This window comes from Capsicum annuum, chromosome 12 (genome assembly GCF_002878395.1).
Source record: "Capsicum annuum cultivar UCD-10X-F1 chromosome 12, UCD10Xv1.1, whole genome shotgun sequence".
NCBI classification, from domain to species: Eukaryota; Viridiplantae; Streptophyta; class Magnoliopsida; order Solanales; family Solanaceae; genus Capsicum; species Capsicum annuum.
In genome coordinates this window covers 86,823,878-86,895,966 of record NC_061122.1, presented here as the reverse complement: position 1 = coordinate 86,895,966, position 72,089 = coordinate 86,823,878, and the positions used below count along the sequence as shown (strand labels likewise).

Sequence of the window (72,089 nt, the reverse complement as noted above, 5' to 3'; positions counted from 1 at the left end):
GGTAGACGGAACAAGAAAAATATGCTTGAAAATAACTTCAGGAAAGGTCTTGACACTTAACAATGTCATGTATGTTCCGGAGTTACGTAGGAATTTAATTTCTATTTCACTTCTAGACAAGAACAGATTCAAATGTGTAACCGTTTTTGAAAAAAATTATAATTAGCAAAGGAGAAATATATGTAGGAAAAGGATATCTGATGGAAGGCCTTTATAAGATGAATGTAATGACTATTGAAATAAATAAAATTTCAAATTCTTCTTATTTGCTTGAGTCTTATGATTTATGGTATGAACGTTTAGGCCATGTTAATTCCAAAACATTACGAAAACTGATTAACTTAGAAGTTTTGCCAAACTTTGAGTCCAATAAATCAAAGTGTCAAACGTATGTGGAATCAAAGTATGCAAGGCATCCTTATAAGTCCATTGAAAAGAATTCAATCCCTTAGACTTAATACACATTGACATTTATGATATGAAGTCAACACCATCACGTGGTGGAAAAAAGTATTTCATAACTTTTATTGATGATTACACGAGATATTGTTATGTCTATGTGCTAAATTATAAGGATGAAGCAATAGATGCGTTTAGACAATATAAAATTGAAGTTGAAAGTCAGCTAGATAAAAAGATAAAAATGATAAGAAGTGATAGGGATGGAGAATATGAATCTCCCTTTGTCGAAATATGTGTAGAAAATGGAATCGTCCATCAAACTACGGCCTCGTATTCACCTCAATTTAATGGAATTGCGGAAAGGAAAAACCAAACTTTGAAGAAAATGATGAATGCCTTACTTAGAAGTTCTGGTTTACCGCAAAACTTATGGGGAGAGGCTATCCTTACAGCCAATTGTATACTCAACAGAGTTCCCCATAGTAAAACACAATCCATTCCTTATGAAAAATGGAACGAAAGGAAACCCAACTTGAAATATTTCAAAGTGTGGGGGTGTTTAGCAAAGGTCCAAGTTCCTATGCCCAAAAGAGTTAAGATAGGACCTAAGACGGTGGACTGCATGTTCATAGGATATGCTAAAAGTATTAAAGCATGTCGATTTTTGGTTCATAAATTCGAACATTCGAATATAAATGAAAATACGGTAATTGAATCAGATAATGTTGAATTCTTTGAAAACATTTACCCGTAAAAACTTAGACATGAACAATCTAGTGTAGGATCTAAATGACCTCGAGATGAACCAAGTGATAATGTACATAATGAAGAAAATCTAAGACATAGTACACGTCAAAGAACTTTAATTTCGTTTGGATCGGATTTTGTAACATTTTTCTTAGAAAATAAGCCTCAAACGTTTAAAGAAGCGATGTTGTCGTCAGACTTATCCTTTTGGAAAGAGGAAGTCAATAGTGAGATTGATTCAATATTAAGCAACCATACATGGAAATTGGTTGATCTTCCTCCCGAAAATAAACCTTTAGGTTCTAAAGGGATCTTCGAAAGAAAAATGAAAGCAGATGGCACTATTGACAAATATAAGGCAAGACTTGTAGTAAAGGACTTCAAACAAAAAGAAGGCCTTGATTACTTTGTTACATACTCGCCAGTAACAAGGATAACATCGATTCGAATGTTAATTGCCTTGACTGTGGTATATGGTCTTGAAATCCATCAAATGGATGTGAAAACGCTTTCCTAAATGGAGAATTGGAGGAAGAAATATACATGGAACAACCTAAGGGTTTTGTGGTTCCAGGAAAGGAAAATAAGGTGTGTAAACTTATTAAGTCATTGTATGGACTAAAGCAAGCACCTAAACAATGGCATGCGAAGTTTGACCAAACCATATTGGCAAACAGATTTAAAATAAATGAATGTGATAAATGTGTTTATATTAAAAACACTCCAAATCACCAAGTCATTATTTGTTTATATGTGGATGATATGTTAATCATCAGTAGAGACATTTATGACATAAATGCAATAAAATGAATACTCGAGAGCAAGTTTGATATGAAAGACCTTGGAGTTGCGGATGTGATCTTAGGTATAAGAATCCATAGAACTCCACAAGGGTTGGCATTGCCACAGTATTATTATATCAAAAAGGTACTTGACAAATTTAAGTATATGGAATTCGGTATTGCCAAGACTCCATTGGATGAGAGCTTTGCACTTCAAAAGAATGAAGGTGAAAATGACTCACAATTAGACTATACAAGAGTATTAAGATGTTTAATGTATATAATAAACTGTACACGACCAGACATAGTATGTGCTATTAGTAAATTGAGTCGGTACACGAGTAATCCCCAAAAAACTCATTGGATGGCAATGAAAAGAGTTTTGGAGTATCTTAAATACACTTAAGATTATGCTTTGCATTATGATAAATATCCTACGGTACTTGAAGGATATAGTGATACAAATTGGATCACCAGATCAAACAAAGTAAAATCCATAAGAGGATATGTATTTACTATCGGTGGAGGAGCAGTCTCTTGGAAATCATCCAAACAAACTTATATTGCTTATTATACAATGGAATTTGAATTTATTGCATTAGATAAAGCCGGTGAAGAAGTAGAATAGCTCCAAAATTTCTTGGAAGATATTCTGTACTGGCCCAAGCAGTGGCACCAGTATGTATACACTGTGATAGCCATGTGGCTATAGGCAGGGCAGGGAGCATGATGTACAATGGTAAATCTTGTCACATACGACGGAGACATAATACCTTTAGGGAACTTCTATCTAGTGGAATTATCACTGTTGACTATGTAAAGTCAAAGGATAATGTGTCGGATCCACTTACAAAAGGCCTATCTAGAGAAGGAGTGGAAAGGACATCCAAGGGAATGGGTTTAAGGCCTAGGACAAGTCAGCATGGTGGTAACTCTACCTAGAAGACTGGAGATCCCAAGAGCTAGGTTCAAGGAGATCAAATAAAGTTGTGTCTGACAGGTTCAACATTGTCAATTACCCAACCCATTCTTATGATGTAGACAATGTATAGTAAAAAAGGATAAGACTTAAGGTGAAAGTCTTTTAATAATTATCTAAATTTGGCAGATTTGACCAAATAGTTTAATCTATAGGATTAAACATTTAGAAATCACCTATGTAAGGGCGAAGTGGAAGCCAGTTCAAGGAAAATGTTAGTAAAGGCCTATTCTCTAAGCTCTCATGAAATCGGGACGTGTTCATGGCTGAAAAGAACAAAACCATGAGAACCATAAATGTTAAAAGGCTGGTTGTGTGACATGTATTGTCTAGGTGTACATTAAAGCTCGACGGTTCAAAGATATCAAATCTACCGATTGAACGAGTGCATCCGATGCATGTTCACTATGGAAAGTTCAAAGGGAAACCTACTTATCCAGATGCAATCAGTCTTTGCTTGATGATCACATACTTGTCCATAAAACTTTTATGAAAAATAGCCATTCCCCATTCATGTGGGGGATTTTTGGTTTCATACTATATGAAAGAAGTGTGAATGGAAAAATAAAGAGTAAAATGGTGGAGAGAAGGAGACATTAAAATGGAAAGTGTACTCCCAAATTAGAAAGTTTACTCTTTCACCCACATTGGTGAAAGAAGAGATCTTGGAAGTGTTTATAATCAAGAACACTTACTCCATATGATAAGTGAGGCAAGAAATAAGAGATGACTCGCGCCGTCATTATCGCTCGCTCGGCTTGGCTTCGGCTTCGGATTTGGATTTGGATTTAGATTTATCAAATGATAGATCGATGACATCTATCTTTTTGGACAAACTTTATTTGACAAAATTTGATCAATGACAAAAAACGCAGGATTTTTTTTGTGTGTTTAATACTCCATTTATATGCATGTAGTAACAATAACAGATGCAATGTTCGAACTGAACTGATGCTTCAGAAAAGTTACATTGTTTCAAACTGATGCTTCAGAAGGATATAATTCTTCAACGAAATGACACACTGATTCATGAAATGGCATGCCTGTTCGAAACAGACACACTATTTGGACAAATGGACATGAATTTTCAGAAAAGGTTACACCTTTTGAATGAACCATTTCCACTTTTCAGAAAAGGCATCTTGTGGCTATATAAGTCTGCTTTCATCCACAGGTTTTGGTACGAAATTTCAGAATAAAAACACTCTTCTTGCCTTAAAAATATTCTGTGTGATTACTCAAAATGTTCAGTGAGTTCGAAGATATTCTAGTTGTTTGAGGTACCGCTACAATTGGATTGTTTGGTCATTTTATCCTGGGAGGAAAACTCCACAGCCTCGGTACAGTGAGGGGAGTTTTTTCCTTTAGGAAAGTCTGTGAATTCGGGCGACTTGGCCATTTCTGTTTCATCTTAATTTCTGAAAATAAAATACACTTCTAAGAAAGATCACTTTGATCTTGTGTTGATGGTATTTTTTGTACTTCATTGAGTTCTTGTTTTTAAACTTAAAATAGTTGAAGTTGTTGTTCTGCATATACAAATTTTACGTACCCGTATAAGGAAATAACGGAAAAGATACCATACCTTTTAGAAAACAATCAAAACAAACATGGTTCTCTTGGTAATCATACCATACCATGGGAAACCACCATCCAAACAAACACTTAGGAGTCTTCAATTTTTTTTTCAAGTTTAGGAACCTTTTTCGATAGGTTTGTTCATAGTTTTTATCATTATTAGAATTGCCTTTTTCGGGGACAAATATTTTAATTATTTCTTTCTTGAAGGAAAAGTTTTAAGGTTTTACAAATAAAATATTTTTTTACCAAAAATAATTGAATAGCATCCATCTGTAAAACGTTTAGGTAGGGGAGATTATCCTCTCAAAAGTAGTTATATTTTTATCCTAGCTTTTTCAATATTTGGTCACTTGACCAATTGCTGTAGATGTTTTGCAATTGTTAATTTTTGATTGATGTTATATTATTTCGATTCTTGATTTTTTAGGTTTACAATTTTTTTCGGCTATACAAATTTTATGAGTTAAAGCTAGCTTTCGTTTGTTGATCCAGAATCAAATCATCAGAAACTTTAGTTCCCTAAGTGGCGAGCCCCTTCTCCTCAAACAACGCAAGTGTATCTAGATCGATCGTAAATTGATAAGAAGAAAATAAACATTAAGAATTTAAGATAGATGGCTACACTGCATACAAGTATACCTACAAAAGTGACATGCAAGGTAAGGATATAAAACTATTTAGAACCTCCGTTTCATATTTTTCAGCTTTTTGCACATGCCACACATTCAGCAGTAGAGGGTTATCATTGGAATAAAGTAAGTACTAATTTCCCTTCTATTTTTGTTTTTATGTTTAGCTTTTATATTTTATCTAGAATTATGAAATGTGTTCCAGAAGTATTAAATTCTATCCAGAAATATTAAATTTTACTCTAATTATTTTTAAAATTAAAAAAAATAACAACAACGACAACAACTTCAGTATATTCCTACAATATGGGATCGGGAAAGTTAAAGTGTAACATCCCAAAATTTTTGCCTTCAAATTTTTTTTCACCTTTGAGCTTACTTCCCAGACTACAACTCACCTAATGAGTCATAAGGTCTCCTTATGGGTCACAGGGCTCGAGTCGTAGGGTGACTAGTGAAATTTGTTAAAGTTTCTATCCTGGGTATGCTTAAGACCATACGAGTCATCGTGAGACATTACGAGTCATAATGTTGGACTCGTAGTGTCACACCTCAAATCCTATTGGTGCGGACTGGCACCCGTAACCGAGGAGGCCCAGGAGAACCAGCTCATAACATTATACTTCCCATGCACACCTCTACGACAACCTAAAATTTGGACAGCATCATGTCGCATATAAAAGAAAATAATCACCTGTATAAGCTCGAGCACACATATATATGTATATACAATACTTGGCCATTAAATCCATCACGCCTATTAATAAAACACCACCTTGACAGTACATTAGGTCTACAAAGCCGCTAGACAATACACAGAGTTCAACTAAGGTCGGGACACACCCCGCCATATAGCTAACTTCTATACAATACCAAAAGTGACTGGATATCCTGGCTTCTACTTATGCGGTGTATGAGCTGAGGTACCTGTGCCTACAGCATGAAATGCATGTCCCCCTCAGTACAAAATATGTACTGAGTATGTAAAGCTGTAGATAATAACATATGATATAGGAGCTCAATAGAAATCAGAAACAAGTGGATAAATCGTAATAGGAGTGGACCACACTTACTATAACTTGTGACAACCTGTACATTATATTTATTCAATCACTTTACCTTCGTTCTTATCATCTTTGTAATCATTACTGTACTGTACTGTGACCATTAGGCTGCCTCCAGTACATATCAACTGGGATTGACCCATGATAGGCTTATGCCCCTGGGATACCACCCATAAACACATAAATAGGGATCAAACCCATGATAGGCTTATGCCCCTGGGATACCACCCGATAAGAGAGAACTTCCATCACTTAGTTCAATGAATCTTTGAGATTGTTATTTCGGTCGACACCGCATTTTTGATACTTTTAAACAATGATACATCAATAAGAGGCATATAAATAGACCATCAATGCAATAACAATGAAGTAAGAACTCATTGGCACATCAATGAAGTATTTTGGAGTCATCAATGCCAAAACAATGAAGTAGGAACTTATTGGTATATCAATGAAATGTTTTGGAGTCATTAATAGCTCATGGATCTTGTTTGAGTAACCGGATATCTTTTGACATTCATTAGTGCAATAAACATGTAAGATTTGGAAGACAGGTAAGTATTGGAATGTCTTGACATCTTGTAGGGTGGAAATAAGTTCATTGGTAACGTAGGACATCATACAAAACCATTATGGATCACATGTTATTGAATAACTTTGGAAACTTTCTTAATAAATAATTGTTCACTTTCATGCCAAAGATATGGTATAGAGTATGCTTTACATACTTGACTGTCAACCTTCAATACTAGTCCCAAATGGACTTTCCGTCTTTTCGGATTACTTATCTACAATGAACATATATAACAATCTAGTATTAGCAACCAAATGTCATAATTCAATTATTTGAATTCACCAAACTCGTGGTTGAGTAGTAAGCCTTAATTACACCATAAATGGTGTCACTTTAACCCTCTTATACTCCAATTACATTCACATGCCATGCATATTCATACAACATCCTCCAATATCAAGTTTGGATTCATTTATTCTTCCAACCAACCCATTAAACTAAATTGAGCCATAGACATAAATAATCATCAATTCAATATCACCACATCCACCTTCCATAACTCAATTACCATATCCACCTTTCATAAATTAATTACTATATCCAGCTTCCATAACTCAATTACCATATCCACCTTCCACAATTCAATACAACCAAACTATGCACAATAGTCCATAACCCTATTTCCATCACTTTTCAATAATAACCAATACATATAATCCTCTATCACACATATACATATGGAAAAGAACAAAGACAAACAATATTTATACTTTAGAATTCAACTCTTGATTATGCAATCCTGTTTGCAAAAATAATAGGTGCCGTTCGAAGCTCTCGAGATGACAAACGCAGTTATCAGATTACTTTGGAATTTCTACGATTGAATCAAAAGTAATTTAAAGGTCAAATTTGGCTAGGGTTTGTTCTTTCTCAATGGTTGATGATGAAAATGAGTTTTTGAACTCATATACATGTATATATACACATATTCCCGTCCATAATATAATAGAAAATGACCAAAATACCTTTAAAATTTAAATAATGTCAAATCTGTCCTTTGGTGGACTGTTTTGATAAGATAAAGTTGATCGACCATAACTCTTTGCTCCAATATCGGATTTAGGTGAAATTGCTATCATTGGAAGGATAATTCAAAGGGATTTCATTTCATATAATGTAGGCCACCTAGTTCGTCCTGTACAAGGAGTTATGATCGTTTGAAGTTGACCCTAAAAATCTGTTTTGTTAGGCTGAAGTAAAACGAGTATAACTCCTTACTCAGACGTTGGATTTGGATGAAATCAATTGCATTGGAAAGAAGAATAAAAGATATTTCTTTTCATAGGTCGAAGCTCTCCCATTTCATTATATTAAGGGAGTTATGATCGTTCAAAGTTGACCCAAAAATTCGGCTGGCCTCAGTAGCTTGTGTGCAGGAAATTTCCTGAACATTTACTATTCCCAAATATCCCGGCTACCATTTTATAGTTTCGAACGTTCTTGATTATATTCGAAACCTATCCGTTTTTAGAAATCTTTATATCATTGGAAATCTTATTCAATAACCTTCGCATGAAACCATCAACGGGAAAATTTCGGTATAAATAAAATAAAAAAATTAATTCCATATAAATAAGACCAATATACGTACCTGAATACGGGGTGTTACATCCTTACCCCCTTTAGGACATTCTTCCTTGAATTTTAGTGTAGTTATTCAACCGAAACAAGTTCAAGTCCATCATTAATATTCAGATCATCACATAAAACTATGCATATATAAAAAAAACTTACTTGTTAATGTTCTAACTCTGTTTCTTGAACTTTCTCTTCATCTTTGAACAAATGAGGGTACTTAGATTTCATTGCTTCCTCAGCTTCCCATGTAATCTTTTTCCTTTGACGATTTCTCCAACGTACTTTCACAGATGCTGTCTCCTTATTTCTCATCTTCTTAACTTGGCGATCTAGAATAGCAATAGGCACTTTCTTATAGGTAAGATCTTCCACAACTTGCACATCCTCAGTAGAAGTGATATATGATGGATCTCCGATGCACTTTTGAAGCATTGACACATGAAATACCGGATGTACTGATGAGAGCTCGTAGGGTAGCTCTAATTCATATGCAACTTGTCTAAACGGGCCTATATAACGTGGACTCAAATTCCCTTTCTTGCCAATTGGTGGTACCTTCAAAAATACCCAATCACCTATAGAAAACTCTAGCCCTCTCCTTCTACTATCCGCATATGACTTGTGTCGACTTTAGGCTATTTTCAGTCGTCGCTGAATTACTTTAACCTTCTCTATGGATTGATAAATAAGATCCGGTCCGAACAAAAGTGTTTCACCCACTTCGAACCATCCTATTGGTGATCTACACTTCTTTCCATATAAAGCTTAATATGGTGCCATTTTGATACTTGAATGATAGCTATTATTGTAGGTAAACTCAATAAGAGGTAAATGACCATCCCAGTTGCCCTTAAAATCTATTACATAAGCTCGTAGCATATGTTCAAGTGTTTGGATGGTACGTTCTGCTTGTCCCTCTGTTTGAGGGTGAAAAGCTGTACTCCACTTCACTTGTGTTCCCAAACACCTCTGAAAAGACTGTCAAAAGTTTGCGGTAAATTGGGTTCCCCCATATGATATAATAGAGATTGGCACTCCATGTAATCGGACTATCTCTTTAATGTACAGCTTTGTATACTCTTCAAATGTGTAAGTGGTCCTAACTGGTAGGAAATGTGCGGATTTGGTAAGCCTATTAACAATCACCCATATAGAATCAAACTTCCGGGATGTACGAGGCAAACCAATAACGAAATCCATGTTGATCATGTCCCACTTCTAGCTTGGAAGATCAATGCATTGCATATAACCTCCTGGTTTTTGGTGCTCAACTTTAACTCTTTGACAATTTGGACATTCAGCTATAAATTCTACAATGCTCTTCTTCATGTCATTCCACTAATACATATATTTCAAATCTTGATACATTTTGGTTGATCCTGGATGAATGGAATACCTTGAACAATGTGCTTCTATCATAATCTTCTTTCTTAGCCCGTCTACATCCGGCACACACAATCGGTTTTGGTATTGAAGTACTCCTTCTCGCGTAAGCTCAAATGCCTTGGTCGCACCACTCTGAACGTTCTCCTTAAGCTGTAATAAAATAGGATCTGCATATTGCTTCTCTTTCACTTCAGCTACTAATGAAGATTCCGCAGCATTATGTACGATAAGCTCTTTATCCGGAGTTTCAAGAAGGCGTACTCCCAAACTAGCTAATTGGTGAAGATCTTTAATCATCCCTTACCTTTCTATAGGTGCCATCATATCCTTACGACTTAACGCATCAGCTACCATATTTTCTTTTCCTGGATGGTACAAGATATCAACATCGTAGTCCTTTAATACTTCAAGCCATCTCCGCTGCCTTAAATTTAGATCCTTCTGATTAAAAATATATTGCAAGATCTTATAGTCAATATATATATCAACATAAACCCCATATAAGTAGTGGCGCCATATCTTTAAAGCAAAAATAACTGCTGCCAGCTCAAGATCGTGTGTAGGATAATTTTTCTCATGTGGCCGAAATTGTCTAGAAGTATATGCTATTACCTTACCATGCTGAATCAATACATATCCTAAACCAATTCTGGAAGCATCACAATACACTGCATACCCTTCGGTGCCTTCTGGAAGTACCAACACGGGTGTAGAAATCAACTTGTTCTTTAAATCTTGAAAACTCTTCTCATAGGCATAATTCCATTGGAATTTGGATGCTTTATGGGTTAGCTTGGTTAAGGGTGCTGAAATGGAAGAAAAGCCTTCAACAAACCTTCTATAATAACTGGCCAACCCAAGAAAACTATGAATCTCCGTAGGTGTTGTGGGCCTTGGCCAGTTCTTCACAGCTTCCATCTTTTGAGCATCAACCTTTATCCCTTCACTAGATACAATATGACCCAAAAATGCCATTGACTTTAACCAAAACTCACATTTAGAGAACTTTGCATAAAGCTTACAATTACGAAGAGTTTGCAATGCCCGTCGTAAGTGATTGGCATGGTCCTCTTCTGATCTAGAATAAACTAGAATATCATCTATAAAAACTATCATAAATACATCCAGGAATGGCTTAAACACCCTATTCATCAAATCCATAAAAGCTGCGGGTGCATTTGTTAGCCCAAATGACATAATTAGAAACTCATAATGACCATACCGTGTTCGGAAAGCTGTCTTGGGTATATCCTTCTCTTTGACCCTCACTTGGTGGTAACCTAACCTCAAATCAATCTTAGAAAAATACTTGGTGCCCTGTAACTGATCAAATAAATCATTAATTCTTAGGAGAGGATATTTATTCTTAATAGTCACCTTATTCAATTGCTGATAATCAATACACATCCTCAGCGAGCTATCCTTTTTGCGCACAAATAATACTGGTGCTCCCCAGGGGGACATACTAGGCCTTATGAATCCCTTCTCTAACAAATCTTTCAATTCTCGTAATTCTGCTAGGGCTATTCTATATGGAGGAATGGAGATTGGTTGGATGCCTGGTATTACATCAATACCAAACTCTACTTCTCGTTCAGGAGGTAAACCTGCAAGATCTTTAGGAAATACATCAGAAAATTCATTTACCACCAGAACAACGTGAAGAGTTGGTGGCTCAGCTTCTGTATCCCTTACTCTAACTAAATGATATATGTATCCCTTGGAAATCATTCTTCGTTCCTTAAAATAAGAAATAAATATACCTCTTGGCGCGCCAATTTCACCTTTTCATTCAAGGACTGATTCATTTGGAAAATAGAAATATACCTTTTTCTGCAGCAATCAATTGTGGCATAACAAGATGCCAACCAATCCATACCCATTATAACATCAAAATCTACCATTTCTAACTCCATAAGATCAGCCATCGTATCACGACCATGAACAGTTACTATGCAGTTTCGGTAAACCCTTCTAGCTCTAATAGATTCCCCAACCGGTGTGGACACTTCAAATAGCTTAACTAACAGTTTGGGTATTCTTTCAAACTTTCCAGCAACCAATGGAGTAACATAAGATAATGTATAACCAAGATCAATTAAGGCATATACATCGAATAAAAAGATAGACAACGTACCCGTAACCACATCTGGGGAAGCCTCTAAATTTTGTCAATCCGCTAGAGCATACGTACGATTTTGAGCCCCGCTAGAACTCATGGATCCTCTATCACCTCTAACACGACCCATTGGTTGTGCACCCCTTCCTGAATAAGGCATCGATGGTGATGATGCAACAAATGTCCTCGTAGGTTATGCCATACCCCCTAATGCCCCTTTGTGGGCATTCTCTCATTATATGCCTCGACATACTGCACCAAAAGAAAACATTGGTCCCCATCCAACATGCGCCCAAATGATACCTTCCATATTTATTGCATGGCTCTCGAGGATGTCTCGATTGGCTCATATTCCCTTGCCCTTGGTACCCAACTATCTGCGAACTCTGACTCTCACTTCTGTGCCTAAATTAATTTCTTCTGGACCCTTGGAACTATGGTGGGGCACTAGCTACAGAATAAGAAGATAATGGCCTAGGTGGTCTAGCAGAAAACTGTGGTCTGAACCCTCTTTGGGATGCCATGAACTGCCCAGTAGATCTGGCCCTCTTGGAATATCCTCTTTCTAATTCCTGTGTTCTTCTCCTCTGCCTCTGATCTTCCATTTCTGTGCAAAAGCTTGGATCCTCGCTATGTCCATATCTTTGTTCAAAGCAGCAATAGTACAATCTCTAACCAAATATGGATCCAGCCTATCCACATATTGATGAACTCTGTCATCCATAGTAGCTACAACATTAGGAGCATATCTTGATAAGGAATTAAATCAAAGACTGTACTCCCTCACGCTTATATTCCTCTGATGAAGATTTAAAAACTGATCTGCATGGGCCTTACAAATCTCTAATGGAAGATAATGATCAAGAAATGTCTCTTTGAACTCTTTCCAAGTAGCTGGGGGTGCATCAATACCCCTAGATTGTTTCCAGTCCTTGTACCAATATATAGCCTCCCCTTTGAATCTATACGCTACTAACTCCACTGTCTCTCTACCTGTTATATGCATAACATCTAAGGCCCTTTGAATTTGATCAATAAAGTCTTGTGGGTCCTCGTTAAGATCCGATCCAGTAAAAGTAGGAGGATCCATCTTAAGAAAATCCTGTGTTTGAAAGCTAGTCGCCCTATCAGTACCACTAGGATCCGTGGTAGGAATGGCTTGCCTTGAGCTTTCCCAGCAACTATACAAGTCAAAAGTTGCACTACATTTCTAAAATGTTGATCAGCAGCATTAATAGGTGGCTCTGGGGATATAGTTCTCCTCCCCCTTATTTCTTTCGGAGTGGAAGAAGTTTCTGATGCATGCTCAGCTGGAGCCTCACTTTGATTAGCTGGTATAGTGGGTGACTTACTTGTCCCCTCTCCGGTAGCCATATCTACTTGTTTACCGGTATTCTTGCTTCTGGTAACCGGCATCATTACTATAATAAGAGAAACAAATAGATTCAGTGGTCAACTATGACTTCATATACAATATAGGCTCTATCGCACGATCTAAGACATGAAGAAAAGAAACAATTCCTAAATGTTCATAGCCTCCTGTTTATAGATGTGGTGCATGACACACCGATAAATAAGACTCTACGTAGACACGGCTTTGTAGACTCACTAGGACGAACTTCTCTGATACCATTCTTTTTACACCTCAAATCTTATTGGGGCGGACTGGCACCCGTAACCAAGGAGGCCCGGGAGAACCAGCTCATAACCTTATACTTCCCATGCATACCTCTATGACAACCCAAAATTCGAACAACATCATGTCGCATATAAAAGGAAATAATCACCTGTATAAGCTCGAGCACACATATATATGTATATACAATGCTTGGGCATTAAAGCCATCACGTCTATTAACAAAACACCACCTTGACTGTACATTAGGTCTACAAAGCCTCTAGACAATACACAGAGTTTAACTAAGGTCGAGACACACCCCGCCATATAACTAACTTCTATACAATACCAAAAGTGACTGGATATCCTGGCTCCAACTTTTGCGGTGTATGAGCTGAGGTACCTGTGGCTGCAGTATGAAATGCAGATCCCCCGTGGGGGACGTTAGTATGAAACATGTACTAAGTATGTAAAGCTGTATATAATTACATATGATATATGAGTTTAATAGAAATCAGAAACAAGTGAATAAATCGTAATAGGAGTGGACCACACTTACTAGAACTTATAACAACTTGTACATTGTATTTATTTGATCACTTTACCTTCGTTCTTATCATCTTTGTAATCATTACTGTACTGTACTGTACTGTGACCATTAGGCTACCTTCAATACATATCAACTGGGATCGACCCATGATAGGCTTATGCCCCTGGGATACCACCCATAACACATAAATAGAGATCGACCCATGATAGGCTTATGCTCCTGGGATACCACCTGATAAGAGAGAACTTCCATCACTTAGTTCAATTAATCTTTGAGATTGTTATTTTGGTCATCACCGCATTTTTGATACTTTGAAACAATGATACATCAATAAGAGACATATAAATAGACCATCATGCAATAACAATGAAGTAAGAACTCATTGGCACGTCAATAAAGTGTTTTGGAGTCATTAATGCCAAAACAATGAAGTAGGAACTTATTGCTATATCAATAAAATGTTTTGGAGTCATTAATAGCACATGGATCTTGTTTGAGTAACCGAATACCTTCTGACATTTATTAGTGCAATAAACATGTAAGATTTGGAAAACAAGTAAGTATTGGAATGTCTTGACATCTTGTAGGGTGGAAACAAGTTCATTGGTAACCTAGGACATCATACAAAACCATTATGGATCATATGTTATTAAATAACTTTGGAACCTTTCTTAATAGAACAATTGTTCACTTTCATGCCAAAGATATGGTATAGAGTATGCTTTACATACCTGACTGTCAACCTTCAATACTAGTCCCAAATGGACTTTCCGTCTTTTTGGATTACTTATCTACAATGAACATATATAGCAATCTAGTATTAGCAACCAAATGTTACAATTCAATTATTTGAATTCACCAAACTCGTGGTTGAGTAGTAAGCCTTAATTACACCATAAAGGGTGTCACTTTAACCCTCTTATACTCCAATTACATTCACATGCCATGCATATTCATACAACATCCTCCAATATCAAGTTTGGATTCATTTATCCTTCTAACCAATCCATTAAACCAAATTGAGCCATAGATATAAATAATCATCAATTCAATAGTATATCACCATATCCACCTTCCATATCTCAATTACCATATCCACCTTTCATAAATCAATTACCATATCCACCTTCCATAACTCAATTACCATATCCACTTTCCACAATTCAATACAACCAAATCATGGAAAATAGTCCATAACCCTATTTCCATTACCGTTCAATAACAACCAATACATATAATCCTCTATCACACATATACATATGGAAAAGAATAAAGACAAATAATATTCATACCTTAGAATTCACCTCTTGATTATGCAATCCTGTTTGCAAAAATAATAGGTTCCGTTCGAAGCTCTCGAGATGACAAACACAGTTATCAGATTACTTTGGAATTTCTATGATTGAATCAAAAGTAATTTAAAGGTCAAATTTGGCTAGGGTTTATTCTTTCTCAATGATTGATGATGAAAATGAGTTTTTGAACTCATATACATGTATATATACATATATTCCCGTTCATAATATAATAGGAAATGACCAAAATGCCTTTAAAATTTAAATAATGTCAAATCTGTCCTTTAGTGGACTGTTTTGATAAGCTAAAGTAGATCGACCATAACTCTTTTCTCCGATATTGTATTTGGGTGAAATTGGTATTGTTTTAAAGATAATTCAAAAGGATTTATTTCATATAAAGTAGGCCACCCAGTTCGTCCTGTACAAGGAGTTATGGTCATTTGAAGTTGACCCTAAAAATCTATTTTGATAGGCTGAAGTAAAATGAGTATAACTCCTTGCTCAGATGTTGGATTTGGATGAAATTAATTGCATTGGAAAGAAGACTCAAAGATATTTCTTTTCATAGGTCGCATCTCTCCCAGGTCATTATATTAAGGGAGTTATGATCGTTCAAAGTTGACCTAAAAATTCAGCTGGCCTCAGTAGTTTGTGTACAGGAAATTTTCCTGCCCATTTACTATTCCCAAATATCCCAGCCACCATTTTATAGTTTCGAACGTGCTCGTTATATCTGAAACCTATCCATTTTTAAAAATCTTTATATCATTGGAAAGCTTATTCAATAACCTTCGCATGGAACCATCGACAGGCAAATTTTGGTATAAATAAAATAAAAAAATTAATTCCATATAAATAATACCAATACACGTACTTGAATATGCCAATACACGTACTTGAATAAGTGGTGTTACACGTAGTCTTACCAGTGAGGTGGTCCCTTGTTTCTGTTGTGGTTACGACTAGGACCCAATGCATCATAAGGTCTGTGTATGAGTTATATGGTATGTCTCGTAAGGTTAACAGTGGGGATATCTTAGGTCACTAGTCAGACCACGAGTCATGGTGAAAACTCGTAGCCAGTATTTCTGGGTCGTGACGTTACCCGTGATGACTGAAAGATTTTTCCTTTACTTTAAGTGAGGGTATTCCATTCATTTTCCTCTTTCCCACTTAAGACCCATACCATAAAATACCTTGGGGGCTTTATTTCAACCTTTATCAAATCAAACACACTCTTAAACTTTCTTAAACTCTGAAAGCATGAACAAGTTGGGGTTTCTAGGGGTTGGACATCGAGAGCTCCAGGGGTAATTTCTCTCCATAATTATGATACTTTCAAGCCTTTAATCTCTTTCCTTAAGCCCGTTTTCTCTATAAGCATGTGTTTCATGTTTATTTATATGAATTTGAATGTTGGATTGATTTGGATTAAGGGTATTAGAATGAATGTTTCTTAAATTGGATTCCCATGATTTTGAATGTATTGTTTATGTTTTATCAATGGTTTTTGAACTAATTGGGTGCATGGGTGTAGGAATAGGAATGACATCAAGGCATTCCCCTAAATTGATAATTTTTGTTGGAATTTGATTTTAGAAATTGTGTTCCCTCATCCTATTTATGTAATTGGCTTTGAAATATAGATTGTCACACAGTTTGACTTACTTACCTATACTATAACATTTCATAAATGGTTAAATAGATGAAAAGGATTTTAAAGGCCTTGTTGGCTATGTTTTTTATTTTAAAATTAATTTAATGAACAAAGAAGGTTGAGGTTTTCTCCAAAATAATTTAATGAAAAAATTGGTCGAGGCATTCCCTAAGTTGATGAAATTGGTATGACATACTTATAATCTTGCAAGCGTAATGGTATGACGATACCTGTGGTTGATACCTTAACGGATAATTCCTTAATTAAATAGATGGGTTATGTGAAACTTATTTTAATTGGGCTTAAAGGGGGTTGTGCAACTTGCCATAGAAGGTGGAGGTCCTGGGGGGACCAATACTGGAAACAACCTTTGCCAGCGTGAGGGTCTTTATGACCGTATGCACAGTTCACACTTATATATATTTTGGATTAGCTGGTGTTGAGGCATTTCCTGGCACTGTATCCCCATACGATACAAGGAACAGAGAGACTTCTTCTTTTCCTGCATAGTGATTAGGTGATTTTAGAGTTTTTCGTGAGTCAGTTTGAAGTAATGAGCCTTCTTCTTCCAAAAGGCCTGTTGCTTCTTAGTTTAGATATGTCATAGCCTACCTTTTAATTCTTTTAGCTATAGTCGGGTGCATGTCCCGACTTAGGTTGATGTTGGTTTTGTTTTAGAGGATTTTTGGATTACTATGGATTAGGATGGATGTTAACATTCTTAGATTTCTTTCATAGCTAGTTGCTTAAATATCTTGTTATATATTTAAAATTCATCCATTGCTAGTGGTATTATGTTTTGGTTGGCTAGGGTAAGGGGGGTGGTCTTCATTTCTCGACGGACTTAAGATATCTATCAAGGCCAGGACCTAGTTTGCGTCGTGACAAGCTTGGTATCAGAGCATAAGTTCATAGTCAATTGGGTATCCACAAAGCCGTGTCAAGTAGAGTCTCTCTTATGGGTGTATAGGCGCCACACTTTTAAGGGAGAGACTATGGGGAATTTAGGAATGATTCCCTTTCTTGTGGTCTATATTTTGGGCTGTAGAGTCTAAGGTCCTTAAATCTCCTCTAATTCCATTTGTTAGCATTTTAGATCATGCCTTCCCAAAGATTTGATGCTCGTGGAAGCTCCTCTATTCCACTTGAGGACAATGTGGATGAAACTCACCCTATTTATAGAGTTCAGACCTGGTCTAGGGTCCCAACTCCTAATTGTACTACTCCACATAGAGTTCCATCAGTCCCTACTAGTCTTCCTCGAGCTGATGATGTTCATGCCCCACTGCCCAAAGAAAATATTTTTAATGTTAAATTTTGTCAATCTATTCATCTACTGACTCAGTTGGTGACTTCTTAATTTTTTTAGCCTGACCATGTTAGTTATGCTACTCCATCTTCTGAGCTTACTAGAGTTGGCCGGTTTACGAGGCTGAACCCTCCGACATTTACAAGATCTAAGGTTGAGGTAGATTCTGAAGGTTCTGTGAATAAAATGGAAAAGATATTCAAGGTGATGTATGCTAGTGATTTGAGGGTATGGAGTTTACTGCATATCAATTGAAAGATGTAGCTTATCAGTGGTATGAGGAGTGGGATAAGTCGAGGTGTGATAATGCAGAGTCAACATTATGGTATGTGTTTTCTGGTGCATTCCTTGATCGTTTCTTTCCTCAAGAGTTAATGGAGGCAAAACTGAGGAGTTTATAAACTTGAGGTAGGGAAAAATGATTGTGAAAGAGTATGCTTTGAAATTTCATCAGTTGTATTGCTTTTCCCCGGTGTTGGTATCTAGCATGAGGGCTAGGATGAGAAAGTTTTCTTTGGATTTGTCGTGTGACTTAATACTAGAGTGCAAGGCTGCTATGCTGAACAATAATATGGATATCTCTAGGTTGGTGGTTTATATACAATAAATTAAGGATGAGAAGAAGAAACAAATAAAAATGAGAGAGTGGTAGAATAAGAAACTCAAATATTCAGAACAGGGTGGATACCAGCAAAACAATGGTAGAGATAGTAAATAGTGTTAAAAGAAGAAGGCTTGGGGAAATTCTATTTCTTATTCTATAGTTAGTGCCACTTATCCTAAGCCATTTGGAGATTTTTGATTTCAGGTTGATAGTTGGTTTAAGACCCAGGGTGCCCAGACCCAGGCTAGTAGGGCTCAGTCAACTCTATCATATCTTCTTTGTAGATTTTATGGATAGATGCATCGTGGTTATTATTGTGGCGGGCCTGGTCATTTTTAGAGGAACTGTCCGTCAGGCAATGTTGCCACTGGAGCTAATAAGGTTTTGATTTATACTTTTTTATCTTCTGTGCCAAAGGGTTCTACTTCTAGTACTGACGCGGGTCAAAATCATTTTTATGCTCTTGCCACCAGTCAGGAATATGAGGCATCTCTTGATGTTGTCACTGGTACGTTATAACTTTTCTCTCATGATGTGTACTGGTTACTTGATCTGGGGTCTACTCTTTCTTATATGACCTCTTATGTGGCTGTTCATTTTGGTTTTGGCCCCGGGTATATCATCGATCCCTTTTCTTTGTCTACCATGATAGGCGACTTTATTGTGGCTATAAAGGTTTATAGGGGTTTTGTGGTATCTATTTGTGGTCGGAAGACATTGGTGGATCTAATAGAGTTGGACATGTTAGATTTTGATGTGATATTGGGGATGGATTGGCTTTATTCATGCTACTCTTTAGATTTTGATGTGATATTGGGGATGGATTGGCTTTATTCATGCTACTCTTCTCTAGATTATCGGACTCGTAAGGTCAGTTTCCAATTTTCAAATGAACCGGCAATGGAATAGGAGGGAGGTTCTTAAGGAAAGGTTCATTTCGTATCTTAGAACCCAGAAGTTGATTACCAAGGGGTGTCTATATCATCTAGTTCGAGTTAAGGATTCTAATGATGAGGATCCCATTTTGCAATTTTTTCTCGTGGTTAGTGAGTTTTTTTATGTGTTTCCTGATGATATTTCTGGTATTCCTCCAGATAGGGTACATAAAGTTTGGGATTGATCCTCTATCGGATAGCCATCCTATATCTATCCCTCCTTATAAAATGGCTCTGATTGAGTTGAAAGAACTTTAAGAGCAGTTAATGGATCTTCTTGATTAGGGTTTCATCCACCCTAGTGTGTCTTCGTGGGGTGCTCCCGTACTCTTTGTGCTTAAGAAAGATGGGTCTCTTTTGATGTATAGAGATTATTGACAACTGAATAAGGTGATGGTGAAGAATAAGTATCATTTTCCTAGGATAAATGATCTCTTTGACCATGTTTAGGGTGCTAGATGCTTCTCTAAGATTGATCTTCGGTCAGGTTACCATTAGTTGAAGATTAGGGGGCAGATATCCCTAAGACTGCCTTTTGAACCTGATATGGTCATTATGAATTTCTAGTGATGTCATTCGGGTTGACTAATGCTTCGGCTATATTTATGGATCTCATGAATTGGGTGTTTAGATAGTTCTTAGATTTGTTCATGATCGTGTTTATTAATGACATCTTGGTATATTTTAAGAGTAAGGAGGACCATGCCAATCACCTTCGAGTAGTATTGAATATTCTGAAGGATCAACGATTGTATGCCAAATTTTCTAAGTGTGAATTCAGGTGAAGCGCTATGACCTTTCTTGGTCTTTTTGTTTCTAGTGTGGGGATCATGCTGGATCTAGAAAAAGTTAAAGTGGTTAAGAGGAGGCCTAGACCCACAACTCCAAGCGACATTCAGAGTTTCTTAGGTTTAGTAGGATATTATCAGAGATTTATGGAAAGTTTTTCGTCTATTGCTTCTCCATTGACTAAGTTGACTTAGAAAAAGGTAAAGTTTTTGTGGTTTGATGCTTGCGAGGTTAGTTTTGAGAAGCTGAAGGATAAGTTGACTTTTGCACCAATATTAACTCTGTCGGAGGGCACCGATGGTTTTATTGTGTACTATGATGCATCCTGTGTGGTACTGGGTTTTGTGTTGATGCAATATGGTAAGGTTGTGGGCAATGCCTCTAGGCAGCTGAAGGTGCATGAAAGGATTTATCCGACTCATGATTTAAAGTTGGCGGTTGTCGTGTTTGCGTTAAAGATTTGGCATCACTATTTGTATGGGGCTCATGTTAATTTGTACTTAGATCATAAGAGTTTATAGAACGTGTTTATCCAGAAGGAGTGGAATCTTAGGTAGAAGAGATGGCTTGAAATAGTCAAGGACTATGGCATGAGTCTTCATTACCATCCAGGTAAAGCTAATGTAGTTGTTGATGCTTTTAGCAGGTTATCTATGGGTAGATTATCTCATGTGGAAGAGGAGAAACAAGGATTGGCGAAGGATATTCACTGTTTGGATAATTTGGGAATTTGTCTTTTGAACTCCGAGGATGGAAGAGTCTTTGTACAAATAGTGGTTATCTCTCAATGCCAAGGTGAAGGAGAAGCAAGTTTTGGATCCTGTCCATATGCAGATTAAGTTTGGTGTGGGTCAGTAGAAGGTTATGGCCTTTGAGATTGGTAATGACGGTATCTTTAGGTACTAAGGTAGATTGTGTGTTTCTGATATTGATGGGCTGCAGGAAAGGTTCTTGATTGAGGCTCATAAGTCAAAGTTTATAGTTCATCCGAGTTTGACGAAGATGTACCATAATTTGAAGGAGATTTATTGGTGGAGCAATATAAAAAGGGATGCGGCCAATTTTATGGCTAAGTGCACATTTTGTCATCAAGTGAAGGTAGAGAACTTGAGGCCTAGATGGTTATTCTTGAATATATGTCCCATGAAGAAAGTGATGAAGTTTAGGAAGAAGGGGAAGCTCAGTCCTCATTATGTTGGCTCATACGTGATTTTGAGAAGAGTGGGCAGTGTTGCTTATGAATTGATTTGCCTTCGAGTTTGGGTTCCGTTCATCTATTTTTTCATGTGTCGTTATTGAAAAAATATATGGGTGATGCTTCTTTGGTAGTACCTATTGAGGATATTGGTATTTTGAATTCCTTTTCATACGAGAAAGTCCAAGTGGAGATTTTGGATAGGAAAGTCCGTTGATTGAAGACCAAGAATGTGGCTTCGGTGAAGGTTATATAGAGAAAGCAAAAGGTTGAAGAAGCTACTTGGGAAACTGAAGAGGACATGAAATCTAGATATCCATTCTTGTTCCCTAGATTAGAAAATCATGCTTAAGGTATGTGTTTTTCTTATTTTGATTTCTAACTTTGTTAAAGGAAATTATGGTTGTGCTTCGGTCTTAAAATCGTGCTAATGGATGCCTTGACTTTTCATTTGGGGATGCATGATTGTAGGGGATAATGTAACACCCTAGATTGTTGCCTTTAAAAATTTCTCGACCTTTGAGCTTACTGCCCAGACTACGACGCACCTAAAGAGTCGTAATGTCTTCTTACGAGTCGTAATGTCTTCTTACGAGTCACAAAGCTTGAGTTGTAGGATGAACAATAAGATTTGTCAATGTTTCTATACTGGGTATGATTAGGACCATATGAGTCATGGTAAGACATTAAGAGCTATAATATTGGAATCGTAGTCTAACCAGTGTAGTGTTCCCTTATTTTTATTGTGGTTACGCTAGGACCCTATGAGTCTTAAGGTTCATGTATGAGTCATATGGTACGATTCGTATGGTCAATAGTCGGGACATCTTTGGTCACTGGTCAAACCATGAGTCGTGATGACGACTTATAGCCAGTCATTATGAGTTATGACATGACCTATGACGACTGGACGGTTTTTTCTGTGCTTTAAGTGAAGGTATTTTAGTCATTTCCCTCTTTCCCCATTTAAGACCCACGATCATAAAACACCTTGGGGTCTTTATTTTTATCCTTTATCAAATCAAACACACTCTTAAACTCCCAAAGCAAGAACAAGTTAGGGTTTCTAGGGGTTGGACATCTAGAGCTCCAAGTGGTGATTTTTCTCCATAATTGTGATACTTTCAGGCATGTAATCTTTTTCCTTAAACTTGTTTCTATAAAAGTATGTATTTCATATGGATTTGAATGTTGGATTTATTTGGGTTGAGGGTATTGGAATGAATGTTTGTTTGAATTGGATTCCAATGATTTCATATGTATTGTTTATGCTTTATCAATGGTTTTTGAACTAATTGGGTGCATGGATGTGGGAATAGGAATGAGGGTCGAGGCATTCCCCCAAATTGATAATTTTTGTTGGAATTAGTTTTTGAAAATTGTGTTCCCTCAACCCACTTTTGTAATTGGTTTTGAACTATGGACTGTCACATGGTTTGACTTACTTATCTATACTATTGTATTGCATAAATGGTTAAATGGATAAAAAAGGGTTTAAAGGCCTTGTTGTCCATGTTTTTAACTTTAAAAGTGATTTAATGAACACAGGGGGTCGGAGCATTCCCCCAAATAATTTAATGAACAAAGAGGGTCGAAACATTCTTCCTAGTTGATGAAATTGGTATGGCGTGATTATAAGCTTGCAAGCGTAATGGTATAACGATACCTGTGGTTGATGCCTTAATGGATAATTCCTTGGTTAAATGGATGGGTTATGTGAAACTTATTTTAATTGGGCTTAAAGGGGGTTGTGTAGCAAGCCGTGGAAGGCGAAGGTCCGGGGGGATTGATACTGGAAACCACATTTGCCGACATGGGGATCTTTATGACTATGTGTATTGTTCACTCCTATATATATTTTAGATTGGTTGGGGTCGAGGCATTTCCTGGCTCATCTTTGAATTTTTCTGGTTCGTGTGGCTAACATACACTGGGACTTTTTCAGCAGGAGAGATGAACTCATATAGCCCGCGGGTGCCCTTAGGATGATTAGATCTACACAGTCTAGGTTAATGGTTTTAAATCTCATGCTAAGCCTTGTTCTCTATCCCAACATCTTATATATATATATATATATGCATGTATGAAAACATGTACATTGAATTTTGACTAGATTTTGAATTGACATTATTTTATCCTTATCCAGAGTTAGATGCTAGCGCTCACCCTGCTAATCGTATCCGGACACTATGTCCCTACCAGATGCATGGAAGGAGACACTTTTGCTTTTATTTTATAGTGATTAGGTGATTTCAGAGTTGTTCGCGAGTCAGCTTGAAATGGTGAGCCTCCTTCTTCCGAAAGGCCTGTTTCTTCTTCGTTTAATTATGTCATAGAGTACCTTTTGGTTCTTTTGGCTATAGTCGGGGGCATGTCCCAACTTAGGTTGAGGTTGGTTTTGTTTTAGAGGCTTTATGGATTACTGTGGATTTGGATGTATGTTAAAGTTCTTAGATTGCTTTCTGAGCTAGTTGCTCAACTATCTTGTTATATGTTTGAAATTCATCCACTGCTAGTGGTGTTGTGTTCTTATTGAATAGGGTAAAGGGGGTGGTCTTCGGTCCTCAACTAACTTGATATATCCATCACGGCCAGACCCTGGTTCGGGTCGTGACAGTAAGTGTATGCAGTCCATACTACTACCTCAGATGAAGTAGAGAGGTCGTTTTTGATAGAGCCCCAACTCAGAACAGATAACAGTATAACCAACAAACAAATAGAAAACATAAAAACACACAACGAAAATTGGATAACATACCGCTAGATAATAATGAAAAAAAAGGCACCCACAGGTAATATTATAAACTATCTATTCGAAATTAAAGACAACATCGAAACACCACCAGCAAGCAACTACAGGCGTAGATACAAACAAAAGAACTCTACCTACTAAGATAGACGAACTCCTACTCACTAACCGTCTATCCTAATCTGCCTCATTTACACCTCCCAATCAAGGGTCATGTCCTCCATAAACTCTATCTGCTCTATATCATGTCTAATCACCTTCCTCAAATATTTCTTCCGCCTACCTCTACCCTGCCTAAAACCTTCCATAGCTAGCCTCTCAAACCTTCGAACAGGAGCACCGTGCTCCTCCTCATTACATGCTCGAACCATCGCAACCTCACTTTCCGCATCTTGTCCTCTACCGAAGCACTCCCACCTTCTCTCGAATAATCTCATTTCTAACCCTGTCACACCTGGTAAGTCCACACATCCATCGCAACATCCTCATCTCCACCACCTTCAACTTCTGGATGTGGGAGTTCTTAACTGGCCAACACTTCGCCGCATACAACATAACCGGTCGGATAGTCATTCTGTAGAGCTCACCTTTAAGCTTAGGAGACACCTTCTTATCACACAAAACCCCCGAAACCTAATATTTCATTCTTCTAATTTTTAAAATTCTTTTTACCACTTCTAAATTATACAAAACTTTTATATTTTGTGAGTTTTTTTTTCTTTTTAGGGTTAGGAGTATTTGTTATTATGAATTTTATCTTTGAGAATCTTATGAGTTTAATACGATAAAAAGTTTTATAAAAAGTGGAACAAAATTGCCATAAGCCGAAGCTTCAAAAGGAGAACAGTAGAAGAGAATAACTAAGAAAATAACTACGAAACTCCTTTGATTAATACCCTAACAAAGTGTGTTCGGAGTCTTTTTCAGAATAACTAACAAAAGAGAAAGAAAAAGAGATCAATTAAGCTAACTCTTTTAATTAATATTCTTAATAGAGAGGATTTTGAATTATATCCAACTTGCTGGAAGATATCTATACTTCTTTTCCCATACAGAAATATGAAATTCGGATACATGTAGCAAGTTCATGTCCTGAAAAAGTAACTAATTGAGTGATGTTTTAACAAGTAAATTAACATCCAAAGTCATAAAAGAATTGTCGTATGTCCCGAAAATAGATTGTTAAGAGTTAGACTTGATTTTTGGATATCTACTTTAAAAGAAACTTGTGTAAAATTTATCTATGCCAACATATGTTCATAGATATGTTTGATGGGTTGATCTTGATGGAAATGAATTTTATATATGAATTGGATTTTTTTTCATGAATAATTATTAATTTTTCATGATAACTAATTTTTTATTTATGTTCAAGTATGTATTTAGCTTATCCTTCAATTAGAGTACTACACATATCACTAAATTAACATCAACTTTATAAAACTGTTTGGCTTCAAATTAAAAGTTTTTGGTATTGTTTTGATTTTTGTTTTGTAAACATATACGTACCACTTAAAATGTATCATTAGCAATTTAAGTTTTGTATTAAATAATTTGAGATAAACGTGTAACGCATGTTTTCATAGACTAATAAATTACAAAATGGGAAATTGAATTCTTATCAATAAGGTGAAAGTTCGTAGTCATCCAATTTACTAAAATTTTTTAATTGCGTAAAGGGTGATGTAGAATGAAAGGAGGCCAAACAGAACTTGGAGACAAGTTCAACGGCCAAGCCATACCAACCTAGCAAATCTATTAGCTAGGGATCTTAGAAATTTCAGTCACCGCAACTTAAAAAGTTTTTTCCTTACTATAATAAACTATAGTAATCGCCTGATGTGTATAATAAGTATACAATCAATGGTGTCTATTGATATATAGACATGCAACATGTTGAGAAACTAGTAAGGCATTATTATATCCTCAAAACCCAACTGGCTAGCTACTGTTATGAACCACTACAATAGCAGTAACGTTCGTGTTTGGCTGTTTGATCATAAAGTAAAATGTTATCCTCATATTACTTCGATGATGATTGATACATGCCACCTGTCGTAATTGAAACCTAAATACTAATTTAGGAGATTTACATATTTTTTCAATATACTAATTTAGGATACGTGCGTTGCACGTGTAAATGACTACAAAACAATGGTTAAAAGGCTCCTATTTTTAACTAAAATCATTTAAGAGTCACTTAAACGGAAAAAAAGATTCATATTATAGCCAAAATTATTCATATAAAAGCATTTATTCTCTTCAAAGTGGAGTTTAGTATTCCCCTTATATATAAGCCAACAAGGGTTGTACTATCATAGCATGAAATGATTGTACATCATGCTCAAGAGTTGTACTATCACACCATCAAATGATTGTACATCATGCTTCACAGAATATACCAGGGAGATTTTTAATTTATTTCCTTTTCTGGCCCTTTTTTTATTGATGGTGAGGCACCTAGAATCCACGTGTTAACTATCAATTACGTGGTATATATATTGAAGAATTCAGCTAAAAGTTTCACCTACTGTGTATCTATAACATTTCCCTTTTACAGCTCTCCCTGGGAAAATTGAAATTGCTGGTACGAGTTCTCTTCTTCTTCTATCTGTAGAAAATTTGTGACTTCTTGATTTCACACTTTGGTCGCTACAATTCTTCCAGTTGTAGTTGTGTTTATGGTCCGTTGTTTTGAAAATTTAGACATGCATGTTTGCAATTATGCCTTAATTGGATATGATTGTTTTCAAATAAGTGTTTATTTTCCGTTCTTTAGAAAATTTTGACATGCATGTTTCCAATTCCGCCTTAATTGGATATGGCTGTTTGAAAATAAATATCTTTGGTTGTGTAAACTGGTATGTATGGAGTAAGTATGGTTGTGTGAGTTGATATGTATGGAGTATGGTTGTGTAAATTGGTATGTATGGAGTAGAAATTAGTATGAACCTAAGATGTTTGGTGAAAAGAAAACATTTTGTGAGCAGTATTTCTTTCGTTTGCTTTCATTACTTCAATAGCCGGTAATGTTATCTGCTTTTTACGCTCGAAACTATATTACTAATGTTCAGATTATCTGGTAGACAATTTGTGCCTTATTATTGCTGGCACAGATTGAACACAAGGCAGTGCTCATGCTAAATTGTGTCCCGCTGTCTTTTCAGTATACTTGGCCTTAAGATCGAGCATCGATAAGATAATAACCGACACTCCTGACTGGATATGCAAGGTCCAAATCATCGACATCAGTCGAGAGAGAAAAAGTACAGAGAAGCAAATTCAATTTCAAAATCTCATTTTAGAGGATGAACAGGTATACGTCCAAACTTGGCAACCAATTCACTATTAGTATACAGACACCAATTGCAACATGGAACTTGATCGGCTCTTTGATTGGGACAACAACATCTAAGACTTGATTGACAAATTTGATCTTTTGAAGCATGTAACTTTTTTATTAGCATTCCAGCTTCTCTGCATATGTTTTCATGCTTTATAACTTCACCTTCATTCTTGGAAAGATTTTGTTATTACAAAAGGCTCTTGCTTTTGATAGGAATATAACTTGTATTGTTTCCTCTGAATACAGAATAAACTTTGATCCTGAAGATCTATTAATTTGGGGTACCTGTTGCACTCAATTTTTCCAGATTACAGATTACTCTTTTTAGCATAAACTTGACTCTTAACTTGAGAAATCTCTAAATTTTTTTTCTAATCTTATGAATTGCTGTATTATTTACTATAATATGACACTGCACTTCCTTATCAGAGTAAGACCAAAAGAAATATATCTCTAAAGAAGGCAACCAATAAAAAATCATTTGAACATCAAGACACCAAAGAAATCCAAGAAAATCCAACCTACTCCAAAAATGGTTATTTTGTTTACCTACACGGTATGAATGATTTCAATTTTACAGGGACAACAAATCAGGGCAGCTGTGTATGGCGATGACATTGTTATACCTATCTGAAATGGCCATTACAGTTTGCTTGCAGGAACTGTCCTCTTTTTTAGCTGACTTTTGCCTACTGGAAAATGATCAATTTCTTTTTGGACGGCTCTGAGTCAACACACTTCTACTCAATATGCATGACCAGCCATTTAAAATTAGGGAGCAGTATAACAAATTGAATGCAGATTTAGCAACTTCTTGTGCCACTTCACTGCTCTTGACTTAGTGGCAAGGAAATATACCACTTTCAGCTAGACTCTGGTATACACGTATTAGAACAACATCTTATTTATTGGAAGCCTTAGAAACTTAACTTTTCTACACTAAATGAAGTAGTTGTAGATTATACTAGCTTTAACTATATTAAGGCCACTATTTACCAGCTAAAGTAAAAGTATTTCCCAGATTCCAAGTCACTGCTGCCTCTGCTAATTATTTTAAAAGAACATTCACATGCTTCCTTTTTTGTCGGCCGAATCTGTGAACTATGGATTGATTTTAGAAAGATGATTCTGGTGGTAATTCACTTCCTGGCAGGCATAGAGATGATGTAGAAATAATGATGGCTCCAACAAAAGTATCCTAGAGGAAGAACTACAACAAGATGCAACCATTGTGCTGCCTCAGGTCATCACAAGTGTGGAAATAGAAATTAAATACAGTAAATTTTGTTGGGATCTATCTTCTTTTAAGTAATTCAAATATAAGACTTTCCTCACTTATTTCTTGAATTTTTAAAATATCTAATTTTGGGTTTATGGGAGAAACTCTAATCAATATTCTTTTTTTGTGGTTTTACTTTTATATTTGTGTTAGGTTAGAATATGTGAATGTGCTGCTTATGTCTCGCAGTCCACCTGGATACAATCTGGGACTTGGAGCTTTTCTCGCATGGAGATCATAGTCTTGCTTAATCATTTCTAAAGCATTATATGACACCAATTACGGACTGCCAACTTTGGTAAACAAGGTCAATTCCGAAGCCCATTTGTTGGAGCGACACCTATGATGTCAGAAGGTTGGAATTAGTGAATTACGTTTTGGTTTTGGATTGGATTAAGGGAGAAACAATGCTATTAGATGATGCTGGTGATATGCTTCTTTTATAGAAAGCCGCCGGATCGACTTCTCGAGATCTCTGAGTGGGTTTACGGTATGTTGCTGCTTTTCTCAGCCTAAAGTTTCCATTTTTTAGCTCATTAACTCTGTTTGATGTTTTCTTCCAAAAACTACATTTTAGTTGGGAGTTACCTTGCTTTGATCATGCTCATTAATTTGAATACTTATGTGTGTGTTAGCTATATTTGGAATTATAGCTGTTGCTTTCCAGTATAAGTGAAGTGTTAGTATCCTATATTTTAGTGGCGCCAATCGGTTGTAGCTTCTTTTACCTTAGAAGTTGAAGCTAAGATTTTTTTCATGCAGCTTTTCTTCTTGAAGAACTATATTACTCTCTTCATTATGATTAAAGTAGGCAGTTCTTCGGAGTGATAGTTTCTTTGGGGTGATGAATTATTGAAATTTTTGCACCTCATACTTGCAGTTTTTGATTGTTGCTTCTCCACTGACGTGTTGGATGAAGATGAGTACAGGACATATATGGGAGGGATTGTCGCTCAGTTGCAGGACCACTATGCAGATGCTTCTTTCATGGTTTTAGAGCTGCTTCATCTTTTGTCACCTCTGAATCCACAGTCACCTAGCTTAGGTATCTCCAGAAAAATTTTTGGTTCAGAATGGCTGCCATCAGATACACCTTTTGCCTTAGATACTTAGTTTTACTTTTCTATTTGATGGCGGGAGAGGCTGTCGGCCTGTACTTCACATCTATGGACAAAACCCTTCTTCAACAAGCCTTTGATGGCGTGATATTATCTTTCTTTGGTAATGGCCTCACAGAAATGGTGGCTCTATGTTGGTTCTTCATCTAACTGCCTGTCATGGATATTCCACTCAAATTGATATGTCAATCCATAACTTCCTATGTTTGTGTAATCCACTGTGCATATTACATATATCTATGCTGGATATAGCCACCAGAATCAAAGGCTATTCATTAAACTTGAAAGATACTAGCTTTCATTGAAATCCAAAATAGGAATAAAATAAAATATTGGCCCCGTGCTCAGCACGGGCCCGACCCTTCTATTGAAAAAATGAAGAAGAAAAATAAACAACGTATTGGTGAGAGCTAAGCAAAGATTTGCAAAAAGTTAAATAGAATTGTGATTTTAGCAAATAATTATACATCCTATGTTCCAACACCATTAACAACCAGGGACGGACTCACATGGAGTCCTCCGGGTGCGCGAGCACAAATTGAACTCGTATCGAACTTTATATATGTATATGGAAATTAAGAAAAAACGTATATAATCTAATCAGTGAGCAACCATAGTAAGAGTTCTTTGGTTAGCCTAGTTATTGTTTATGGGTGCTTAAGGCTATTTATTTCTTTTGGTCTTGAGTTCAATTCTCACTCAGCTCATATTTTTTTAATTTTGGTAACCAACTCTTCTCTCCTTATTCACTTTAAACTTTCTTTTATTTTTTTCTCCCTTACTCCTTCTGTTGATTGTTCGGACTCTACTATTTTTAAGCTAAGAAACACCCATGTCTAAAAAACCTGGATCCGTCACTGTCAACAACACCACACCACAAGTTTCAACAACGCCAACCCCACCAAAAACATCAATAACAGCATCAACAACAAAGAAACAAACAAAATACATAAAAAAAATGATACTGCCAACAAGGCTTTTAAACTTCTCCCAACAGATGATTTTTTTTGCATCTTGTAATAAAAATTCTCGGTTTGTTTATCCAACAATTAAAAGTTTCTTCAAATTTTTAAAATAAATATGATATGGGAAAATGGTAATTAAATAAAAAAAAGATGTAAATAACTTACAAGAAGAAGATGAGAATGAAAGAGCAATAGTGAATCATACCTTCATGTCAAACGGGGGTTAAAACAATAATTTCAGTCGAGGAATCTAAGATATGGATATGGATCAGTTTAGATCCGAATGAAAATTTATGAGAAAGAGGAGAGAAAAAAAGATTGTGATAACCATAAAGAGGATAGAAAGAAAAAAGATGAGAGATGAATAAAATAAATTTAGGGCTGAAGGAAAGATGGAATAATTCTAATTTCTAGATGTACTACCCTTAATATTAAATGGCTAAACAAAGTGTATTTATTCAAATTTATATTTTCAAAGCATAATTAATAAGGCTAATTTGGTAGTAAAATAAACCCCTAATTGATATTTTTTTAATGGGTATGCCATGTCAATTGGGGTCAACTGTAATATAATATGAAACGGAAGAAGCATTAGGGGTTTCAATATTCATTAATTAATACTCACTAATAATTTGAGGGGTATGAGGAAGAAAATGGGTGATATTGAAAAGACAGGACAAAACTACTCAATGAGCTTTAGTAGTACTACTACTTTATCTCCTCGGACAGAAGCTTGCTTTAAATTAAAAGAAAAAAAAGATTTTCAAACAGGTTTGTCGTCTGTTGTAACATATATAAATATTTGTTTGAAAAATCCCAACAGCTCAGTCATCTGTGATAATAGATGGAAATGTCCATTTGATAACTAAATCAGAAATGTCATCTGTTACAACAGATATCAATATCTGTTTGAAAATTTCCAATAGCTTAGTCATCCGTCATAACAGATGCAAATGTCTATTTAATAATTAAATCAAATATGTCATTTGTTGCAACAGATATTGTTATCTGTTTGAAATTCTCCAATAGCTCAGTCGTTTGTTGTAACAGATTTCATTGCAATTGATTTAGGTGGAACTAGGGATAAAATAATAAGCTCCTCATTAACTTAATGTTAAGATTAATAATAGTACCTACATCGATCTAGGTGGAATTAGGGATGAATGAATGAGCTCATAGGGCCAACTACAGATCCAATTGAGTCGTTGTATTTGCATGGTATTAGTATTGCGTTCATCCCGACCCGAGTCGTCGATCGATCACTCTGAGTTGAAATGAGTTCTCATTAACTTAATGTTAAGATTAATAATAGTGCCTACATCGATCTAGGTGGAACTAGGGATGAATGAATGATCTCAAAGGGTCAACTAAAACTTCAATAGAGTCTTTTGGCAATTGCATAATGAGACGGTACTGCGTTTTTCCCAACAAGAGTCATCGATCGACCACTCTGAGCCGAATCGATTCTTACTACCACATATGTTCAACTAATACCTTAATTGAATAATCTAGGACTAGGGGTGAGTTCTCATAGAGTTAACTACAACTTCAATGAAGTCTTTTGGCAATTGCATGATGAGACGGTACTGCGTTCCTCCCGATAAAAGTCGTTGATCGATCACTCTGAGTCGAACCGATTCTTACTACCTCATATGTTCAACTAATACCTTAATTGATTAATCTAGGACTAGGGGTGAGTTCTCATAATGTCAACTATAATATATAACGACCCCTATTTGTTAATTTACAACAAATAGGTAATCTATTACGATATTGACTTAAACCATTTGATAATTTACAACAGATGGGTAATCTATCGCAACTGATGACTTAATTTGTTTGATAGTTTAAAATAGATTCGTGATATGTCGCAATAAATGACATAATCTATTTGATAGTTTACAACAGATGCGTAATATGTTGCAACAGATTACCTAATCTATTTGATTTGATCCAACAGAAAAGATATCTTTTGCAACAGGTTGAATATTTGTTTATATATGATTCAATTGAGTTCATATGTTAGACTAATACCTTAATTGAATGTGAGTTCTCATAGGGTTAACTACAACTTCAATTGAGTCTTTTGGCAATTGCATGATGAGACGGTACTGCATTCCTCCCAGCCAGAGTCATCGATCGATCACTCTAAGCCGAACCGATTCTTACTGCCTCATATGTTAGACTAATACCTTAATTGATTAATCTAGGACTAGGGTAGTAATACCTTAATTGAATAATCCAGGACTAGGAGTGAGTTCTCATAGGGTCAACTATCGATTAATCTAGGACTAGGGGTGAGTTCTCATAGGGTCAGCCACAATATATGGCAGTGCCTATTTGATAATTTACAACATATGGGTAATCTGTTGCGACATATGACAATCTATTTAATAATTTACCACAGATGGGTAATCTATCGCAATAGATAACTTAATCTGTTTGATAATTTACAACAGATTCGTAATCTATTGTTACCTAATCTGATTGATAATTTACAGTAGATGAAAAATCTGATGCAACATGTTGAATATTTATTTTTTACAATTTCAATTGAGTTCATATGTTAGACTAATAGTACCTAAATTGATTAATCTAGGACCAGGGGTGAGTTTTCATAGGTTCAACTAGAGTACTCGGTCAACTACAACTTCAATTGTTTTTATACAATTTTAATTGAATTACCCTTTTGAAAATTGCATGGTGAGAGGGTTAAAAATTACGCATATGTTTTATGATTTTTTTAAAAATAATTAAGATCAATTCGGACCAAATTTACATTTTCAAAACTTGTCATTCTTTTCCAAAATACAAATCAACCCATTCAAAATGTTTCATCTTTTCAAATCTCGAGGTCTCGCTCTTTCTCTCTCATTCTCACTCAACAATACAGTACAGACAATAACTACTCAACAAATTTGCTCAACCCTCCACAACAGATCGCTTTTCTTCTCATTTTTGACCACATAGGTGTTATTTTTTACTTTATTCTTGCTTGCATCAGTAGTTTTCTTTGTCTTCGTAGGCAACAGAGTTCGAGAAGAGCTCTATATTTAAAATAAGGGTTTTTAAGTTAATGATGAAAAATAAAACTTTTAGTTGTATTATCTTCTAGAATGAGTTTACAATTTTAAGTTTTGATGGTAAAATCGTAGGAAGAACTCGAGAAATCCCTAGTTTCCATTGCTGTGTTTCATTGACTATCGTGGTATTGTTGGATGGTGTTTGTGGTGTTGTTGTTTTTGGTGGTGGTGGTAGTGGTGGTGGTTGTCGTTGTGGTGGAACTGACGGTGGCATTGGTTAGTGGTGTTTGTGGTGGCTGTCGGTGGTATCAGTATTCATGGTGTTTGTTTGTTGGCATTGGTTGGTGGTGTTTGTAGTTGTGACTGTTGGTGTGTCGGTATTCGTGGTGTTTGTAATGTATTTTTTAAAATTTATGCATACATCAATTGTAATGTAATTTTTATTTTTCTTTGTTTGTAGGTAAAACATGTCTCCCAAAAGAAAAGAAAGTAAAAGTGGATCAACATCTGACCACCCAAAAAAAGGCTACAGTACAGAGGGATTCGGAGGAGCTTCCTGAACAATCTCAGTCAAGGAAAAGTAAAGCTGAGGAGAGATGTGAAAACAATATTGAGGGAGGTGGACAAGGGTCTGTAGATGGTGATGAAGAAAATGAAAGTGAGAAAGAGGAGAAATTGAAGAGTGAGAAAGAGAAAGAGGATGATCATCAACATGATGATAATGGATCATCAATGGGGTATGAATTAATATTGACATCCCAGTATGATCCGGTCAAAACTTTTAGTATTAACAGGTTTCAAGTTGCGATGCCGATAAAAGACCCAAAAGCAAAATAACTAACTGGTCAAATTGTACTTAAATTTCAGATGGGGAAATTTTTTGAACATTTTATGAAAATTATGGAGTATGAAAACATAGGCGGACTTTTTAAGCAGAGCTACTTTGGACGCTTTCTTGAGCTGCCTAAGGACCCCTCTGACCGTATCCGTTTCCCTATGATGATGGTATATGGTATTCTCAAGCGCAGGATCAAGTACGTGGGGGATGATACAGATCCGGAGAGGGGGACAAAAAGAAGATGGATGAAATCTGGATCAGCTACTGTGGCATGCCTGTTTGTTTTAGCTTGCACGAGTTTGCCATAGTGATGGGCTTGATATGCCATCGTCCAGAAAGACCACCACCCCACAAAAGATCCAAGGCAGGAAAAAAATAGATGGGTTGTTTGACATTACTCAACGTGGCTAGAAAGCTTCGGATTCGTTGATAGATCTCGAGTATAAAACTATACCAGAGCAGTATAGGGAGCAATTGTGCTTAGTTTGGTTTGCTCATTCAGTTATATTGGCAAGATACTTCAACAAGGTCATAGAAGATGATTTGTTGGCGCGTGCTAAGGATTTTGATAAATTCAACAATCATCCCTGGGGATATGACAACTTCTACTTGACTGTTCAATATTTACTGACAAAGCTATCCTCAGGGACGACCACATTATACGACTTTTCTTGGGCTATCATGGTAAAATTAATCACTAATTTTACTCATCCATTAATTTATATTGAATATAGTTATTATGACTTTTCTTTGTTTGCTTCATGTTTACATTTTTTAGGCTTGGGCATTTGAATCCATTCCCCCCCTCTGAAAGCAGTTAATGGATTACCCGGATGAGGTTTCTCATCCAAGGATGTTTAGGTGGTTGGATGCAAAGAGGAACACCAATATTAAGGAGGCTGATTTCTTTAACCCTCCGTTTGATGTTATACATTTTCTTCAAGTAAAATTATTTTACTCAAAGAAAGATATTGAACAGATGTTATATCTGGTGCAACAGATGTTATATCTGATGCACCAGATGGGACATCTATTGCGATAGGGTATATCTTGCATCAGATTACCCATCTGTTGCTTTGGTTCTCTGAACCTGACTCCTAACAGATTAACCATCTACTGCAAATTATGCAACAGATATGTAATCTGATAACATATTATTCATCTGTTGCGACGTATAGATCATCTGTTGCATAACAGATTACTCGTCTTGTGCAACTGTTGCAACAGATAATTGATATTTCGTATTAAATTATCTATGTGTTGCTCTCTTTCTCTAAACCAAACTCAAATGGATTTTAACCATATACTGCAAACTATGCAACAGATGGATCTTTTTTTAAAATGTAGTACAACTGTGAAAATTATTATATTATATGATTGAAATGTATCTGTCTTTTTTTATAGGTGGTGTATCCATGGATCGTGCCTACCGAGGAGGAGTCGGTGATGACTTCTTATATTAATCTAGGTCATGTTGATACTATAGTAGACCCAACGGTGGAGTTAATAAAGAAGGAATTGGCTAGAGCAACAGCCATAAGAAGAGCAGTTAGGCAAGGTCAGCCTAATATTGAGGCTCTTCATGACCAACCTTTTACTAAGGCAGATCTGAGTGCTTCTTCTGGTGGAGTTGTTGATATTGGTGGCAGGCATGCTGATGCTGCTACCACTCGTGATGATGAGCATGTTGATGCTCAAGAAAGAATAAATATGTTTGAAAACACCCCTTTTTGCCCTTACACAGGTCCTTCTCACCCTTCTTCACCCTCGTGTTCTCATTGCGAATGCGAAGAGTGCAAAGACAAACATGATAGACTCTTTGAAAAAGTAGAGGCTATCTCTAAATCTATTGAGAAATTTAAATCCAAGAGGTGTGTCATACCATCCAAGAAGGCGAGGGAGCCACACACTCCTACAGTGTTGGTTAGGAGAAAGAAAAGAGCAATTAGAGGCTCACTCTCCAGTCGGAAATAAAAAAAATTGCAATTCTTCCCTCTTCAAAAGCTATTGAAGTTTAGTGGTCAGCCAAGAAGGTGGATATATATGTGGAACTTGGCGCCGAAGAGAAGAGGGATCTGCGATAGGCTAAGAATGACAAGCCAAGCGCACCAGATTACCCAGGTCTTCCTTTTCCCCCCAAGACTTCCAGACTATGACTGATATGTGTATGCCGTATGAGTTCAAGGAAAGTTTGCTTTTCCTAACCTATTCCTTCTAATCAACCCCATGAAGAAGAAGCTACGCAACAAATTTCACATCTGTTGCAATAACTGGGTATACTGGTGCAACTGGTAGTGGTTCTATTGCAACTTATTATCCATCTGTTGCATAAGTTGCGTTGGATTATTGATTCAGAGAACCCTATGCAACAGATGGACCATCCGTTGCATCTTTACAATTACTAACCTATTTAAAAATTGATTTCTTATCTCACAGCATATTGACATAATTCTCTGCCTCATGAGGAAAAGACAATTAACATACCGGGAAGCTTATGATGTTGCCGATAGGATAATGGACCTCGACTTCTGCAAGAATCTCAAGGATAGGTATGATCAACTCAATGGGAAGGTGTTATCCCTTTGCGTGGGATTTGATTTCCTAGTTCCTATATTGGTCTTGAATGAAGAAGAAATGATAAAATATATTTGAGGGAAGAGACCAAATCCACATGGAAAAAGCTAAACCGAGGCAAAAAAGATTCTTGCAGTCATTAGCGTGAATGACATGCATTACCAGGCTGTTGAGATACTACTCGAGGAGGGAAATATCAATGTTTAAGACTCAAGCGTACCTCTCGTCGAAGATTTAGATCTTTTTTTCCTCGTGGAGCCACTGATGGTGCTATTGCCCATCTTGTTGAGGGAGAGTGAACTGATGAATCATTTGCCAAAGGAAGTATTGATGAATAAATCATGGGATTTTGAAGTTCAAAACAAGGGAGTGATCCTTCTAAAAGATGATGCCATTAAAGCGAGCGACTCGTACGCTCTTGCACACATCGAATGTTTGCTGACCGGCACAAGCACAGAAATGGCTGATCCAACAAATTTTTTGTGCGACAACGCTGTGGCAAACCTGCAAGAAGTCTGGGATTATGGGGTACTAACTGGACGCTTGAAGCCTGTGTATATAGAAGAGCCTATGAAATAAAATTTTTTAATTTCAAGTCACCCTTTACTTTATTAGATGTACATGTAGTGGGAATAATTTTTTTCTGATGAAAGTTGAGTTTTTTATAATGCAATAGATTATCAATCTGTTGTAAAATATATTTAATCTGTTCTGGTAGATAGTTTATCTATTGCAATAGGTTGGTTATCTGTTGTATTACGCCGATGTTATTTCTATGAATAATCTAATAATCTAAGTCTAATCTGTTGCAATAGTGGAAAGACTTGTTTGATAATTTCCAACAGATGACCTAAATTTTACAACATATGACTAAATCTTTTTGATATTTTCCAACAGTTATGCTTGAATATCCATGTGCTTGACAAACACCAAACCAGTAGCAAATACACATACCACCATGAAAATTTTAGCAATTAGGCTTGAATATCCATGTGCCCAACAACACCAAACCAGTAGCAATAACATCAATAATGTAGTATCTTCTTGCTCGATTTTGTTTCTCTTCAAAAGCCTTGACTTTGTTCAACAAATCCTAGATTACACGATTTGCTTGTGAAGGGTTTCGTTCTTCATACCAATCAAAGTAATCGCATCCACCCAATTTCTATAAAAAAAAGAGAATACAATTAGAAAATAATTACAAGTCAATAATTAATCAACTAATTAAATAAAAAAATATTACCTTTGAAATCTTACAAGTAAAAAACCTACGACTCTGATTTTGTTGAGTCCAAGAAGTCTTTAACAGAGCTTCATGACCGCACTTACAATATCAAAAATCTTTATCACAAAAAATAGTGAAAGATGCACTCGACATTGTCAAGCTCAATTGGAAAAAATGAAAGAAATAATTTGAAGAATTTGGATAGATAAAAGAAGATGATAATGAAGAAGAAAATTTGGAAATTTTGGGTTAAATTTTAGGTGGAAGATGAATATATAAGACAATGGGGGGGGGGGGGGGAATGACCATTGGGGGCCAAGTGACGGTGACGAAAAGTCAACAAAATGTGCCAGACTAACACATTTGATGCCTATTTAATATGACGTGTTTAAAATGAACACTGTCTACTTGATGCCTATTTTATTTTGGATGTTTGAACTGAACACCGTCGATAGGTTCCACCTTTTTTATTTCAATTCAATTCACTTTAACCTTTTTACACGTAGTGATAATTTTTTATATCCAATGAAAGTTGAATTTTTATAATGCAACAGATTCTCCATCCGTTGTAACATTTATTCAACCTGTTCTAACATATAGTTTATCTGTTGCAATAGGTTGTTCATCTGTTGCATTATTTTGATGTTTCTATCTAAGTCCATCTGTTGCAATAGGAGGAAGACCTGTTTGATAAATTCCAACAGATTACCTACCTGTTGTAACATATGTCTAAATCTGTTTGATTTTTCCAATAGATGTGTCGTCTGTTGCAACAGATACATTATTTGTTGCAATATTTGAATCTAGTATTCCTTTTCAATTAATAAGTTTAAATCTAAGGAATAAATAAAATTCATAGACAAAATAAAATAAATCGAAGCCTTCATAAATTAGCTGAAATAAGTCAACGAATAAATGAAATGTCTAAAAATTGTTATGGGTACAGATCTCAACAAATACATCAACAACAATTTAAGTATTTCCAAGGATTACTTTGACAGGCTTAAGCTATAAAGATCTACTCACTATGGACAAGTTGTTCTTCATCCGGTGCTATGGAATTCGACTTTGCTCGTCGTGGATCTTTATTGTCGCTTACGTACTGTTTCTGCGCTTTCTGTTCTCCATATTTCCACAAAAAGAGTAGCATATTTTCAATGTTGTTCAGCAGTAGCTTCTTCTACATCCACCTGGAAATTCAAAATTGGTCAATGCTAATCACGGAGATACAACAAAATGGAAAAGGATAACTCATCTCTTCTAGCAAATCAAATAGGTTTTCCTTCCATTTTAAATTATCCTAAATAGATTATATTTCTATTGCAATAATGAATCAACTGTTGGGATAAATTTCTACACGAGGAAGACCCTGTATGATAATTTCCAACGGATGAACCATCCATTGCAACATATGAATCATCTGTTGCAGCAGATAGGTCATCTATTGGTACAAATAAAAGTGGTATGAAGAGCTATTCGATTTGCTAAAATAGACGAGACATATGTTGCACCAGATACTTTATCTGGTGCAACAGGTTAGTCAATTATTGCAATAGATGTATATATTTGTTTGATAATTTTCAGCAGATGTGTCATCTGTTAAAACAAATATGTGTCTGTTTGTTTTGTCAGTTGAAAGACATATATATTCACCTTCTTCAGCTCGTGCTGCATTCCTTTGGACATATACGTTGCTCAGTGCAACACACAGACAGAGGAGTTACAGTTTTACTTTTTTGGATACTTTATAATGCCATGGAAATCACTCTCCTTCTCCTCTTAGTCCTAGTCTCTAATGGAGCGAATAAAAATAAAATCCTCTTTGATGGAATGAGACTCCTCTTAGATATCAATTCCTTTACAGAAATAGCTAATGCATTAATAGCATTAATCACCACATCATGTTTCGCCCTATAGTCTTGACATTTGCATGCAGAACATTCACTGGGAAAGGCAAAATCTGTATAACCAGTATGATCATACTCATAATGGCTTGCTTTAAATACTGTAAGAAGAGCATCATTAGCATCAACAGCAGTACCACTACCACCACTAACAGCTCCATCACCACTAAGACCATCAACAACAACAAGCCCACCCCCCAAAATTATTTTTCTTGTAATGGTTGTTGCTCCAAACAATTCCATTTTTATTCTGTCGATGACCTTAGAGTTCGATAAAATTTGTATAGACCATAAAGTAAGAAAAAATGGCATCTTCAACTCTCGATTGGTCGAAACTAGCGACGGATGCACAATCTAACATAAATCATTACATATATTAGAATGATGATTAGATCATTCAAAAATAATTATTATTTAAAAGAAAAAATTAATTATAATTATACTTACTACATCCTTTGGGGGGTTGAAGAGATCTAGAAATTTTGCATTTTATCAGTTTTGGCCGACAACCATCTCAAGATTCTTGGACAGGAAACTCCTTCCCGGTAGTTCACTTGTTGTCTCAAATAAGGAATGACTTCAAACGCCTAAGCCTATAAAATAACGCTAATAAATCAAAACCATTATTGAGTGAAAAAATTGAATGATATCATAATAGAAGAAAGAAAAATTTATCATGAAAGCCCATGGAAAGCCATATAAGTTGACTGTCTTTGGATCTAACGGAGTCAACAAATATTTGACAGTCATTTTGAAGTTTTCATAACCTCAAGAATAGCTGTTAAATGCCTCAAGATCCTCGGAGAGCTTTATTAAACCAAGGATTATGTTGTTGTTAACGTCTCTCGCCCAAAGAATATTATGTACAAACCAAACCAAGCACAATGACTTCTTGTGCTTCTTTGAAAGTCCTTTACCTTTCAACGCTTCTATCAAATTTTTAGTTTTCAAGCTTGGACCAACAATGGACACCAGGTCATCACGATCACGCGACTTGCCTTTGCCTTTTTTGGGTGTGCGGGGTGCTTTTTTTTGGGTTAGAATAGGTATAACTTGGGAAGGAGGATTACATTTTAGTCCAGTAACTATGACAAACTCCTTCCAACCAAAATGAACAGGCATGCCACAGTAATTTATCCACACCTCATCCATCTTATCTTTGTTTTCATACATAAAACTACGCTTAAGAAGTTCATATACCATTTTTATTTGAAAACCAGCATTGTTGTCCTCCGACAAATCAAGATATTTGCCAAAACAGCTGTCCCTGAAATAAGCATCCAATTTTTGTTCTCAATGTATTTTTCTGAAGACGTCGAAAGATTTCCCATGGCTGACTTAACCATGAAATCACCCATTAAATCTACGGCACCATCGCACTGCATTCTCACAGGATAATAATCAATGCCGAAGGATTTGACCAACTCTTCGGTGGAAGGGTTATTAGCATTTCCATCATCTATTTTGAAACATTCCTCCTCCCCGTATTCATTATATTTTGCTCTCGATTGAGATAACACTTGTAAAGCAAGCTCATAGAGTGATGGATGTAGCCTAGCTGCTTCACTTGTTCCTTCACTTGGACTTGATTTAGTTTCTGTTCTTTCGGGAACCATATTATCTAAAATTAACAGGAACATAAAAAAATATATTATAGTTGATTAATGCATCGTTAAAAAAGGATAACAGTAAATCAAATAAGCAAAACTATAAAATAACAGTTGCAACAGATCGGTAGTATATATATTGTAGCATATAACCAAACTTTTGCAGCGGATGAGTAAGTTATTACAATAATACAAAACATATCACTCATATTTTAAGATAGATAAATGGTTTATGCAACAGATCACACATTGTTGCGATATATGAGTGATCCATTGGGATAGTTAAATAACCTATTGCAACGGATGAGTAATCTATTGTGACAATACAAAACAAATCACTCGTCTGTTGAGAAAGATGAATAGTCTGTGCAGCAGATCATACATCTATCGCAACATCATCTGTTGCAATATGTGAGTGATTTGTTGGAATAGTTCAATAACCTGTAGCAATGGCTGAGTAATTTGTTGCGACAATAAAAAATATATCACTCATCTGTTGAAAAAGATGAATGGTCTGTACAATAGATCACACAGCTATTATGACATCATCTGTTGTAACATATGAGTGATATGTTGGAACAATTAAATAATCCGTAGCAACGGCTGAGTAATTTGTTGCGATAATACAAAATATATCACTCATTTATTTAGAAAGATGATTGGTTTGTGCAACAGATCAAACATCTATTGCAATATATGAATGATCTGTCAAAGCAGTTAACTAACCTGCAGCAACGATTAAGTAATCTATTGCGATAATACAAAATAAATCACTCAACTATTGAGAAAGATGAATGGTCTGTGCAACAGGTCACACATCTGTTGCAACACATGAGTGATCTATTGGAACAGTAATGAACGGTCAATATTGTTTAGATTTCTTCCAACATAGAGTCGTCTATCGCAGTAGATGAAAGATCGGTTGGAAAAATCAATTCTTGGACATTTCCTGTTGGAATAGTTGATAGGATTTTATCCAACAGGAGGTTCATCTATTACATCAGATCATTAATCTGATGGTTCTTCTATTGCACCAGATGGTTAATTAGTTGCATCAAATTTTTTATTTGATGATTAATCTGTTGCAACATATGGTAAATCTATTGCATCAGATAGTTAATCTGTTGTATCAAATTATTAATCTGTTGCATTAGAATTATAATATGATGGTTCCTCTAGTACATTAGATAGTTGATCTATTGCATCATATGATAAATCTGTTGCATCAAATGGTTAATATGTTGCACCAGATGGGTAATCTGTCGGAGGAAACAAAAAATAGTAGCACGATTTTATTCAACAAAAAAATAGTAATTTCATCATTTTTACCAAGAATAAGAATAGAACAAATCAACCCAAATTATCTTGTTGTTTTTATAAACACAAATAATAAAAATCACACTTCAAAAAAATGCAACAAACAACAAAATATCATAATTTGCTTTGAAAAGGGAAGAGAAGAAATATCAGAAATTAGGGTTTTATTCAGACCGCATTTCAAATTAATGCAATAAATATTAAAATTGTTAACCAATACTATAAGATAAGTTGACTCAAGTTTCTCGTTTTCTTCAAAACTAAAAAGACCATAAATTTTTATCTGTGAAAGAAGAAAAGGAACGATGAAGAATTCGAAGCTATTATGGCCGGAGAGCAAAAATGTCATGTTGATTGAAGGTTGAAGTTGAAAAGGAACTCGAAGCCCAACTATTTGTAGTTGGATGTTGAAGTCACCAAGGATTGAAATGAGAAATTTACAGAATAGTTGGTTGGGAGAAAGTTGAGAGAAGCTTTCGAGAGAGGGATGAGAGACAGGTTGATTTGAATTGAAGAAGGAAACTCGAAGCCCAACTATTTGTCGCCGGAGGTAGAAGTCGCCAGGGGTTGAAGGAAGAAAAGAGAAGAACTCAAAGCCCAACTATTTTTCGCCGGAGGTAGAAGTCATCAGGAGTTGAAGGGAGAAATTTTGCAAAACTGTTGGTTAGGAGAGAGTTGAGAGAAGCTGTTGAGAGAGAAGAGAGAATGGTTGATTTGAATTAAAGAGGGGTGTGGGTTGAGTTGATTTGTATTGTTAAAAAGATTAGAAAGTTTTAAAAATATTAATCAAGTCCATAATTAATTCAATCAAGTTTCCTAATGATGTTTGACCCTATCTGTTGGTCAATGTCACCAATCCTTCATTCAAGACTTAAAAGACACCTTTCCTTCAATTTTCTCAAGTAATCTTTCTATTTTTCTTTTCTAATTTTTATTTTATCACATATCTATTTATTTTTTTAATCTATTTTGATTTTATAAAAGCTAACTAATTATGTGAGTTATGCAACCTCTATTTTTATCATATAAAACTCACTAATTATGTGAGTTATTCAAATATAAAACAAGTAACTCACTTTTTAAGTGAGTTATCCATTTTACTCATGTCACAACCTAATGCCAGTCTTTATTAATAATATGAAATATGAATATATCTCTAAAAAATGTGTGTTATGTGCACAACTTTATTTGTGATGTGAAATATGAATAACATGCTAAAATATATGAGTTATCAAAATAAATTATATACTATACAACTCGATGTGAGGATGGAGTATACACAAATTAATTGTCATATACTATACAACTAAAATATATTTTTTTAAAAAAAACATATAGAAAAACTTGTTACAACTACTTTCAAAATAAATTTATAAAAAAAGAAAAAAATAGATATGTGAGTTTTATAAAATAAAAATTAGAAAAGAAAAAAAGAAAGCTCACATAATATGTGAGTTTTTTAATTTTCTTTTCTAATTTTATAAGCTCACATATTATATGAGCTTTTTATTTTTTCTTTTCTAATTTTTATTTATGAAACTCACATATCTATTTTTCTTTTATATTTTTATTTTTATTTTACTAAGCTCACTAATTATGTGAGTTATCCAATCTCTATTTTTATCATATGCCTTTATTTTCATCATATAAAACTCACTAATTATGTGAGTTACTCAAATATAAAATAAGTAACTCACTATCTAAGTGAGTTATTCAAATATAAAAATTTGAAAAATACCTCAATTGAATCATAGTAATTTTTTGATTTTGAAGCAAGAAATAATAGGTAGGACCAACGATTACTACTCAACAAAATTTGTGTTGGATGGGTAGGGTGGGGGGACCAGTGGAGAATCAATTTTTGAATTTTTTAGGATTTTCAACCTGAATCGCGGGATCAGTGGGGAATTTATTTTTGCATTTTGTAGGGTTTTCAAACTGAATTGGATGGAAAAGGTAAACGATCCAAAAAAAGGAGATTTTTTATATTCAATATATAACTCAGTTTTTTGTGAGTTATGTATAAATAAAAAGGATAACTTACAAAAAAATGAGTTATACACTTTTTATAAAGTTAATACGGTCATCCAAGTTTCTGTTTTAAAAAAATAAGGCATAACTCACTTTTTTTGTGAGTTAAGTCTATTTTGATGCTAATTTATATACATGACATATTTTGATACTTTTTTCTTAAGTAGGCGGCATATCTTGGTCTCTCACTCAAATTATCAATGTATGACAGACTAATTTATTGAAGCTCACCTCATTCTCAATAACTGATATGCCCTTCAGACGAATCCCCTTAAACTGATTAATCTCCAGATGAAACCCCTTGTATGTTACAAATAAATTAATCAAGTTATGGGATTTTACTAGTCTTTAAAATTTGAAAGATATAAGTACATTATAACTCTAAACATCTGTTTCTAAAAAATATGGTCTAATTTTAAATATTCTAAATTAAACGAATAACATTTGGATTTCATGGGAAAACGTTTAATAGACAATCCGATACACTAAAAATCTCGCTATGTGTGGAGATTAAAAAAGAATTGAACCACAAAATTTCTTTCGTATGCAATCTTAACCAACATTTTTGTGATAGGCAATTTCCACAACTGAATTCCGGTCCTCTAATCACATTACATTTACAGCTCATTCCAAGGCTAATCATTTTGGCTTTTGTAAATATGATTTAACCATTTGAAGAAGACAAATATAGTTTAATAATCACCTAAGGGTGTGGCCTAGTGGTTCAATGAAGTTGAGTTAAGCACTATGAGGTCTTTATGTTTAATTTTCAACAGGGACAAATACTGGGTGATTTTTTCTTCTATTTTAGCCTTGATGGACAAATTTATGAGAGGTGTTTTCCCCATTTATTCTAGGATAAATTACATAAAACAACGTCTTAAGTTTTATATTACTTAAAATCTCATCCCACTAAACTAATTACAAAAATCCCTTCTAAATCTCTAAACAAGTTATTTATCTAATACATAGCACACAACTCCTAATTTTTCTCCCTAAATCATGGTGACATTGTCGCAGATTAAGGAAAATTCTATTTTCCTTAGAAAACATGGTTATTAAATCATTAATCATTATCTAAGTAGTAAAATTTAGCAATAAATTCGTCTGCAATTAACTCTAAGTGACAAAATTCCAAAAATAAGTAAAAGGAAAAAAAAGTTGTAGCATGCGTGTTATGGCCATTGGCCGCTAGAAAAAAACCTAACTATACTCAGTGACAAATTCTAGTCCAACTCAAAGACACCCCTTTATATATTTAACAAGCACATCACAAAATTATAGTTACACAATTCCTTCTACGTTACTGTATACACAATTTATCCCCAAAATACAGGATTAAAAAAGATGAAGATTTTGCTAATTGCCCCATCCGTCTTTTGGATGAGCCATGTTTTAGTAATCTTGATTATGAAGATAGTAATTTTTGTAAAAATAGATTTAAGTATCGGAACAAGCCTATAGCGATAAAGAAGTTATGGGATGCTGCTAGTAGTTAAACAAAAAAACCCATTATTGTTCTTAAAAAGAGAAGAAGAAAGGATGTTGCGAAAATACATTCATTACCAAAGGTATGATTTTTGTGTATTTGATAGATTAATTTCTCTCATATACATTATAATTATGTATCATAGTAGAAAATTTAATTAATGGTAATGTAAACAGTGAATCTGATACATAAGTATAATGCACTGAGACGTTGCATATTTTTTGATACATGCATAAATGGTGAATATAATACGTAAGTATAATACACTGAGACGTTGTATATTTTCTGATACATACATAAACGGTGAATCTGATACATAAGTATAATGCACTGAGATGTTGCACATTTTTTGATACATACATAAACAGTGAATCAGATACACAAGTATAATGCACTAAAACATTGCATATTTTTTAATACATACATAAACGGTGAATCTTTTACATCAGTATAATGCACTGAGATATTGCATATTTTTTGATACATACATAAATTTACATGTGATTTATGTTCTTATATAATTATATCTAATACATACTAAAATTTAAAATTATTTTGGATTGTCTTGCAATTTATATATTCAAAATATTGAGTACAACTGATACATATGTATTGCATTTATAGTTTATCTGAAAAAACACGTAGTATCTTATGTAGCATTATCAATAATATATTTTGGATTAGGTATGTCTAAGTTTTTCTGACATTTTTTACTGATATAGTTTTGTATTTTGTGCAGCAATTTTATTTAGAGGATTTGAAAGAACTGTGATTGGAGGATATTGATGATGGTGATTTAAATTTGAATTTTGATTTAGGGGATTTGAGAGAAATGTGATTGAAGGATGTTGATAATGGCGATTCAAATTTGAATTATGAATTTGTTGCTAATTTTCAGGAATTCAAGAAACATATTCCAATCAAAATCCCATTAATTTCTTTGCCATTTAATCTCTTGCCATTACTTTCCTTTTTCATAGGCAATTAATTTGCTAGTTATGTATGTGAACTTATGTATCTGGATGGGATTTGATGTAATTATGAAAAAAGTTGGGAGAGAGTGTAATTAGGTAGCAAACTATTGGGATTTATGTTATTTGCCCTTTATTCTAGCCTTGGTGCATAGAGTTATAGGTCTATTCTAGCATTGGTGGATAGAGTTATGGGAGGTGACTGATATCCTGTGAAACTAATCGTGATGTACGCAAGCTAGCTCGAACACCACTATTTTTTTTAAGAAAAGTAGTTTAATAAACACAAAGTATAACTAAACAACAAAAACAAAGGCATAATACATCCGAAAAAATGAGCTGAGAAGTCCTTTCAAGTTTCTAATTAAATAATAGGAACAAGTGGGCCCCTTTCTATTTTTCCTTTTTCTTCATTTACTTTACTTAAATAATTAATAGAAAAGGAACCAAATTAGAGTATTTGAAGCTCGATATCTCTAGAAACTTACAGATGAAAATAAATCTCTCCACTCCTCTTCAACGTAAGTTACAACCTTTTCCTCTTTTCTTCTTCTTTTTCATTTTCTTTAAACCTGTTAAATATTCTCCTTCTAAATCATTTCTCTTTTTTTTTTTTTGTATTTTCCTTTTCTATCAAGAAAATACTCAATTCTATCATTGTATTTTAACACAAGTTAAATTTTCTTTCTCTTTTCTATATCAAGACTTAAAACTAGGGTTTGTAAAGGAAATCATCAACTGAAAAAACATAGCTAAAAAGACTTAACCCACCTGTTATATTTTTCTATTTTTGTTTGTTGTTTCATTTATTTTGTTGTATTTTAGTATAATTTCATATATATATATATATATATATATATATATATATATATATATATATATATATATATAATTGTTAAATTTGTTAGTTGGTCTACAACTGCACTGTTCAATGAATTAGATGATTCATCTATAATGCTCTAGTTGTTCTACAATTGCTTTACACTTTCTCTAAATATGTATAAGTTAATTGAAATGTTGGTCTTATTTAGTTTAGTTTTTAGTGTTTCTATGTAGATAAGATAAAATGGCTCAATAGAAGTGGAAGCGAACTAGAACACCTTCACCTAATCTTGATGCTAAAAAAATCTAGGGGCTTAGTTGTTGGTCGAATGAAAGATACTAAAAATAACGAGTAGCCGATTAGTGAAAAAGAAACAGTTCAAAATAGTAGTTGTAATCCATCTGATGAAGAAATTAAAAAATGATGAGGGTAGTGGCAAGTAATTTGATGAAAAAATAATAGTGAAAATAGTAGTGAGCAATCAGGTGAATAAAATAGTGGTGAGAGCAGCAGAGGTAAATCAAGTGAAGAGAAAAAAGATGATGAGAGTAATGGAGAGAAATCAAGTAAAAAGGAAAAAAATGGTGAAAGTGGAAGTGAGAAATCAGGTGAAAAAAAAGATAGAATTATGATCGATGATATTGATGGTGATGGTTTTTCAAAAGGTACCGAATCATCTGATAATAATAGTGAACTCAGGTATCTTTCAGTATCAGATTATGTCAACGCCATTTTCATTAATAAATATAAATTTAAAACTCACTTGAATGTGTTTGAGTCATATGAATCAATGATCAATGCGGGAGTCAGCTCTACTCAATTTATTGACTTTAGGAAGATTCTATTAGTCAGCATATTGAAAATGATTTAAAAAAAACTTGTTATGGTCATTTTTTTAAGTTGGATAAAAATATAGTAGTACAACTTTCAGTGAAGTTAGTGCATGACCTTTATCTTCGTCGAATATTTTATAATGATTTGTCAATTTATTTTGTCATTAATGAATTCACTATTGTGACTGGACTTCGATGTCATTCTCTTCCTCCTCTTAGTCAAAAATTAGGAAAGATTGAAAAAGAAGGTGAAAAGTTGATTGATATAGTGGGTAAGTCTCCAAATGTTGATGTACTCATAGATAATATGAAGGATCCAAAATTCACAAAAAAGCGGAAGGTGGTTTTTAGTATGATTTAGTTCTTGCATTGTATTTTGTGTTCAAAAAGTGCAAATGAGAAGATAGAAACTCATTGGTCAAAGACAATGTCGAATAAAAATATATTCGGCTCATATTCATGAGGTCGAATAAGCTTTGATCTTACCATTAGCTACATTTCAAAGAAGCTAGATCCAACCAAATCTATGTATAACCTTCATGGCTTTTCGTGGCCATTTGCGGTAAGTAATTAAATTAGAGTTTTTAGTTTTTGATTATCAGTTAAAACTATTATTGTGACTTTATTGTATATAATAAGTTGTTTTTAATATTATATTATAGACATGGACATTTGAAGCTATTCCGACAATTCAACAACTTTCTAAGAATCCTTCACCTGAAAAATCTTTCCTAAGAATGTTTAAATAGATGGTCGCAACATCCGCTGACAAGATACAGCTGATTGTAATATTGTAATGGCCAAAAGGTCAATTTCAATAAGAGCCAGTGCTTCCTCTCGAACAGAGCTCCTCGCAGAAATTCCAGATCATTGAAGAGGAATAAAAAATGATCATAGTGATAAACAAGGGAACAAGTAATATTATATATCTACATAATTTTAGTAGTGTTATACAAAGCAATAACTTCAAATATTCGACAACCGAGCTTGTTATTTCCACAAGTTCTTCAGTTGTCTAACAACAGTTAAAGTTGTTCTGGCAACTACTTAAGTTATCCAATAACAATTGAAGTTGTTTTCACAACTAATTCAGTTATCCAACAATGGTTGAAGTTTTTCCGACAACTACTTAAGTTATCCAACAAAGGTTGAAGTTGTTCCGACAACTACTTAAGTTATCCAACAATAGTTGAAGTTATTCCCACAACTACTTCAGCTGTCCAACAATCGTTGAAGTTGTTCCCACAACTACTTCAGCTGTCCAACAACTGTTGAAGGAGTTCCTACAATCACAGACAACTGAATTTATTATTGAAAAATTGAATCAGTTGTTTCAAACTATATATAATTTTTTTTAAAATGTAAATGCCGATTCAAAATCAGGTTATTCACCCATTTCTTTTTTCAACAAACATAGAGAAAAAAAAGATTTTTGTTCAAGATATTGAGGCCTATTAAGATTGTCCGAATCTAGAAATTAGTGTTTTAAAAGATGAGTTATCAGTTGTAACTGCTATAAAATTGAATATAACTGATGATGAGGAGAATCTTGAGAGAGTTGGTGATGAGGAGAATCTTGATAGAGTTGGTGGTGAGAAATTATGATGTTGAGAGAGGTAGTGTTGGTCAGATCGTATTTGATATTTGTAGATCTTTTGTTGGAATAGAAAGAGGTGACTCATACACTGTTGATCATGGTAGGGGAAGATATACTCCTAGTGTGACAAAAATATCAAATGTGAATGCCTCCAATATTGATTGTTGCTGTAAATATCAAATATGTTGTGATAAGTATGAAGTCCTTTTGAATGAAGTAAAATTCTTGTCGACAAATTTAGATGGACAGCAACCAAAGATGACTATATATCCAAGCTAAGCAAGAAAATTTCATTATACTCCTGCATTAAAAAGAAGATTGGCCATAAATTCCAAAGCCAAAAATGTAAGGATAAAGAATAGACTAAAAATGAATTTGTACAAACCTCCTGATGTGGAGAAGAGAGAGGTCTTTAATGACTTCTAGTAAGAATGAAGAAGAAAGAAAAATATATTTGAAAGGTGAATTTAACTATCAAGACTTGATGAACATCACCGATCCATATTTCTGGTTTGAGTGAAAGGTAAATATTATTAATTTTTTTTACTTTGTTTAATTACCTATTGATATTTACTTGACAGTAATTTTTATTTTCACAGCATGTTAATATGATCTTGTTCCTTATGAGCAAGAAAGACTTGAATTTTTAGACACTACAATCAAACATATCTTATTTTGAATCTAAATTTATACAATATCTTTGTATGATCAACACAATAATTTGAGTGATAAGAATCTAGTACTTGGTGCTCCCACCAATGCATAAGGCACTCACATTGTTTGAGATGGACAGTGACATACTCAAATATTTGTAGTTGTGAAGAGACTTATTCATATGATTAAAAGTGGGATGGAGAAAAAATAATTTACACCATGATGAACATAAATAATAAATACTTTATTACACTCGAGTTTTTAATGAAGAAGGGCTTGATGCAACTTTATGATTGCAATATTGATGTGTGAGATGAGCTGACTTTTCTTACATTAATTGAATCAATTCTCGAATTATGGCTCAAACTATTTAAGCAAAGCAGGGTGTTCAACATTTGCATGAAAAGTTTCTAAATAATGCATAGTTGTATGGACGTCTGAAGGATGCCCCAAGAAACAATTCTTGTGCAGCATGTGGATAATATACTTGTGTTTTTATTGATCACTTGCTTACTAGGATGGATATGATGGGCCTTAATGACAATGAGGTGAACAATTTTAAGATGAAATATGTTGTTGCGGTGCTTAAGAAAGAGTTGAATCATTGAGGGATTAGTTGTGTATGAAGTTTCATTTTGTACTTGATTTACGAGAACATTTAGATCAATGAAATTAGTTTTTGCGCTATATTTTGATTTAATTGTTTCAGTATTAATGCATTTGTATTAACTACATTAATTATTTCTACATTAAAGTAATTGAACAATTACTTATGTAATTTGTACATCTAGTTGCTTCAGTTGTCCCTTTAACTGCTTCAGTTGTTCCTACAACTACTTTAGTTATTTCTACAAATACTTTAGTTGTCCCTACAATCAATTTATTTGCTTCTGTAACTGCTTTAGTTGCACAACAACTACTTCAGTTGTTCCTGTAACTGCTTTAGAACTGCACAACAACTATTTTAGCAGTCCTTACAACTACTTTAGTTGTACAACAACTACTTCAGTTGTTTCTACAACTACTTCAGTTGTTTCTGTAACTTCTTTAGTTGCATAACTACTTCAATTGCACAACGACTACTTTAGTTGTTTCTACAACTACTTCAGTTTTTCCTGTAGCTGCTTCAGTTGCACAACAGCTACTTCAGTTGTCCCAACAAGTAGTTCAATTGTACCTACAACTAATTAAGTTGCACAACAACTACTTCAGTTATTACTGTAAATGCTTCAGTTGCACAACAACTACTTTAGTTGTTCCTACAACTACTTATTTTGCACAATAATTACTTTAATTGCACAACTACTTCAATTGTTAGTACTTAACAATTTAGAAATGACTCTGTCAATATTGAATTATTATTAAATTACTTAGTTTATACTTAATAATTGAGATAAACATCCAGTATCCTCCCGAACTTTGGCTAAAGTTATTACGACACACTTTAATTTTACGGGGGTTCTATTACCCTCTGAACTCAATTTTAGTGTATTTTTGTCACCCTTTAGTGCTGATGTGGAATATTGTATGAAGTTAAACATCTAAGGTGCGTGAAGGACTGGTATGTGTCACGTCAACTAAAAAAGTTGACAAAAATACTCTAAAATTTGGTTTTGGGGGGTAATACGACTCCCATAAAGTTGGAGTATGTCATAGTAAATTTGATCATAATATAGAGGGATACTAGATGCTTATCTCTTAAAGGACTTAGTCTATACTTGATAATTATGAATATGAATCGGTCAATCTTCATTTGTTATTAAATGACTTAGTGTATACTTTATAATTCAGAAAATGACTTCGTTCATGTTCAACTACTATTAAATGACTTAGTTTATACTTAATAATTCACAAAATGACTATGTCAATATTCAATTGTTATTAAATGATTTATTTTAAACTTAGTAATTTAGAAGATGAGTCTATCGATATTTAATTATTATTAAATGACTTAATTTATACTTAATAATTCAGAAAATGAGTCGGTTGATCTTCAATTGTTATTAAATGACTTAGCCTACTTGATAATTTAGAAAATGAGTCAGTCGATCTTCAATTATTATTAAACAACTTAGTTTATATTTAATAATTTAGAAAATTACTCCGCCGATGTTTATTATTGAGTGACTTAGTTTATACTTACTAATTCACAAAATGACTTCATCCATGTTCAATTAGTATCAAATGATTTAGTTTATATTTAATAATTCACAAAATTACTCAGTCCATGTTCAATTGTTATTGAATGAATTAGTTTAAACATAATAATTTAGAAACTGATTCAATCGATCTTCAGTTTTTATTAATTGACTTAGTTTATACTTAACAATTCAAAAGATGAGTTGGTCGATCTTCAATTGTTATTAAATGACTTAGCCTGCACTTGATAATTCAGAAAATGAGTTAGTCGGTCTTCAATTGTTATTAAACAACTTAGTTTATATTAATAATTTAAAAAATGACTTTGTCAATATTCAATTGTTATTAAATGACTTATTTTATACTTACTAATGCACAAAATGACTTCGTCCATGTTCAATTGTTATTAACTGACTTAGTTTAAATTTACTAATTCAAAAACTGAGTCAGTCGATCTACAATTATTATTAAATGACTTAGTTTATACTTAATAATTCAAATAATGAGTTGGTCGATCGTCAATTGTTATTAAATGACATACTTTATACTTAATAATTCAGAAAATGACTCTATCAATGCTCAATTGTTATTGAATGACTTAGTTTAAACTTAATAATTCAGAAAATGAGTTGTTCGATCTTCAATTGCTATTAAATAACTTAGTGTATACTTAATAATTCAAAAAATGACTTTGTTCATATTCAATTGTTATTAAATGACTTAGTTAAAACATGAGAATTCAGAAAATGAGTTGCCTGATCTTCAGTTGTTATTAAATGACTTAATTTATACTTAAAAATTAAAAAATGACTTTATCATTATTCATTTAACGACCTGAAATTTGATGAAATATGTAAAATTTGTAATTTTGTCTGATTTGACTATTTTACACTTCCTCGTAGTTGTATTATATTATTTCTCGGGTGTGGGGTGATTGAAATGGTTCCCAATGCATTTTGGTATCATTTATGTGATATTGTAATTTTTGGTGGCTTTGAGAGCCTTATTTTGGACTTCTGTGATTATCTTTCGATCCGTCCGACAAATGACTGAGTGGACTATGTCAGCAAATTTGGAATGACAATTTTGGGAGGTAACATGGTTCGTGTGTTTTTATGGATTTTAAATCTCATTTCAACCCTCGGTTTGGAAAATTGTAATTTTAGATTTAGGGGGTTGAATTTGAGAAAATGATATTTTTTTTTTGAAATTTTGATATCGCAATTGAGTCTGGAGCATCAAATTTTGTATGGTAATATAGGATTCCAAATGAATGCGGGACACCCCGTTGAAGTTCGTTTTGAACTTAGAAATTCTGGTGCAACCTAGATTAGAAAGGATAAAACACATTTGAGGAATGTATTTTATGCCTTCTGTACCTGGTAACATGGTATGAGTATAAATAGCCTATTTTTGCCTGATTTTTACTCAATTTTCATCTTGCCTTTTGAGACCTAAACCCTAAAATAGTGCGAGAGCTTAAAAGTGAAGCTTGTGGGTGCTTGGGAAGTTAGATTAGCATCTATTTCTTGATTCTCCTACGAATTTAAGGTGAGAAGTCAGCCTTTTCTTTATCAAATTTCTTGATTAATTGTTCAAAGATCCCAAAACTTTAGTACTTCATTTAGCCCTAAATTCTAAACCTTTTCACTTGAATAATGTTCTTAATCCTATAATTACTTGTTTTTCCCCAATTTCATCTTCAAAACTACTTTGGTTCTTAATTTTAAAATAAATTTCAAAAGTTTTACCCGGAAAAGCTCAAAAATGACTTTTCTTCGATTTGAGCCTCGTTTTTTTTACTCGATGTGACTTGAATTTCCAGCTATAGATTCCTAAAGGTATGAGAAACATGTTATTAAAGTAAAGTAACAATTTTGCCATTCTTTTTTAAAAATTCATTTCGGGGGTCCGTTTTGATCCCAAACCAAAAGTGGAAAATATGGGTATTATTGAATTTTTTATGATGCATAGATTCTATATTTCTTGGTTTTAGTTGATTTCAGGATCATTCATGAGAAGTAGGGCTTTGTGGTTGAAGTGTTGTGGACTGGCTTCTGGTTTCGAGGTAGGTTATGCTTAACTTTATAAACTAGACTGGATAGTTTATTTATATACTAAATACATGTTAAGGGAATGAGAACTAATCATGAAATTGGTTATCTTAATGTTTATGCCCGTGTTAGGGGCTATATGTAATATAATTATTGGTTTTGAGATAATATGTGATATGTGTGACCGTGTGGGGTCCGATGTGATATTGATAGCCTGAAATACATGCGAATAATTGTATTATATTGTTAAAATGACTAGTGTGGTACCATTGGTGTATTTTTTTATATTCATACTTTATTGGCATACAAATAATGTAAAATTTCATAAATGGTGGAAATAATGAGTGGATATTGGCTCACATGGTTGTTGAATATATCATTGTGGTTGGTTGTGAAAGTACATCACGTGGTTGGTTGTGAAAATATTTATTATGATTGATTGTAAGCATTACATCCTCATATCATACTCATTCATGAAATAAATGATACCACTGTGACAACATCTGAGAAACACAAACAATACATTTTTATGACATAAAATGTGACATCTTATAAAATCCTCCTTGAGGGATGTGCTGGGGAGAAGATATGGTTATGGATATGGATATGGATATATATATATATAAATGGATTTTATATGGGTTAAGAAACCCTCCACGGGTCCCACGTTAGGAGGTTTGCCTCCGTGGGTCTATATGAAAGTTGTGTGACAACCTCGTGCATCATTATCATCATCATCACCTTATACATTTCACTTGATTTATTGTGTTTATGTTGTGATCTAATTGCCATATTGACTTGTCATATATCTATTTGTTCTATCTTTTAGTATTTGTACTTGACGATCTTGTATATACATGTTCTTCCTTATTTTTACTTGTAAGTTATATGATATGTACTTGTGTTCTATCTGATTATTATTGTTACAAATATATGTGATATATTAGAACTACTAGTGCAAGCGGTGTGGGCTACCATGGTGGGATACTTTTTAATTACAGGTGACGTGCCCTTTATGTGTATTTTATATGTTTTATTATCTACTTTGCTCTGTTGACCTATGATACCTACTAAGTACAAGTGGATCATACTCATGCCTATTGCACCCTTCCAGTGCCTATCCAAGTACTAGTGTACCCCATCTTGGTTGATCCAGTCGATATTTGGTGTTTTTGAGGTAGTGGTTGACTTTCAGGCATTCGGATGTATTCTACTACCTTTCTTATAGACTGTGTCTTTAATTTCATTTCAGAGATAGAGTTTCTCTTATATTTAGGCATCTTAGGTATTTCTTTTGGATTTGAGTTGTACTAGATACGTTCTTATACTGTTGACATCAAGTTTAGGGAGTTATGGTTGTAATTGTTAATTATTTTATTTTCGTACTTATTATCTTATGTGCTTAGGCTTTGTTCTAGAAACCTTATGCTGGGGGTATTTCTATCTTTTTCCTTTTTTATGTATTAGTTTAGGTGATAGGCTTACTTGCCAAGGTATGCTGCGATAAGTTCCATCATGACCCTAAATTTTGGGTCGTGGCAAATTGATATTAGAGCCAGGTTTTCATTTGTCTAAATAGTGTAAGAATAGGATATCTAATAGATTCTCACGGATCGGTACATAGACGTTTGTATCTATCTTAGAGAGCCTATAGGATTTCTTTAGAAAACTTCCCACATTTTATTCCTTATCATGTGAAGTTCTTTCATACTTTGTACTCTGAGTTGTGTTTTACTCTTTCTGCATAGATGGTGTTGACTAGGTTCGGTGAGGTTAGATATGTGGAGCTAATTTCTGTAGAGAGAGTTCAGTCGAGAGAAAAGGCCTCGAGTTGTGGACGGACTTGAGAGAGTGGATGGGCTAGTGAAGAAGCCCCGTCTAGAAGAAGTTCTGGGGGACTCTCCCCTGAGCCTCGTGTTGAGTAAGCTGGAAGTGTGGGTTCTACTCTAGTTATTCAAAGTTCATCTGCCCCAGTTTTAGAGAGGTTGTTAGTGCATTTGTTAACCCACTTAGAGGGTTCTTCTTTTTTTATGTCGGGTGTTCTTTTAGTTCTGAGTGTGGATCCTCCTATTGCACCTGCTTCTATTTTTGGTACTCATCATACCCCGAGATCTATTTCTGTTTCAGTGCCAACATCTGAGAATGGTGTTTCGAGTTTGAGAGTTTAGCTTTCATCTATGTTACCTCCTCAGATAGGATCTTAGCTTATCATATTTACTATGCCTCCTCTTGCTTCTACAATTGTTATGTATTCTGAGGATCAAAAGAGGTTTGAGAGATTTACTCATTTAGGTCTCCTAGATTCAATGGTTTTGTGGATGAGGATGCCTATCAGTTCTTGATTGATTGCATAATTTTGGTTTGCATGAGCCGCATGTGGTTTCTTATACTACCTATCAGTTGAGAGATATTGCTAGAGATTGGTGGAGGTCACTAGTTAGTTGTAGACCTCTTGATTCCCTGATATGACTTGGAATTACTTTGTTGATGCTTTTTTAGAGGGATTTGTGCCTTATAATTTGAGGGATCGTAAGCATAATGAGTTTGATCACCTGGAGCAAGGCTCCATGACTGTAGCAGAGTATGAGGCACGCTTCCATGACTTGTCTAAATATTTTTATGCTAGTATTTCCACTAAGTATGAGAAGATTCCAAAGTTTGTGAAGGGTTTAGATGTCCCCCTTTAGTTGGCTACATCACAGATGGTTGTATTTGGGGCATTTTTTTTGGAGTATAGTAGATCATGCTAAGATGACTAAGGGTATTCTTCGGGCATCTCAAGGAGGATCCAAGAAAGTGCACTATTTTGGTGAGGTTAGAGGTCAGGTTTCTTACAGTAGAGATTTTAAAGGTTCTTATGGATATCAAAGTAGGACGATGCAGGAGACTTTATAGAGTTTAGGTGGTGGATCTTCTAGTTGGCCATTTAGGGTGTTCGTTTGGATCCAGTTTTACCTTCTCCTATTGAGTTGGCTATGAGGCTGCTTTATGTGTGATAATATTGGTCATGTGGACAAGGACTCTCCTCGCTGTGTGATTAGAGCCACTCTTATTTTAGCTGTGAGGGGTAGGGGTGCTACCATAGGTACAAAGGGAAGAGATAGTGTAGCTCGTGGTGGTAGTCATGGGGCCACTCAGACTGTTAGTGGTCGTGGGTAGTGCAATGCTATACCAGCCAGACCTGAGGTAGAGGCTTCAGATTTTGAGATTACAAGAATCTTCCCCATTTGCTTTAGACTTGCATATGTGTTATTTGATCCCAGATCAACTTTCTCCTATGTGTCTATGTATTTTTCTTTGGGTTTTGATTCTATTAGTGAGCCTTTTGCCATGCCTATTCGTGTATCTACCCTAGTATCTGATTCTTTAGTTGTGGATTGGGTATATTATTCTTTTGTTGTGATTTGTTGGGTGTGATACTTCAGTAGATTTTCTTATGTTAGATATGGTTGATTTCGATGTTATTTTGGGTATAGATTTGTTGGCTCCTTATCATGCTGTCTCAGATTGTTATACTAAGATCGTAACTTTAGCTTCGCTGGGTATGTCAGGGATAACTTAGAAGGGTGTGCTTTATTTGGGTCCTAAGAGGATCATATCTTATATTCAAGAACGTAGATTAGTTGAGAGGGTATGTATATCTTATTTGGATCATATTCGTGATACTAGTGTGGCTTCACTTCATTCCTTGGATTCTGTTCATATTGTCCTTGAGTTTATGGATCTGTTCCCTATAGATTTACCTAATATGCCTCCAAATTATGATATTGATGTTGATCTAGGAACCAAGCCCATTTCAATTCATCCTTATAGGATGGCCCCAGCTGAGTTGAAGGAATTAAAGGATCAGTAATGAGAGTTGTTAGATAAGGGATTTATCTGACCTAGTATATTACCTTGGGTGTGCCTATTTTGTTTTTGAAGAAGAAGGATGGGCTATGCGGATGTGTATTGATTATCGACAATCGAATAAGGTGATGGTTAAGAATAAATATCTTCTTCCTCGTATTAATGATTTATCTGATCAGTTTTAGGGTGATGTGGTAGTTTAAAGATTGATTTGAGGTCGACTATAACTAATTGAGGATTAGAGCTTTGAACATTTCAAAGACAGCTTTTTAAACTCGATATAGTCACTATGAGTTCTTGGTCATGTCATTTATATTGACCAATTCCTTAGCCACATTCATGGAGTTGATGAATTGGGTGTTTCGATCGTATCTTGACTTCTTTATTATTGTATTTATAGATTATATCTTGGTTTATTCCAAGAATGAGCCCGAGCATGAGGAGAATTTGCGGATTGTGCATTAGAAATTGAGAGATAAGAAGTTGTATACCAAGGTCTCTAAGTGTGAGTTTTAGTTGGAGGTTGTTTCTTTCTTGGGTCATATGGTGACTAAGGAGGGTATTATGGTTGATCCACCCAGGATTACAGCGGTTCGTGATTGGACTAGACCTATGATGTGCTAGATTTCTATAGCACATTTAATGCTTTTTAACTAGAAATAATTGTGAATTCTTAAGTAACTCTTGTCATTTTTGATGTTTTACTTGTGATATTGCAGTAAAAGGCTGAAGGAATAAAAATAAACAACAATGGAGCAAAAGGAGTGAAAACTGAGCAAAAAGAGAAGAAAACATGGCTGACGACATTCGTGATATACGTCAGCCTTGTGATAGGCTATCAGAAGTGGCGTCATCCTAAACTAGGGACTTGAAGTTGAGAAGCAGTTGTGACGCCTATTTGTTTCACGACGTCAAAATGGTGATAAGGCGTCAAGAATGTCATCAGCCTTAACTAGAGAAGTAGAACTTGAAGAGGAATTCTGACGATATCTGTGATACGCCGTCAGAATCCTGACATAGCGTCAGCTACATTGTCAGCCTAAGGCAGATATTGATGACAACTAGAGCAAATCTGATGCCATCCATGATACGCCGTCAGATCCTTGATGTGGCGTCAGCTACATCGTCACCTGTCTGAGAAAAATAATTATTTTGTTGTTTTATTTCCATAGTTAGGCTGAAGTATTTAAGGCATAGTTGAGGTTTTTTCTAATTAATTTTGAATTTGTCTTAAACCAGGGTTATAAATAGCAACTTTTAAGGTTTCATTGAGGGGAGGCCTGGAGAGGCCAGGAATCATTTTTCTTTCTCTAGTTTTCAGCTCTCTTAACTTAGAATTCAATTTTCAATCCTTTGATTTAGTTGTGGAAATTTCTTATTGTATTTGGAGGAGAATCAAATTTAGATTTCATCTTTTGTAAGTTTAATTACTTTAATTTATGAACTCAATCTTTGTCTTCTCTTTCTATCTTATGAGCAACTAAAACCTACAACTAGGGTTGTGGGAACTATGATTATTATTTCATTAATTTAATAGTTGGATTAGGGTTTGAGTGATTGTGGAAACGTCTTGACATTCTGTTGTTTTAACTTGAATCTATTGGTTGCAAACATTAGGTTATGCCTTAGGTTTAATTTGCTTCTAACGAAGAAATAGACAAGAGGACGTGAATTATCAACAAGGACTCGAAAGCTACCAACCTTCTGTTTAATGATTGATGCCGTAACTGGATTAATCTACCAGAGATAACATCCTTATGGAAATAGATATGTTATCTAAGTTCGAGAGAATTAGATAATAAATTATCTGGTGAGGTCGAAAGATAAGTCAGATAGTATCGTCGTCGTGGATATTCTGTTGTTCCTATCTTCCACAAGAATCTTGAACAATTATTATTCAATGGAGATTAATAGTCATAGTGATCACAACCCTGGTTTCTCTATATCATTGATTCTAACTATTGAAATCTAAGTTTTGAGTTCTAAAATAAGTTGAAACGTTAGTATTTGTTTGATTGATAAAAAATGTAATTTTGTCTTTTCTTATTATTTGTTTGAATTTAACTTGTAGCTATCGTTTCAAACTAGTTTAATCTCCACTCACATTGTTCCCTGTGGATTTGACCCTGACTCCGAAGTTGGGTAAATATATTGACGACAATCGCCTTGCACTTATTTGAGGTGTAAGTTGAGAATTATTAACCTACTACACCCACTAAGATTTAGAGTTTTGTTGGCTTGTGATACAAGCATAAAGAGCACAAAGAGTACAAGGTATTGTGGAACGTTCAAGTTTTGGACTTTTGCAAGTGATTGAAGACTTTTGGAGCCTTTTCAAAGCCTTGTCCAAGTGAAGAAAGAAGGAGGGTCCTTACACTCAAGAGGTGCTTCTCACTAAGGGCATGATGGACTTTTCACACTCTAAAATAACACTCCCTAGGCGCCCTTTCCTAAGCCCTCATTAAGGGCATTTTTGTTATTTGGTTGTAATAAGTATTAATAGACCCTTTAGCTTGTATTTTTCTTAGACTTTGATAAAATTATTGAGATATACTCTTTTGTAGCTTTTGTTATTCCTTTTAAGAGGTGAACCCGAAATTAAGCATCAACATTAGTGTGGATTTCACTTTTGTTGACTCTTTGGCAAGAAAGGTTGGTGTTTAAGGAAGGTGACTCCCTTTGTGTCTACCTAAGAGTGGGGTGTTTTCTTCATTGGTGGTGTGTGTCTAGGTGTTTAAAATACACCTTGGTGTTATATATTGTTGAAGATCTATGTCTCATTAATATCCTTTACTTTCAATGCAATTTTCTCTTATTTTATGTTGAATCCGAAATATCTATGTGTGCTTTGAGTCTTCTACTTCATCCCCTTTCTTCTATGTGTTGTTATTTTTGGATCTTTAGTGTTTGTTTGCTCCTTTTAGTGGCTGGTTTTTGTGTTTCTAGGGTTGTTCTTGTATTAGCTTGGTGGGTTATTATTAGCATTTTGTTGAGGGATTTTAATCCATTGAAGCTTTTTTGACTAAGTTGACTCAGAAGAAGATTTTCTTTCAATGGTCCAATGCTTGTGAGGCGAACTTTCAAAATCTCAAGGATTTATTGATTTTATCTCTAATATTGACTTTACCCAAGGAGGATGTGGGATTTACCGTAGTTTGTAATGCTTCGGCTATTAGATTGGGTGTTGTGTTAATGCAGGAGAGTAAGGTGATTGTTTATGTATTTCATCAGTTGAAGCCTCCTGAGAGGAATTTACTTTACCCATGATTTAGAGTTGTGCATGGTTGTGTTTGCTTTGAAGTCGTAGCGGCACTACTTGTATGGAGTCTATTGTGAGATCTTCTCAGACTATCATATCCTTCAGTACTTCTTCACCCAGCGAGATCTTAATATGAGGAAGTGTAGTTGGCTTGAGTTGCTCAAGGATTATAACTTGACTATTCTCTATCATCTGGCCAAGGCTAATGTGGTTGTGAATGCCTTGATCTTGAAGTCGACTAGCATGGGTAGCTTGGCTCATATTATGACCCAGGAGAAGCCGTTAGCCTTAAAGGTCTAATATTTAGCTAACCATATAGTTAAGATTGATATTTCAACACCTGGGCATGTTTTGGAATTTATGGAGGCTAGATTTTATTTGATGGACCAGATTCGAGCTCATCAGTTTGATGATGTGGGATTGAGATTGATTCGAGATAACGTGTTGAGTGGCGAGGCTAAGAAAGCCTCACTTGATTCACATGGTGTTTTAAGGACTGGAGGACGAGTTTGTGTGCCGAAAGTGGGTGATTAGATTAGATTGATTTTTGATAAGGCTCATTGTTCCAGGTATTCTATCCACCAAGGAGTGACTAAGATGTATCGTGACTTGAGATAGCATTACTGTGGGGTGGTATGAGGAATGATGTAGTGTACTTTGTAGCTAATTTCCTTTGTTGTCAGTAGGTGAAGGCCAAACATTTGAGTCCTGGTGGCCCATTCCTAAGTAGAAGTGGAAGCATATTACTTGGATTTTTTGACCGAATTGCCTCGCACTTCCTATGGTTTTGATAGTGTTTGGGTTATATCATAGATTGATTGACAAAGTTCATGCATTTCCTTCCTGTTCAAGTCTATTATAGTGCTGAGAGACTGGCCCATACCTATATTTATGAGATTGTGTGACTTCATAGTGTGCCAGTGTTTATCATTTTGGATCGAGGTTCGGTGTTTATGTCTTACTTTTTGAATACTTTTCAGGATGAGTTGGATACTTAGGTTGATCTTAGCACATCATTTCACCTCTAAAATAATGGTCAGTATGAGCGGACTATCCAGGTTTTAGAGGATATGATCCGCTCTTGTATGATGGATTTTGGTGGCTAGTAGGAGCAACATTTGGCAAGTAGAGTTTGTGTATAGTAAGCCAGTGTTTATCATTTTGGATCGAGGTTCGGTGTTTACGTCTTACTTTTAGAATACTTTTCAAGATGAGTTGGATACTTAGGTTGATCTTAGCACATCATTTCACCTCTAAAATAATGGTCAGTATGAGCGGACTATCCAGGTTTTAGAGGATATGATCCGCTCTTGTATGATGGATTTTGGTGGCTAGTAGGAGCAGCATTTGGTCAGTAGAGTTTGTGTATAGTAACAGCTACCATTCCAATATCGATATGGTTCTTTTGAGGCTTTGTATAGTAGGGGTTGTTGCTCTTTAGTGGGTTGGTTTGATGTTTTAGAGGTGAGACCTCGAGGTATAGACTTGCTTCATGAGTCTTTGGATATAGTTTGGATTATTCAGGATTGACTTAGAGCGGCTCAGAGTAGACAGAAGTGCTATGTAGATCGTAGGCTTCGTGCCTTGAGATTTGGTATTGGTGATCATATTTTCCTTTGAGTTTTACCCATGAAGGGTGTGATGAGGTTTGTGAAAACCCAGGTATATTGGTCTATTTGAGATTCTTCGGATTGTTGGTGATGCATCTTATGAATTAGCTTTGCCACCAGATTTACCAGTTTTTCATATTTCCATGCTTTGCCATGACGTTCCAATGAGTCTCATATCATTCATTGGGATTTATTCAGTTAGATGAGCGGTCGTCTTTCGTTGATAAGCTTGTCTCCATTTTGGTTAGGGATGTTAGACAATTGCATTCTAGAGTTATCCCTATTGTTAAGGTTCAGTGGAGACATCAACTTCTAGATAAATCTACTTGGGAGGTCGAGTTGATATATGTAGTTCTTATTCCCAGATCTTTGTGGATTCAGGTATTCCCAGATCTCATTTGCATTGTAGTATTTCTAGGGTGTGGGGGTGATAGGAATAATTCTCGATCCATTTTGGTACCATTTATGCGATATTGTGATTTTTGGTGGCTTTGAGAGCCTTATTTTGGACTTTTGTATTCTTTTGATCTGTGTGAATGATGGCTAAACAGACTGTGCCAATAGATTCAGAACATTAATTTTTGGGTGGTAATATGGTTGACGTGGTTTTATGGCTTTTAAATCTCATTTCGACCCTCGGTTTGGAAAATTGTGATTTTGGATTTTGAGGGTTGACTTCTTAGAAATGATGTCTTATCAAAATTCTGATATTGCCATTGATTTTGAAACATTGAATTTAGTAGGGTTACATAGTTCATTTGTATATATCGGATTTCGAACGAATCCTGGACACCCCGTCGAAGTTCGTTTTGGACTTAGAAAATCTGGTGCACTAGGTTGACGGTGCAACCTGGATCTCAAAGGGTAAAACTCATTTCAGGAATTCATTTTATGTCTTATGTACCTAGTAACCTAGGATGAGTATAAATAGCCCCTTTTTGCCTGATTTTTGCTTATTTTTTCTTCTTGCCACTTGAGAGCTAAACCCTAAAATAGTGTGAGAGCTTAAAAGTGAAGTTTGTGGATGCTTGGGAAGCTAGATTAACACTATTTTCTGATTCTCTTACAGATTTAAGGTGAGAATTCACCCTTTTCTTTATCAAATTTCTTGATTAATTGTTCAAAACTCCCCAAAACTTAGTACTTGAGTTAGACCCAATTTCTAAACCTTTTCACTTGGATAATGTTCTTAATCCTATAATTACTAATTTTCCCCCTATTTCATCTTCAAATAAACTTTAATTCTTGATTTTGAAATGGATTTCAAAAGTTTTACCCTGTAAAGCTTAGAAGTAGTTTTTCTTTGATTTGAACCTCGTTTTTACTCGATTTTACTTAGTTTTTCAGTAGTATATTCCTAAAGGTATGGGAAACATGTTTTTGAAGTAAAATTACAACTTTGCCTTTCTTTTTCCAAAACTCATTTTGGGGGTCCATCTTGACCCTGAACCAAAAGTGGGCAACATGGGTAACATTGACTTTGTTTTGATGCGTAGATTCTATATTTCTTGATTTTAGCCGTATTCAGAATATTTTATGAGAAGTAGGGCTTTGTGGTTGAAGTGTTGTAGACTGGTTTTTTCCTTCGAGGTTGGTTATGGCTTTAACTCTTCAAACTTGACTGGATAGTTAATTTTATACAAAATGCATGTTAAGCAGATGGGAACTAATCATGAAATCATCTATCTTAATGTGTTATGCCTGTGTGGGGGCCTATTAATGATATAATTATTGGTTTTGATATAATATGTGATATGTGTGACCGTGTGGGGTCCTATGTGATGTTGATGGCCTAAAATACATGTGAATAATTGTATTGTGTTGTTGAAATGCCTATGGTAGTACCATTGGTGTATTGTGTTATATTCATACTTTATTGGCATACGAATCATGTGGAATTTCATGGATGGTGGAAATAATGAGTAGATATTAGCTAATGTGGTTGTGCAATATATCATTGTGGTTGGTTGTGAAAGTAAATCATGTGGTTGGTTGTGTAAAATGTTCATTGTGATTGGTTGTGAGCATTACATTCATATCATACTTATTCATAAAACAAATGGTACCACCAGCAATATTTGAGCAACACTAGCAACACCTTTTTATGACAGAAAATGTGACATCTTGTAAACCCTCCCTAAGGAATGTGCCGGTGTGGAGATATGAATATGGATATGGATATATATAAATAGAGATAGATAGATAGATAGATAGATAGATAGATAGATTATATATGGGTTTATGAACCTCTCATGGGTCCCACTTCGAAAGACTTGCTTCTGTAAGCGTATACAAAGGTTGTGCAACAACATCGTGCATCATCACCACCATCATCATCATCATCTTATGCATTGCACTTGCTTTATTGTGTTTATGTTGTGATCAAATTGCCATAGTGGCTTTTCATATATCAATTTGTTCTATCTTCTGTTATTTGTACTTGGCGATCTTGTATATACATGTCCTCCGTTGTTTCTACTTGTACATTATATGATGTATACTTGTGTTCTATCTGGTTTTTATTGTTGCAAATATATGTGATATATTAGAACTGCTCGTGCAACTAGTGTGTGATACCGTTGTGGGATATTTTTTGATTGCAGGTGGTATGCCCCTTATATGTATTTTGTATGTCTTATTATCTACTTTGCTCAGTCAGCATATGATACCTATTGAGTACAAAAGGATTATACTCACGCCTACTGAGCCCTTTCGGTGCAGGTCCTAGAATGAGTGTGCCCTAACTTGGTTGATCCAAGTGATATTTTGTACTTTCGAGGTAGTGGTTGACTTTCAAGCATCCGAATGTATTCTACTACCTTTCTTATAGACTATGTCTTTACTTTCATTTCGAAGACAGAGTTTCTCTTGTATTTAGACATCTTAGGTATTTCTTTTGGATTTGAGCAGTACTAGATACATTCTTATACTGCTAACATCAGGTTTTGGGAGTTATGGTTGTATTGTTAATTATATTCTTTTTGCACTTATTATCTTGTATGGTTTGGCTTTGTTCTAGAAGCCTTATGTTGGGGTATTTCTATCTTTTTCCCTTTTTGTGTATCAGTTTGGGTGATAGGCATACTTGTCAAGGAACGCCACGACAAGTGCTATCATGTCCCTTAATTTTGGGCTGTGACAGTTCAATTGTCATTAAATGAGTTAATTTAAACTTAATAATTCGCAAAATAGCTCCATTGATCTACTGAAGTGGTTGGTTTATATTTTGGTACAACTGTATTGGTTGTCCAACAACATTTAAAGTTGTTGATTACATCTAAATAAAAATCTCAATAACAATATAAGTTGTTCGAAGTTCTCCAGATTATACTTCAACATTGTTTATTAAATGTCTTGATTACAACAAACACAAAATTTGAAACAAATTATTTGCTAAACCAAGAAAACTACTAGCAGTATTAAGTACACGTTATAAATATGATAGAAACTCATGCAACTTCATTCGATCTCGTATGACATGTAGTTCTTCTATGGCCAAATCATTTATATAGAGCATTTATTTCTCCACTTTTAAACCACTTCTCATATAGTAGGTTTGTTTTAGCCTCTTTCTTCGCAATTTAGTTTTCTTTATAGGTGGAGGTATTACTCCCTTTAAAATTTTTGGAGGAAGGATTCAAAATTCTTTAGCTGGCACTGGATAATTTATGTCTCCATATGAAAGTGTGTTTGACTCTACCTTAAAATACAGAGAAGAGTACTTATAAATCATCTTGCCATATTCATCTCCAAATTGATGTTTAAGCAGTGCCATAGCATATTCCGAGGTATTTTGTCCAAGTCAAACTCTCGACATGAGCATGTTTTGCTTCGAAGACGGACCATTGCAATTTCATTATCGACGGTAACTCTGAAAGTGTCTTTATCTATTTGATGGATCAATAGCTTATTTCTCAAATTCTTGTTAGCCATTATTTTAGTTTCAGTTGAAGGGAGAAAGGTGGTCTTTAACTTGGCGTATTTCATTTACCTCTCATGAAATAATTCTGACCATCTCTTACTTATCCATTGAACAAGACAATAATGAAGAATTCTCTTTCTTTTTTGAACATTGCATTAACATACGAAGCAATATTTGAGGTCAACACATCATACCTGAAATATAAAAATTAAAAAATATCATGAAACTAAAATACAAACGATTACGGATCCTCAACCAATTTTTGAAACAACTGTCCTAATCATTCCAAAACTATTGTAGTTATTGGAACAATTATGAAAATCATTGCAACAACTTCAATAATTATTTCAACAACTACAATAATTATTGGGAACCTGCAATATTTATATTTGAACTAGTAAAAAGTTTACTTGTTTCTTGAAAAATATGCTCTGCTCTATTTGTCAAACGCGAAATTCTCAAGATAATTGGCAGCTTTCGCATTGATAATTCTAATTCGTTCAAAATGATCATGAAACACATCTCTCCAATATGTCTTTGTTAAATAATAATAATGTCCAAGAAAATCTCCATAATGAAAATTTGTACGGGCATTTTTACCAAGATGACTCGTGCAACATTTGTGGTGCGATTCATAGTAAAACTTTGATATTATTTTTCCTATGCTTGGATGCCTATCAAAAATTATGCACAACTTTGAAGTATTAGGGACTATCTCTAACAGTTTCTCAAAAAAATATTGATATGCGGCATCACACTCCGTATCTACTACACAAAATGCAATAGGAAAAATATAATTCTCTTTAACCTGTGCCACAACAACTGACAAAACTCCATCATAATAACAACTTAAGAATGTCCCCTCAACGGCTGAGACTTTTCTCATGTGCATAAATTCCCTAATACAAGATTCAAAAGATACAAAAAAATATTTAAATATTTCCAGGTCATCAAGCTTCAAAGATGTCTTGCTTCCCTCATTTATACTCATAAGCATATGACGATAATCATACTCGAGAAACTAGGTTGCATATATTTTACAATGACATCTGCTAAAGCATATGGAGATGACTTGTAATATGTTGTGCCCCACATGAGTGAATGTTGTGGTACTTAACAATTTCAAATCTATTACAAAATCTTAAGCCTTGTATTTGGCAACCACCAATCACAATTTTGATCTACACATCTAGCACAATATAGATCTAATCTTTCACCGACTTGAATTTTTGATCTTTTTTCACGGAAGCAAGCTTCAATAATTTAATTAATTCTCGTTGTCCTTGAATGTTTTACCCTTATAAAAGTATATGTTGTCATCATCTATATGTCTGCCTTGCATTGGTATAGAATGATGTGCAACTTCCTCATTTATCAAAATAACCATAGTAATAGGATGGTTTTCATCATTTGCAACTGAATTTGTTGCATATACCATCATTTCAACCACAAATATTCTTAAAATTGGCCTACTTCGATCATAAAAAAATAGTGCTAGTCATGATTGTTTCTTATCTTAGAAGGAGCTTCTTTTTGTTTTTCCCTCAAATTCAAGCATGTAACAAATGCAGAGATCATCTTTATCATAAGTTAACCCAAACCTAGAATAATGATCTCAACCAACTCATCATACATAACATTCTCACTTATTTTTATAGGTACTGTCTCTCGCCCTTCGAATGCCAAGTATAACGAGAGGATTTTCTACCATTCACCATGTAAATCAACTTCTATTAATATTTGATCTTCCATATATGGGCATAGTTCCTGAAGACATCAAAAAATATTTTAGTAATCCTAACAGGTGAGACACTCATCAAACAACTTCAAAGTTACAAAAGAACTTTGATTACTAGTCTATACACCTATTTAGTTGTCTCACAACTACCGACAATTGTCAGAAAACTTTAGTAGCTTTGGGTACTTCTAAATTTTTCAAATATTTATTTCAACAATTAATAAGTTGTTCCACAATTACATTATTTGTCCTAATAACGAATCAGTTGACCAATAATCGAACATAATTTTTGAACAACTTCAGTAGTTGTTGAGACAACTAACATAAGTTGTTACACCATTGTATTATTGTGATACCCCACAAGGTCCTAGACACGTTTCCAGCTATTAGTCACTTATTTAAAGGGGTCCAAGGCATTTATTTTATTCTAAGTGATCAGACTCACCTATACCATTATTTTGGTATAGGACAATCGTTGTCAATATAATAACCCAACTTTGAGTTGGGGTCGAATCCATAAGGAGTGTAACTAGTATTCGATTCCTATGTATGTTGAAAGCTACTAAGTATTTACCCACAGTGTAAACATAAAGTATGACATAAATTAAAATTGGCGGTATGGTTTGAAAGGTTGTTTAAACAAAATCTACTTGAACTACCAATTGAGAGCAACAATTGTAGATAAGATTTCAATAGGAGAATAGTCTTGGGATTACATTTTCCTAGGGGCAAATAGTGCATTGGTATTGGTATATGAGAATCAAATGCAAACTCTAGTTAATGACTATATGGGCAGGTTAGGTTTGTGTTTCTAATGTTAGTCTTTCAACCAAACACCAAAATATCACCTATGGATCCTTTCGAATACCTCATGAGTGTAGCAAGAAAATCAACCCAAAACCTTAATTGGGCATCCTTATTTCTAGGAAGATTCCCAAGACATAGCAAATTCACAATCCATCCTTATTTCTAAGATAATGTAAATAAATAAGCTAGCATCTAATTATTGTTCACAAATACTTGGGATCTAAAAGAATACCCACACCCCTCTTTCAAGGATGATGTATAATTTTGGGAAATTGGGGCTTTCACCCTCAAATTCCAGTTTAACAATCAAGTATTAGTGAAACCCAACATCATTTACCAAGAATCTACACTAACAATCACGACCCACATATATTTGCACCCTATTCCAACATAACCCAAAGATAGATGTTTACCTACTCATGAAGTTTGAGAGAAGAAGTATACCCAAATTGATATTCCAAGCTTCCATTAAAGAGAGAAAGCAAGTGTATTCTCAGATTCAACTTCAATTACAACTAAAATCCTTAGAAAGTTAACTACAATAATCTTTCCCAATTTAGTAGGATTTTTACA

The 72,089-nt window shown here is 34.7% G+C and overlaps 1 non-coding gene across 8 annotated transcripts; it reads left to right on the top strand.

Moving 5' to 3' along the window:
• The first annotated feature begins 27,015 nt into the window (after positions 1 to 27,015).
• LOC107851865 lies at positions 27,016 to 31,029 on the top strand. 8 transcript variants are annotated; one of them, XR_001669202.2, is made up of 5 exons: positions 27,016 to 27,131; positions 27,712 to 28,767; positions 29,044 to 29,133; positions 29,323 to 29,659; positions 30,050 to 31,024. It is a non-coding gene; the product is annotated as an uncharacterized LOC107851865 (transcript). The 8 variants fall into 8 exon arrangements; XR_007048711.1 differs by having other exon boundaries at positions 29,044 to 29,659; positions 30,050 to 31,029; XR_007048709.1 differs by having other exon boundaries at positions 27,712 to 29,198; positions 30,050 to 31,026.
• The last annotated feature ends 41,060 nt before the right edge of the window (positions 31,030 to 72,089 follow it).